The 72089-nt window shown below is 37.5% G+C and overlaps 5 protein-coding genes and 2 pseudogenes across 5 annotated transcripts; 4 read left to right on the top strand and 3 right to left on the bottom strand.

Annotated features, from left to right (window-relative positions):
- Positions 1–2740: 2740 nt before the first annotated feature.
- LOC108868084 lies at positions 2741–6385 on the bottom strand. The gene is made up of 7 exons (XM_048591931.1): positions 5849–6385; positions 5532–5757; positions 5269–5446; positions 4987–5166; positions 3832–4069; positions 3551–3731; positions 2741–2871 (listed from the first exon to the last, which is right to left on the bottom strand). Exons 1-7 carry the CDS (start codon positions 6383–6385, stop codon positions 2741–2743), a joined length of 1671 nt encoding a protein of 556 aa, XP_048447888.1.
- Positions 6386–8536: 2151 nt separating this feature from the next.
- On the top strand, positions 8537–12286 carry LOC103937094 (annotated as a pseudogene).
- Positions 12287–14576: 2290 nt separating this feature from the next.
- LOC103959411 (probable serine/threonine-protein kinase PBL17) lies at positions 14577–19379 on the bottom strand. Its single transcript, XM_009371760.3, has 6 exons — positions 18937–19379; positions 17743–18044; positions 17015–17150; positions 16195–16331; positions 15783–15906; positions 14577–15319 (listed from the first exon to the last, which is right to left on the bottom strand). Exons 1-6 carry the CDS (start codon positions 18998–19000, stop codon positions 14796–14798), a joined length of 1287 nt encoding a protein of 428 aa, XP_009370035.1. The 5' UTR covers positions 19001–19379; the 3' UTR covers positions 14577–14795.
- Positions 19380–21089: 1710 nt separating this feature from the next.
- On the top strand, positions 21090–24075 carry LOC103937087 (prefoldin subunit 1-like). Its single transcript, XM_009347005.3, has 6 exons — positions 21090–21318; positions 21400–21453; positions 21548–21653; positions 21803–21809; positions 21927–22011; positions 23738–24075. Exons 1-6 carry the CDS (start codon positions 21295–21297, stop codon positions 23849–23851), a joined length of 390 nt encoding a protein of 129 aa, XP_009345280.2. The 5' UTR covers positions 21090–21294; the 3' UTR covers positions 23852–24075.
- Positions 24076–30776: 6701 nt separating this feature from the next.
- On the top strand, positions 30777–32754 carry LOC103937089 (ubiquinol oxidase, mitochondrial). The gene is given in 5 exon segments (XM_009347006.3): positions 30777–31251; positions 31369–31497; positions 31842–32279; positions 32281–32331; positions 32505–32754. Coding segments are annotated over 5 exon segments (1041 nt in total). The 5' UTR covers positions 30777–30888; the 3' UTR covers positions 32565–32754.
- An 11606-nt stretch (positions 32755–44360) lies between these two features.
- LOC108868086 lies at positions 44361–49358 on the bottom strand (annotated as a pseudogene).
- A 10020-nt stretch (positions 49359–59378) lies between these two features.
- Positions 59379–59870, top strand: LOC125480805 (glycine-rich cell wall structural protein 1-like). Its single transcript, XM_048591930.1, has one exon. The coding sequence runs from the start codon at positions 59379–59381 to the stop codon at positions 59868–59870; it is 492 nt and encodes a 163-aa protein (XP_048447887.1).
- Positions 59871–72089: the final 12219 nt, after the last annotated feature.

Genomic DNA, 72089 nt, shown 5'->3' with positions numbered 1-72089 from the left:
ATGAGACCAGATGATTTTCCTTCATTGCACCTGGATATCATAGTTAAGCAAGTGATAATAAGCCTTTTTAGCTGTAAAAATATTTAGGAGAGAACCAGACCAATAGAAAGAGTCCATAGATGCCTGCAAAGGGATAGAAGTAGTTATAAAAGTAGCCACCTCAAGGAAAATAGTAATGAAATCAGCCGACAACTCCCAATGAGAACCACATATGAAGTCTCTTCACTAAGTCTTTGGTCGTATAAGCAAGAGCATTAAGGATTTCAAAAATAAGAAATCAAGGGCCTGCCCACCCAACTATCGGACCAAAAATAAATTTGAGAACCATCACCCAAAACTCAAGTTGAATGTGAAGAGATAATAAGAAGAACCCTTTTAAAACCCAGTCACACCGATAACTTTTTATAAGTAGAAAATCAAACCTTTATTCAAAAAGCGAGCACGCATGAAAATAGCCATTAGATATGAGGAAGAAGTCCCAACAATGCTTTAAAGGTAATGAACAATTCATACTGTTAAACCTTTTAGTCCCAAGCCACCAAGATACTTTGGGCGACAACAAACATGCCAAGAAATTAAGGGAGTATCATGAGAGTCCAAATCACCTGACCAGAAAAAATTCCTGACCCAACGTTGAAATTAACTTAACAGAAGATGAGGCCAAACATATACTTGAAAACTATAAATTAAAATGCTTCGAACATGATAAGCTTGAGAAAACAAAATGCCCTTCCAAGCAAAGAATTGCTAACGAGTGCTCTATGCAATCATTTTCTGATTTGGTCCAATTAAAAGGAGTTGCTAGCAAGTGATTCCGCCAAGACTCTCTCTAGCCAAGTAGCTGTTTAGCCCCTCATTGAATTCTAGCTAGGGCCCATTTCTTAAACAAAACAAAAAGGTACAAATTATTCATTAATTCTGCGTAGGAAATTCGAATGGCAACAAAAAGGTACAAATATAGTGATGAACATTACCATTACTTGAAGGCACCATAAAGAATATTTCCCTAGTGCAATTAGGGGCCGTTTGGTACGCAAACGGGACGGAATGGGACAGAACGAGATGGGATGGGACGGGATAGGACGGGCCGGGACGGAATAGTGGTTCCATGTGATGTTTGGTATGCGCAGGATAGAACGGGAGAGTTGTTCCATTTTGCGTTTGGTAAGCGCAGGACGGAACGAAACCAAAACATTAAAATGACTAACTTACCCCAGTTTCATCTGTTGTTTGGTACAATGTTTGGGACGGGACGGAACATTTTTTTCTTCTTCTTCTTCTTCTTGCTGCTGCTTATCTATGATATATTTTGTACACTATATTTTTTTTCTTCTTCCTCGTCATGATCATTCCAATTACATGAGATGCCATATAATCTATCAAAGAAGCCATAATATTACATATGTAAAACAAAGAAACATATTGTTAGTGGAGCAAACATGATGCAATTAAGTTAATATCTGCCTACATCTTTTTACAAAGCTAAATTACTTCCTAGTGGAAAAGGTAATCCAGTGAACAATATATATGATCAATTAAAAAGCAAATCCAGTGAACAATATATATGTTTTTTTTTTTTTGCACTGTTGTTTTGGGCAGTATTGCAACTTTTGGTTTTCATATGCAACATCACTGATGCAACATCAGTAGGCTGAAAGCACGTTATTCATATGTAGCATCAGTAGGTGCAGCATCTCCGATGCAAAAACAAGTAAAAAAACCCGCAACAATCATTCATCCGAAGCAAAAAAAATGACATGAAAAACAATTGGAAGAGAATGCCATAGATTATAGTTAAAGAAGGGACTCACAATTCCGACAAGTAATTAGAAGCCTCGTGATTCCCACCAATGAATATGGTCGGGTACAGAGCCACTGCCTCACCGAAATAGTATTTCCAAAATGTGTTCATGCTCCGGAATTTACAAGGCATCGAACCCACTAAATCGCACAGCTCGGAACCAGATCCAATTCTTTACAAACAAGAATCGTAATAAACCTTAAAAATCAGACTTTGTTCTTTTTCCCAAGCACAAGTTAAACCAAAAAAACCAAGAAAACTAACTTATTTTCTCATAATCATCCTATTTTCCTAGAAAATTGAAAATTTCCATGGAAAAATCAAGAAAACGAACCTGGAGATGCAGCGGTTATGGGAGAAGATCAAGATCGAACCTGGAGATGCAGCGGCTATGAGAGAAGATCAAGATCGAACCTGGAGATGCAGCTACTACGGGAGAGGATGAGGAGAAAGGCTACGGGAAAAGGCAGCGTACGCAAAGAAGATGGAACGAAGAAGATAGAATTTTAAATGACGGGAATTACAATTGACAGTAATTAAATTCCCGTTAATAGAAATTACAAAATGAAGGGAATTCCAAATTTCATTGTTTGGATATTCTCTAGAATTTGTATTAAATAGAGGAATACAAATTTGAATAAAAATGTTAAACTGGTTATAAATCATCAAGGTTAAAGTCATCAAACAAAAATCATTGAGCTATGAGAAAATACGTTTCTTTCCCTCACTCCCTGAAAAAAACCTTGAATGCATTATCCAAGCTTCCACACTTGGAGTACATATCTATCAATGTAGAACCCACAAGAACATTCCAAAACCAGATTTCTCAGCAATGTCTCGAACCCAATTAGCATACTTAGACGCACCTAATTGTGCAGAAGCCGAAATGAGACCAACCAACGTAATCTCATCAGTCCCTACACCAGCACATTGCATTCTCTAAAAGCAATCCAACGCGTATCTTGGATGGGCATTCTGAGCATAACCATTAACCATTGCAGTCCACACCACCATATCTTTTGCAGGCAACCCCTCAAACAACTCCCGAGCTGATTCCATATATCCCCAACCTTGGTATAAGCAAGTATCAACTCAGTCCAAGAAACAACATCCTTCTTAGGCATTTCATCAGTTTGCGTCAAAATGATACATCAGCAAGACAGTAGTTAAAATCAGAGTAAATTTTCCAACAATTAATAGCTGCAATAATGTGATGAGTCTGCAATAATGTGATAAAGTTGATTGAAGTAGAAAAATCCCAGTAAAGCATACTTGCAAATGTCAATGAACTTTCATGACATGCAAGGCTTTTATTCTAACTAAAATCTTACTGGAAAACACTAAAATGGGAAATATAATGAAAATAATCCTATGCGCCCCGTGAAGTAAACAATAATACCATATTCTTTTTCTTCTCGACTGGGAGTGTCTTCAACATGAGAAATTGCTTGTCATTTTCGATCAACCAAGCACATGCTTTGATTTGTTATTCTTCACTGAGATCTGGTATTGCATTTACTTCATCATATACCTCTGTTGGATCAAGCTTCTTTGTGTTTGCACAAATATATTCTTGAAAGGATGAAGCCATCTTGGCAAGTGAATCTGCAATCATATCTTTAGGGGTGGTTGGTTTTTTCTTTGTATGAGGCACATCAACAAAATTTGTTGGCTTTCTCTTACTTTGAGTCTTCTGAACATTGGCTGACGTAGGTGATATATCATTAATAATTTCAATATCTTATAAACCTTGCGTATCACCATCCAAATCAATATGATTAGTTTCATTATGCGGAGGAGTCATAATCTCAACAGCCTCCACACCTGTTTCAGCACCCTTACCCGTGGCTCTATCTTTGCCACACAAATCCACTATATCATCCCAATTTGGAATGACCTTCCAACGAAAACTTTTAGCGCCACTATGTGACTACCAATCAAAACATAAAAATCAAAAAAGCAAACCGTAAGTATAAGAAGAGTTAAAATAATATCACACACACAAAAGAAAAATAATGAATTTGTCATACCTTCACGTACTCTTGCCAGACATGATCTTCATTTACACTTATCATCTTTTTGGTTGCATCCCAACTAAATCCACTTTGACTTAGTATATCACTCACAATTGCATAGAACTTTTTCCAAGACTTCACACGATTTCGAATGTTATCAGCAGTTACATGAATATCAAATTGAGCAGATAATATAGATGCAGTAGAATTATAAGCAGTTGTCCTCCAACCACCATCTCCTTTGTTACCCAATCTTCATTCTTCATGAAGTATGTCAGCCAAAGCACGTTCCATATCTACATTCCATCTAAAATAATTATTTGCATCTCCTTCATTTTCAATTCCTTGGTTCTCTTTCTTTCTCCTTGGTTTTTGTTTGCATACTGATTTTCTATCAAATCCTTCCATTGCTCCTAACATTAAACAAATATTAATTGAAATTTTAAGTCATTCGTAAACCCATGCATATCAAGAATCAGAGTATCATTATTCACTAATACAACACAATCAATATAAAATCTGAAAACTAGGGCATTCCATAAAATATAACAACTAATGCATTTCATAGCATGCATATCAAGAATCGGAGTATTAACATTCACTAAGACAATATAATCAAACTAAAATTTGAAAACCAGGGCATTCCATAAAATATAACAACTAATGCATTTCATAGCATGCATATCAAGAATCGGAGTATTAACATTCACTAAGACAATATAATCAAACTAAAATTTGAAAACCAGGGCATTCCATAAAATATAAAAACTAATGCATTTCATAGCATGCATATCAAGAATCAGAGTATTAGCATTCATTAAGACAATATAATCAAACCAAAATCTGAAAACCGGGGCATTCCATAAAATTTAAGACAATGTAATCAAACCAAAATTTGAAAACCGGGGCATTCCATAAAATTTAAAAACTTAATGCATTTCATAGCATGCATATCAAGAATCAGAGTATTAGCATTCATTAAGACAATATAATCAAATCAAAATCTGAAAACCGGGGCATTCCATAAAATTTAAAAACTTAATGCATTTCGTAGCAATAATGTCATTGACAAAATTATTAACTGAGACGTTAAAGATAACATGCTAAGAAAAACAACTAATTTTCGATTAAGAAGTATTGGCAACTCTCTGAGCTTGGTAATCATGGAACATATGCAATGCCAATGTATCACGAAATGCTGTCCATTCGGCAGTAGCTTGAACAGATGTAATCCCATCAGAGTTATTTTCATTTTCCTCTCTTGTTGAACGATTTAACAACTCTGAGTCCACAGATACTAAAAATTGTAAATCTTGAGCTTCTAGAACTGGATCAGCTGCTTGCTCAGTTCTAATAAAATTATACAAGATACAACATGCATTTATAATCCTAACTTGTGTTTTAATATCAAAAAAGGATGGTGTGCGTAATATGCTCCATCGTTTTTTTAACAATCCAAATGCCCTCTCAATAACATTCCTTGCCCTTGAATGACGCAAATTATATAATTCTTTGTAGTTTTCAGGTCGACGGTTTCCAACCCACTCTTTCAAGTGATATCTAGTTCCACGGTAAGGTGCTAAAAACCCCGGTCCATTAGTATAGCCAGCATCCACAAGCAAATACTTATCTACAATAAAAATTTAGAGAACAAATTTAGATACATTTTAAAGTTTTGTTTTTCTAACATAGAACTAATTGGTATCACACATTACCATTTGGAACATGAAACTGGTTACTCCTATGTAAAGCATCACACAAAACACGAGCATCAGATGCAGAGCCTTCCCATCCAGGTAACACATAAAAAAATCTTAAATCTGGACCACAAACTCCTAACATATTAGTGGATATATCACCCTTTCTATCTCGATATCTTGGTCTTTCCTCAGCCGTTATTGTTACCGGAATGAGAGTTCCATCAAGTGCTCCAAGACAATTCTAAATAAAAATTTCATACAATGAAAAAAAGATTAAAGTCTAAAAAGCCAGTGAAGATATCAAACAAACATATAATTTTTTTCAGAATTACCTCAAACCACCGCCACTTCTCTCTTTCAGAATTACCAATAATGCATGGTTGATATTTCACATATTCTTGACTTATTTTCATCATTGCATGCAACACATTGTGAAATTGCCAACTAATTGTTTCCTTGGAACGATAATAGTGAAAATCGACGACTCTAAACTTCAAGTTGTGGGCAAGTATATGCAAAAAAATTGCAACTGATTCTTCAATGGACACATGTCTAGTGCGAACTAATCCACCAATCCCTTGTAAAATTTCACATAACCGTTTAAATGCACTCTTGCTAACTCGTAATTGTTCAATGCAAGTTGAATCTTTTCCATTAAACAATCGGCCGAGGAAAGATTGTCTTTCTTGATCCCAATCATTTGAAGGTTCTTTGAGAAGAACACTCTTACTATACCAATGCATGACAATGACAATAACATATATAATCGTACCGACAATAATTTTCCTCTTTTTCCTATTTTCCTCTTCATTTATAGCACGCTTTCGCTTTAACCTCGTTACCATGTCTACAACATCAGTATTTTCCATACTTGTTTGAATATATGAACAAAGATATATTGTGACATGCAACAACAGTTATGGGATATGCAACTTTCTGTTTTAACCAAAAGAGTAGACATTCAAATCAAGGAACTTTCTAAATTAACACCAAAGGCGATTAAAATCATCATTTTCAATCTTTTAATTACTGCTTCGGTGGCTTAACAGAATCATTATTTTCATATTGCTACTTCTGCTTGTCACATTCAAATCAAGGAACTTTCTAAATTAACACCAAAGGCCATCACCCATCAAAATCATCATTTTCAATCTTCTAATTACTGCTTCGGCTTAACAGAATCATCATTTTCATATTGCTACTTCTGCTTGTCACATTCAAATAAAGGAACTTTCTAAATTAACACCAAAGGCCATCAAAATCATCATTTTCAATCTTTTAATTCCTGCTTCGGTGGCTAACAGAATCATCATTTTCATATTGCTACTTCTGCTTGTCACATTCAAATCAAGGAACTTTCTAAATTAACACCAAAGGCCATCAAAATCATCATTTTCAATCTTTTAATTCCTGCTTCGGTGGCTTAACAGAATCATCATTTTCATATTGCTACTTCTGCGTGTCATACATCATAATTAAAGATATTCAGACTAGGAGCAGCATCATTCATGAACTGCATTAGAGACATGATCAATGTATTAATTATTAAGACCTCTGGAACTGTGGATTTTCATGTTTTGTGTATGAAAGCACAAACTGTTCTGCCAGTAAGTAGTTGGACAAGTATCAAACATAAGTAACAATTTCTTATCAACAACAGTGGAAGTTACATTATAGAACCGTGACCACAAAGAAAGTGTCGAGGTAATAAGTCTATCCTTACTTATTCATTTTCAGGACAAGTAAAAGAAAAAAACTTAAAGAGTACAGAGAAGTCTTAATTCTAAGCTACAAATTTTCCAATTCATACAAATATCATCAGTTTTCGGGAAAAGCAAGTCAATCAAATATAACTGAAACCCAACCTCCTTCAAATTCATACAAAAATCATCAGTTTTGGGGAAAAGCAAGTCTGCAAAACCTAGACCACAGCTTGAAAATAGAAGCTGATAAATTCCTACAAACCCTAAACGCAGAAGATATGTAGCAGGAACTAAAGATGCTGTCAATCGGATAAAAAAAATTCATAAGCACACCAAGCATATCACCAAAATTCACAATTGCTATAAAGAGTATACCCAAAAAGCTTAAAATAATTCAAGAAAGAAGAGAGAAGAGGGAAGAGGCTGACCTAGAACGAAGGAAGAAGATGAAGCACGAGCGAGAATCCCTTCGAAGATTGGTGAGTTATAATAGAGTGAAGCCCTTTTTACTGTGAACTTTGGCGCTAATCATCCCAATTTGGCGCCTTAATCATGAAATTTGGTGCCTGCAAGATTTCCCCCCGATGGATTTGGGATTCTCTCTATTGTTGGAATTGTGAAATTCCACCTATTTAGATGGAAATTAAACTCGGTAATCTTCATCCCCAATTTCCCCCTTTTTTTCCCGTAGAAATTGCCGTTTCTCTCGCAGCAAGGTTCCCAAACGTGGGAAAACTGCTTTCCCATCCTAATTCCCTAGTTTAAGTGAAATTCTGTTTTATTTTACTGTATCCAAACGGAGCTTAGGGTTTGTTTTTTTGATGGTGTAAATATTGAAAAAGATCAGGGGTATTTTTGTCTTAAAATGTTGTAATTTTGTGTTCCACGGATGTGGAACGAGTCGTTCCAGTGGTGAGGCGGAATGAAAATTCACCCAAAACTCGTGTTTTAAACGCACCAAACATGAGATGAAACGCTTCGTCTCACTCCGTTTCGTCCCGTCCCGCATAGCAAACGCACCCTTAGCATTTCTCACCCAAGTATTATTATCCTTCTAAATTTGAAAACCCAAACACCAGCGCGAAATTTGAATTCAAACCCCACCATCTCTCCAAAAAAAAAAAAAAAAAAAAAAAAAAAACACTCACGTTCTCTCCCTCTCTCAGATTTTCTCGAACTCCGTCCCGGAAACGCTCTCTGAGATTATAATTTACAATATTTCAAATTTCGGTAGTCGCAAAGCCATTCTTTCAAAATTTTCTCCTCTCTCAAGATTTTTTGTTTGGTTGTCGAGAAAGCGCCGGAAAATAAGAGAAAATGGGAGAGGAGGAAGCTCTGGTACTTGGCTCTGACATAGCAACGCGAAAGCCTCCTAATCCGGCGAGTAATTCCGAATGTTGGTAGTTCCACTAAGGAACCAACGGAGAATATGATCTGTAAGTGCTTGGTTTCAAATTTCTAGGGTCCTAGAGTGTTTCTTATTTCAAAAATTTGGAGTTTCGTAAATGTTGAAGAAAAAACTTTGGATTTAAGTTTGTGACGCTCAAAACACTAATTCAAGGAACGGTGAAATGATTCTAGGAATTAAAAAGTTAAGTCTTTAATTCTCACTTTTTTAAATAAAATAAATTTCTAGAAAAAATTGAATAAATTTCTCGATTTAAATCTAAGTTTCCGTTTAGTTCATCATGGTATAATAATCAATAATGTTTGGTTTGCTTTAATTTTTGTTTTCTACTTTGGATTTACAGGATTTGCTACTTGTAATTTCGAAAGTTGGGATGTGTCTGTAATACCAATTACTCCATCAGTAATCCCAACTTTAAAGGATTAATCTTGTATAATTACGAATTGGGTCTTTTTTGCTGCATTTCAAGATAAAGAGACATGCACTTGTTAAAGGGAGTGGACCTGCGATGGTCACTACCCAACAGGGAGTTTTCGAGTTGAAAAACAAGGTGGTTATTGCAATGAACAAGCTTGCTGATCGGGATACTTACCAATTAGGCGTCGAGGAACTTGAGAAAATGGCTGAGTGCTTGACCCCAGATGGGTTCGCTCCGTTTCTTTCTTGTATTTTGGATATGGATTCAGAACAAAAGAGTGCAGTCCGAAAGGATTGTTTTAGACTAATTGGTATATTAGTTAGATATCATGAGGGATTTGTTGGAACTTGGAATGCATCTTGGTAAGATGGTTGCCAGCATTGTTAAGCGGCTCAGGGATCCAGATTCCATTGTGAGAGATGCATGCGTGGAGACTGTTGGTGTTTTAGCGTCAAAACTCAGTAATGATGCGGGTGAGGGTGATGGGGTCTTTGTTGTTTTAGTCAGGCCACTTTTCGACGCTCTGGGTGAACAAAACAGGCAGGTGCAGTCAGGTTCAGCATTGTGCTTAGCCAGGGCCATTGACAATACTCATGATCCTCGAGTTTCAATTCTGCAGCCCATGTTGAATCGAACAATAAAGTTGCCTAAAAATCCGCATTTCATGGCAAAGCCAGTAATCATTGAGTTAAACAGAAGCATTATTCAGGTGAATTCTTTAAGTTAAACATGACTTAAAGTTGTCATGATATTACAGGTCGTCTATTATGATTCAGCTATTAAAAATACTGTTTTCCCAAATGCTGTATGAAGAACTGTTAATTGATTTCTATGTGCACCATTTGAATTAGTACTCCTCATAATGGGAGAGGCCTTTTTTGTGAGTTTACAATGTATGGCATGAAAGAACTCCGAGACAACAGTTTTAAGTTATTATATATGCACAGATTGATGTATCTGCATCAATATTATTAGTTTATTTGCAAAACATGCTATATGGTGTTTCCTCTCAATCATATTATGTTGGCCGACGAAGCCAACAGGGCTCTTTTAAGGCTTCCTGCGTTCGTTCCCTTGAATCATGTCGCTTTGACAAGGTCAGTGTTAATTAAAATCTACATTTGGAGAATCTTCTTTCATGCAGATTATTAAACCACATCTTTTTTGTGCTTTTTGTGTTGTAGGTGAAACCAGTTAGGGACACGGTCCTTCAGGCCCTGCGGTGCTGGAAAAGTCTTCCAGGACCTGATGCTTCTGAACCTTCAGAAGCTGGATCTTCTATAAAAGGTTTAATGACCCGTTCATGTGCTCTTGTATGCTTCAGATTAGTTTTACTTGCTGGGTTTTACCGCAATGCTATTTCTGGATGGTCTCAACTCTCAATTAAGCTGATAAGAATTAGAAACTGGTGCAGTTTCAACGGGTTGTGGACATTTTCAGATGCATCTAGAATCTGAAGACGACTAGGGTGTAGTTGTTAAGTTTTATTAGAAAATAAAGTAAAAATGCTACTAGTGCATAGAGAGCCTGCTGTAATGATAAAGATGTCATTCTTTTTCTTTTGTAGATCTGCAAAATTTTGACTTACTGTGCTTCCCTTGTTACTTCTCATAATGTTTATACCAATTTTCATCAGAAATTTCTTTGGCGGTGACTACGGCGATATTACTAGTGCCAGTGAATCTGGACGGAAGGATCTCGCACTCAAGAAAGTTATTGCTGGCTTAACTAAGAGCAGAGCCCCTTTGTCTATTAAAAAGACATGTCCAAGTTTTGGCAAAAGTCATAAACGCTCCAACGAAGATGATTGGCATTTTGAAGTTGCAGTTCCGCAAACCCACAATGCTTCTTTGCCGGAATTTCAGAATGAAGAATCTAAAGGTAGCTGTATTACAAAGACTTTAGAAAGGATGAGCACATATGTTACAAGCACACACAGGACATTGGATATGAATATGTGCCTATGGATGAAAAAGAACAGTGTTCTTCTGGGTCAAATCTTGTCAGTGATGACTTAGAGGGAAGTTTGTGACTCATAGCAGTGTCAAGGGTAGTTCGTAGAAGCCAGTGGGAAGAAATCAGCGGTTTGCAGCTGAGAGATTGGTAGTGAGAAACAGATGTACTCTAAAAGGATACACGACCGTAGAAGTCTGGATTCAACTGTGACAGAATCTAGTTCCCATACTCGACATGGATGTTGTTTGCAAATGGTCAATGAAGTGGTTTGCATTAGAAAACAACTTGTGGAGATTGAAACCAAACAGTCACACTTAATGGATCTTGTACAGGTACATACATTGAGACATACGTATATGTTAGTTGCTGCACCTTTTGTGTAAGCTCCTAGAGAAAATCTGATATGCTGGTCACTTTGCCACAATATTGCTCAGAAGTCAGAATATATATTGGTTTTCTTTTCCATACAACGTTAATCAGTCTAAACCCTCTAACTTATCTCTTGCATTAAACTTTGTTCACAGGTCTTGACATCTGGCATACTGGATAGCTTGTCTGTGTTTCAAACAAGGGTGGTGGGTCTAGAGGATGTTGTAGACCGATTAGCTCAGAACTTTGAACACAGGAGGGAGCATTCAAATTTAGCAGCCTCCAAACTCATGAAACAGAGCCAGAGTTTGCATTCTCCAAGGCTCTCCACAAGCACTCCGAGGCCATCTATAGATATGACCAGCCGTTGTTTCAGATACTTGGGAGGAAAACACAATTGGCAGGAGCCGAACAAACAATTCTGCAGGACACTGTGCAGAAACATGGAGTAATAATAGGGGGAAGCTTACCCGGAATCCTATTGGAAAAGACATTCGGAAAATTCCTGGGCAGGGAACACAGAGGATAAGTAATGGTCAAACAAGGGCGGATGCTATGTTTTCTTCAGCTTCTATTTCTAATGCCAAAGTTAGACAAAATGTTGTAGATAGTAAGAATAACCTCTGGAAACAGTTGGAAAGGTTTTATAGTGAAGGGGACCTCGACTCTGCATATGTGGAAGCTCTTTGTTCTGGTGATGAAATTGTTCTGGATGAGCTTCTTGAAGGAACCGGTCCAGTTCTGGAGTGCTTGTCGCCTAAAACTGCGAGGGATGTTCTCAGCACTTTAGCTTCATGTCTCCCAGAACAAAGGTTTATCAACACCATAATTCCTTGGTTGCAGCAGGCAAGTGCTTTTATACATTATTTATGCAACGTAATTTCTACTCAGAAACCAAAATGTGTTTCAAATTGAAATGTTAATGCTTAATGCGATTTTCGCTCGTTTAGATTGAAAAATTATCCGTCCACCTGCATTTGGTAACGATAATTGCCTACTTCTGCAGGCTCGTGACAGTCAGATATTAAACCAAGGCTATGCTGTGTTATGGAACTTGCAGACTCCGATTGGTAACTTGTTTTAGAAATTTTAAGTGGTGTTTGACAATTTTAGGTGGTTTGGACATGTGTAACGAAGACCTACAAACGCTTCGGTTAAAAGATGTGATAACAAGACAGGACTCAGAGCCAAAGGGGTTGAGGAAGGCTTAGGAAGACTTGTAAAGACTTTGAAAAGGCTTGGACTACTTAGATCTAACGGAAGACATGATACAAAACCGAGCACAGTGACGTTCTAGGATTCATATAGCTGACCCTATTTAGTGGGATAAAGCTTTGTTGTTGTGGTTTGTACAATTTTAGCCAGACGAGGGTAGATAGTTGGGTCATTTAGAATCTTTTCCTGGATTAGAATTTCCTTTGCTGTAGTACGTAGTTTAACGTGCACATCCATCTCTCCGTCGTGTCACGAAAACCGGGAGCGTTTCTGTTGTCAGCAGCATTGAAGCTCTAATACTCATAAACTATGGAAAAAGATGGTGATGACTCGTACGAAGTGAAATATGATGAATGTGATGGATGTTTAGTTAGCAAAACCACTTCTCTACATAAGTCGGGTTTTTTTTTCAGTAACACTTTTTCAACTACTTGGATTTTATTAAAAATTTGGAATGTGCTCTTGAAAACACTTATGCATAGTACGCATAAATGTTTTCTAGGGAAACGACCTTTTAGATTTTTTTTTTTTTTTAATTTTTATGCAAAACTGCAGAGTATAAACTACAATGCGTTGTCTAATTTGAGTTGAAGTGTAGGGACGGTGGTTGAGACAAAAAAAAAAAAAAAAAATGATCTCATTAAGTGACATAACATATTAAATACCCATTAGGTTGCATTTGTAACAACTAGTGGGGTAAGAGATAGCCTAAGATTGTTTGGTAAATTTAATTTGAACCTATGTAACTTCCTTTTAACCCCAATTTATTCTCTACACTCATATTACTTTTAATTAAACTATCAATCACTTTAAATTTAAATTATTACCTAAACTCACTATTCTAAATATCTTGGCCTAGGCACTAGGGTCATTGCCCCGATTAATCCCTAAGCGTTTGAAAATTAAGAAAGGGTGTCTAGACCTGCTTAGGCATTCGCCTAGGCACGTGCCTAAATTGCGAACCTCACTTAGACAGAAAATAGATAATTTTCATTTTGTCTATGATCTAATGCTTTATAATCTATATGTCATTCTATTTTGTAGTTTATGTATCTCAATGCAATTATGTGTTTTTAAGTATAAGCAGACATTTATTTATATGATATAATAAATTTACTTAAATCCGCCTAGATGCTAGGCCCTAGCTCACCGCCAGACTAGCGCCTAGCATCTTTTAGAACCTTGACTAAATTACCCTCACAAATCCAAATTCAATATATAAAATTTATCTTTGCATTCATTTAGAAACAAAAATTCAAAATTAGTGTTCTACAACTCATTCAAGGCATAAAGATAGCAGTATCTCTCACATATTTGCCTCGCGCTTAATCTACTTTAGCTGATTTTGCTTGATCGCATATATGTTTGAATTAATCCTTCATGTGCTGATTTTGTTTAATCCCATATAAATGATTAAAAAAATAAAAAAAGTAAAATCAATATGTGTTTATGCTAATATTATGGTTTGGAAAAGGCGTTGATTTTGTTTCTAGCAGCACCCGAACCGTTCCCACAATGAAAGATACCAACCCTAAAAAAATTAAAATCAAACAAGAAAAAACTTGCATAAATCGATTCATACTAGGATTCAAAACTTCAAAATCATCATCAATTGGTCAAAAAGACCTTGTTTTTCTCCGTGAGAGCATGTTAAGGTTTTACCTTTAACCTAGAATGAACATAGAGGGTTTAATTTCATCTTGTATTGATGGTAATTATGCAAGAGGACAAAAATGACAATTCACATTTAAAGTTTAAGTTTTGTGTTGAAAGAAGTATACGAGTTCAAATAAAATTTATCTATTATTTTTTACTTCGACAAAGAGTTTTCAATAATGGTGGATGTTATTAATTTATTATGGTCAAAATACCATTTCTTTGTGTTGTACTTTTCGGTTATAATTCTGGGTACAAATAGACACACTGCTATTATTATTATTAGGTACAACAAAATGAAAAGAGAAAAGGTGAGTAGAGATCCACAAGAACAGTTAGGGAAAAAAGGGTTTTCTTGAGATGCTCTACTAAATTATAATCTCATTCGTACACGATAGTGATTACAATACAGTGTGAAGAAAATGAATTACAAAGTGTTAATCACAAATTTCGCCCCGCCCCGGGGCATGGATTTAACTCAAAAACACCAAATGGACAGACCAGTTGATCTCATCTTGTACAGTTTCAACCCTCCATCCAGTCGGAGCTACTTTTCATGTCACAAAATCTGGAGACACGTTACTACTATCGATATCCTTCATAGGCTCGCTCTTGCTACCTCCATTTCCCGGTTTGCTCCTTCTACGTGCCTCTCCACCCCTTTCACCGTCTCTTCTGTTCGGGTCTCTCTTCCTGGCGGGAGTTCCAAAGGTTCCCTTCGGAGCCTCGTAAAGAGTTACACCACCTTCTCCACCTTGAAGTTCATCGTTTCCTGTTGTCTGAAGAGAACCCAGCATTTCAACCACCTGGCTCATAAGGGGCCTCCCTTTCGGGTTTTGACTAAGGCACTGATATGCCAAATTGGCCACCTTCGTTGCAGTTTTAAGTGAGTACTGCCCTTCCAGTCTAGGGTCTACAATCCTCAGAAGTTTCTTATTATGATTCAAGAGTGGGCGAGCCCACTCAACCAGGTTGTGTTCTCGGCCGGGTCTGCTCTTATCCATTGCCCTTCTTCCAATGAGCAGCTCAAGAAGTACCACTCCAAATCCATAAACATCACTTCGGGCGGTGAGATGCCCTGTTTGGATCAACTTAATACTCAGTCACAGTATACTATTATGTAAATATTATCAACAATAAATAAGGAATTATGCCATATTACTTGTTAAAAGGTATACTCCTACAAAAAACCAAGTTGAGATAGACTTGACATTGATATTGTTTCATCTGCAAAAGCATTCATATAAAAGCCACGCACTTGCCAAACTGATGTATATGGAGAGAGAACACGAGGGAGGAAGAGAGAGGGGATAGTTCTTATCAATATTCAAACAACTTCCTCTCAATTTTTCCTTTAAATCAGAAGCACAAAAACCATGATGAAAACCAATGCATATGATCAGATGTTAGTCAACCATGTATAACATCCATGACAGTTCTTTGCATATCTTTATGAAAAATGCTAAAAGATATTTGTCCGTTCCTATCAAGAAAAGAAAATACATTTTACAAATATAAATCGGTGGCAAGAAACCACTCACCAGTCATTACATACTCAGGAGCAGCATATCCATGCGTTCCCATCACTCGTGTTGAAACATGGGTTTGGTCTCCCATTGGCCCTTCCTTTGCAAGGCCGAAGTCTGACAACTTTGCATTAAAATCCTGCATGTTATAATTCAAATTTCAGTAAAAACAACCAACACAAGTTATTCACAAGAAATCGCTCATTTTCCTAAAAAATATAAATGCATAATAGTATTCAATCAGAAAACACCTGTCTTTGTTTGCCAGACTTAGATAAAGGATCATGACAATTAACGTTCGTGTGGGCTTCATCGCGTGGTTTGAGTTTCAATGTGAAAGTATGCTCTTTTAAATATTTCTAACGGCACATCAAATAAGATGCTCAACAGTTAAGAACACAGTATAAAAGATAACAAGACAACTAACCCCATCCAACAAGATATTTGATGTCTTGAAGTCGCGGTAAATGATTGGTCTCTCTGCACCATGAAGAAAAGCAAGCCCCTTCGCAGCATCTAAAGCAATCTTCATTCTTCTTGACCATGTAAGCGTACAGCCCACTCCTACCACCCAAAACAAGAGAAATGATTACAAACACAATATGCAGTAAGTTCTTGATGTGTCAGAAGTATCAACTAGAATACCCAAAAATAATTTCGAGATATCTTTAGTAGTTTCAGGGGATCAATATGCAGTTTGAGGAAGATTCAATATTTACAATACAGTCTACATGTACACTTCCTGCAGCATACTTGGTATAACTTATAAGCAATGCTACATAACATTCCAGACATTGAACCACTAGAAAAACAACGCTCGTTCACAAAAAGTCATTTCATGGCCAACATAAAACCAGGCAGGATGAAAAAGTGTCTATCTCCATGAACAGGTTTCAAGTTTCCAAGTAGTTTGAAGTGAAACAAATACGTAAACTGAAGAAAATAAGTCTTGTCATAAAGATAAGAAGAATATGCTACAGGTCAAGCTAGATGATCGACTTTTAACATTCTTAAATTAAGAGCAACATTTGATTCTAGAAGCTAAATAGTAACACTCCAAAGGAGGTCTTGACTATTGAGAAATAGCGTACAAACTACCCAAAAAGGAAAGACAAGAAAAAAGAAGTACTAAAAGGCGGTACATGATATGTGAGCGCACAGTTTAGGGATGACATGTGAGAAATAGAGGGCATAAGACATCATTTTACTTAGTATCTCACGAAATTCTGATGGCACACGACACTTACTGCGAAAAAGATGTTTTTCCAGGCTGCCACTTGCCATGTATTCATAGACCAGTAGCCGGTGGTCATCCTCACAGCAGTACCCAATCAGCTTCACAAGAGTAGGATAACTCAGCTGTCCCAGATAATTAACTTCTGCCTGCAAGACCAACAATCTATGAAGAAAGGATAAAAAAGTAATCTTAATGCATAGGAAAAATGCTAATAGAAATCAGACGATAAAGTCTCCTGGTTTCCAACTATCCTGTCCAGTGCACTAGGAATTGTTGAAAGAACTACCTGTTTAAGCGGGAAAGATCATCTACTGTATTCATTTCTAAAGCCCACAGGACATGATTTTGCTAATTTTTTCTCTCCTTGAGAAGATCCTTGCAATATAAAATTAAAATCAACTTATATCTCTTTGATTTTTCCCCAAATTAGCCAGTTCACTATTTAAGGAAAACATGAAACGCACCATACATGTTTCCCTTTTTTGTCTCCAAAGAGAACTTATGGGAATAACTCGATTGTAAAGCATGCTAGACTAAATCTATTACGATAGTACCATGACCACAAAATGAGACGATGAAAGAAAAAAGGGAATAGCTTGGGACAATGTTAATCCGCAATCTATGAATGGTATGGAAACCAAGTATATTAAAACCTTTCACTTGCACAACTTAAAAATTGACTACAATAAAGCCTCATTTCCCAGAAAATAACATAAAAGGGTAAGATAAGTCAAATACCAGCCATTCCCTATCACCTTGGTACCCTTCTCGATTAAGCTCCTTGATGGCAACTTGCGTGGTCTTGAATCCAGTCCTCACGTTATCATCAATAACTCCTTTATATACAACTCCAAACCCACCCTCACCAAGAATTAGATCTGGCCGGAAATGTTTTGTGGCCAAACTCATCTCATCATAAGTAAATATGCTGACATTGATATATCCGGGGCTTTGGCGAAGGTCTTTGACATTCTTGGAAGCCAAAGGAGTGGTGTTTGATGTTCTACTTGGAGCTTGAGAAGATACAACAGAGTCATCTCCTACTCGATTTGAATTTTTTCACAAGAAGAAGGGAGAAGTGATTCTATCAGTTACCCAATATTTCCGAAAAATCCACACGATACTAATTTTGTTGAGCAGGCCATTATCCTAACATAGAAAGAATACAATTTCTAGTTTCTTCTCAACCAATCAACGCGTTTGAAAATTTTGAATTTTGAAATACGGAAACTGAAGTACAAATATTTTAGCCGCAGAAAATGCACAGAATGGACATTTCACATATATCCGAACCATGTTCAAGAAGTTCAACAACCTCTTACCTTCATGTCACAAAATACTTGCAATTTCTAAAGCATCCCTGGAAAGAAAACATAACCTACTCCAACATCAGAATCTATGATGTTTCATTAAAAATTGTCCACCTTTGACACATACATTCTCACATTCACAAACTTCAATAAAATGCTTCAAATCCAATCATCTAGTTAGAAAATGTGACAAATGACAAAAACTAAAAACCGAAAACTTTGGTTCTTCAAAAACAAATTAAAAAATGCAAAAGAAAGGTAATCTTAAGGAGATTAAATTTGGAAACTAAATGATATGTCGCACGTTTATTAACGCTTAAGTAATAAACAATCATCAACTTTCATGTCCTTTCATTTCTAAAATTTTATTTACGAATTTACTCACCCCAGCAGTACCCGTAGAAAAAACCCAAACTTTTCCCTGCCTTTGTGAGTCATTCCTTATTAAGAGACCCATAAATCCTTCCAAAAAATATGGCAATTGAAAAAAAAAGGTTCCAAAACTGCAAAATGCATTTAAAGGCGGCAAGCAACATTATATACAAAATTTAATGAGCAACCATTTTCCAATATTTTCCAGAATTAAATGTGAAATGAAATTGTATGATGAAATAAATAATACCTTGAGGACTGGCGTGTGTATAATTGGAATGCTGGTCCTTTACAGAACTCAAACAAATCCCCATGAATCTGAAAACCAAGCCCGTATCCGCACCCGAATCCGGTTTCACATCTCAAACCCGTTCCCTTCCTCCAACTATTAGCATTGACAACTGAAAAGATTCAATGACCCACATCCATATCTACTGTGGGTTCATCTCTCAATCGTCAATGTGGGGTTGGTTTTCTGAGAATTCGGGTCCGGGTTCGATCTGGGTTCCGATGTGGGTGGCCGGGAAAAGGAGATAAAGTTTGTGCCTTTTTTTTGGTTCCGTTGGTTTGTTTTCCTTGGGCCACCAGAAAGCCACTCAAAGGTTGAAGAAAGGAGAAGATAAATACAGGGAGGAGAGAGAGCGGTGAAAATGAGGAGAGAGACGGGGTAAGCTGTTCTTGAAGAGAGAGAAAGATTTGGCCCTTATTTGTCGTGTTTGGAATTGGAAGGGCATTGGGGCGAAGAAAGCGCCAAACCAAACGTACCGAATTCGCTGCAAGTTTAAAAAAATAAAAAATAAAAAAATAATAAAATAACCAGCTGTAGCTTGGTCAAAACAGTTTATCTTTTCGGCCAGCATTGATGTATCAGAAATCGAATTAGAACATGTCGTGTGAAATACGAGAATAAAATTCTTCTTCAATTACTAGGCTACCTGTTGTGGTTAGTCTCTACGCAAATTTAAATATGAGTTGGGTTTTTCGTCAATAGAAAAATCAAAGAGGGAGTGAATTGTTATTTTCTTGGGGTACTTTTGTTTTAGTCCACTTCGTTAATCCACTTGCAATATTCTGTCACTTTTTGCTTTTTGTTTTGCCGAGTCTACGTGAGACGGACGAAGACAAAGAAGTAGTCTAGTCTCCCATATTCAAAGAAACAATCATTTTCATTTTTTGGTATTGGGAAATAGACATTTTTTTTTTTTTTATCGTTTGGAATAGAAACTAATTTACAACAGCATACATGATCATAAATTAACTAAATTAATCATAGGTCAAGCTTCAATCATTAATCTTAATCAATTATCAGCGATATACGTGATTATAAATTGACTAAATTGATCATAAATTGAATTCTCGATCAATTATCAACGACATATGCGATCATGACCAAGTTTAAAATTATATGTTTCTTTATCTCTTACTAAAGACTTCAAGTCTAAGAGTCTAAACCAGAGCCACCAAACACTTAAAACTTTTTGTTTTTATTAAAGGCTTGATTTATTCTAAAGTCTAAAGTAGAATTACCAAAGGCCTTACCCCAAAAAAAGGGTAGTACAAAAAGATTCTAAGAAACGCTAAGGGGGATTCTTTATGAATTCTTTGACACCTTATATTTTTAACACATTATTTTATAATATTAGCACGAAAATTATATCAAACATATAAAATGATCAAATAATCTTTAAAGAATCATACTTTTAGAAAAAATCTCATTTACATTTCTCAAACTTTGTTAAGTCGGACGAGTTAATATGTCACTTTCTTGGCTTTTGGCGTCAAGTATATGTTTCGCATTTTCCTCTTACCTTGTTTGCCTAATCCACTTTTGGATGACGTATCCTTAATTTTATTTTTCTGTAAAAAGTGTCCTTGTTTTATTGATCCATGGTGCAAAAATGGCAACGCGAATAACTTTGTCATTTATTAATCAATTATATGATTCATACATACGTGATTAAAAGACAATTACATAACATAATTATAGTTCTTTAACTCCTTTGAATCACTAACATGATTAAAACAGAAAATTAAATGGTGGTAATGGTATTCATATCATTAATGTTAATAATCAGTCAATCATATATGATTAAGCACTATTCGCATGGTTATAGTTTTTATTTTTATTTTTAAACAAACGATATTATCTACACTGTAAAGAGTATGGACTTAGACTCATAATAGGCTAACATAATATGATTTAAACTAATAATTGACGAGAATTAAACTTAAAACCTCTTATTTAGTTACACAATAAACATATGACGTTTATCGTAGTTGCGGAAGACAATAACACGTGCACACAGCGGAATATGCACGACCGGTCACATCGGAGTGCAACTGATGGTTCTCATAGATATTGACAAAAAAACGCGTTTAGCATTAACAAAACGAAGATCCCTTGCAAAGACCTGGACGCACGACCTATGAATTGATGGGCATCCTAATACTAATTGGGGCTTGGAAGTTGGAAGACCCAAACCCGAACCCGAATACCCAAAACCCATTTACCAAATCATGACTGAGTCACTGACGAGGAGTAGCGAGCTCAGAATTCTGATTTTTCAGCCTCCGTCGCGCTCCGACTAGGAAAGCTTCAATTGCAAAAATGGCCGACGAAGCCAACAGGGCTGTAAGTCCCTCTCTCTCTCTCTCTAGATTTTCCACTTTATCTCGCTCGCTACTAATTACAAGAACAATCAAATTTTTACAGGCGTTCTTGGAGATTCAAGGCCGCATGATCGAGCACACTGCGAAATTGAAGCAGGTTTTTTTATTTATCCAGATGATTTTTTAATTAATAAATTTTAAATAGGTGGTGAAAATTGAACTGATTTGCTGAGAACTGAGGTGGGTTTCAGGTGCAGACGCAGATGCGGAACAAGGAAGGAGAAAAGAAGCGTGCTTTTCTAACCTTGGAGGAGCTGCGGCCTCTATCTGATGATTCAAATACTTACAAATCTATAGGTACTTCGTTTCAAGCAACCCATTTTCTCTGTTCTCAGTTTTAATTCGGGGAAAAAAAGTGACCCATTTCTTTTGGGATTTTGATTTTTATATTATGATGTTTTTTGGGTATAAATTTGATAAATTTTGTTGGTTAATCTGTTTTGCAGGGAGAACGTGAGTTTCGGATTTCCGGATTTAAACATGAAATTAGATAGAGTTGTTCAGGTCTTGTTGTTGATTTGTGAGCTGCCTGATATACTATTTGATGATACATTTTGTTATGCTGGGTAGGTTTGTGTTAGAGCCGAAGTCAGTGTTAGTGAAAGAACAGGAACAAAAGCTCAAGGATAGTGAGACTGCAATCGCCTCGCTCCAGGTATATCTCTGCTTTCATTTGAATAATAACGGTCCCTTTTCTTTCTTTATAGTTTGCTTTGTTTCGTAATGGTTGTGGGGAAGAAAGTTAATATATACACCTTCGATTTCAATACACCTTTTAGAGATACCACTACAAAGTTTAGATGTCAATGCTCAATAAATTTGTTGCATTTATACACTTAGGTTTCAGTAATAACGAGCTTGCAGAATCTGCTTTGCCTCATTATTAGTCCCCATTTAGGAACTTGTTCTCTACTGTGTGCATCTCTTCCTAGGAAACTTCATTTTGCATTCTCCAGACTCCACAGACAAAATTGTACTCTGCTATAAAGACGTTAACAACATCCATTCCGTGTAAAGGCTCCGTCATATTGTTGATTTTCATCCATTTGAATGCCACATATAAATGGGTTTCGTTATCTTGAATCTATAAATTCTATATGTTGTTGGTTTTAGTTTCAGTTTATCCGTCCAAGATGTTGAGATATGTGAAATAAGAAGCCTAAAAGATCTGTATGAAGCTATGACCATCTTTATTTGTTGCTATGTTATTTGTCATCATAGTAAATAGAAGAATGATGTAATAATAGGAAAGAACATTATAATTATGTCCTAAGAGTGTGTCTAAATACCTGCCAAATTCATGGATGAGAAAACAATACCTTGTACTTTTTAGAAGGTTTCAATGGGTAGAATGTGATCATCTCGTATGAACCTTGTTTAATAAGGTGAACTGATCCTTCAACTGACTTCACAACTAAGGCTCTGTCTTTTGACATTTAAGTCTTCCAGAAGAAGTTTACTGGGTTGGGGTGACATTTTGCTAGTGAATACATCAAACAAAGACTATCTTCACCCCCTTCTCTCTCCCCCTCCCTCCAGGTCGTCAAAACAAAGAAAAAAACTGGAAGGGACTAATATGATAGTTCACAATTTGGCATGTGAAGTTGTATTTCCATTTTAGGGCTGCTTAAAAGCAAGCGTGCCCCATTTGATTAGCTTACATATGAATAGATGTCAAAAACTGTATAATGCTATAAATGTCGTATAAATCTTTCTAATATTAAAGAAAGAAATTGTCAAAATGTTTTAACATTTAGAATTAAACAAACCAATTAGTTCGGTTGTAAGGCTTAAGAAGATAAATTTAACATACTTATAATCTAGTTTATAGTGAAGACTGTTGAACTATTGTTTGATATTCACATTCGTGAATTGGGTTGGTGCCTTGTTGATGATTTCAAATTGTGCATTGCTTTGTTTGTGGGAGTAAAGAAAAAGAACATTGAGGAATAATTGCATAATCACTATGGTGTGGTGGTACAGTTGGAAAGAAACAAAAGGACCTTTTAAAGTTACTGGGGAGAGAAAATGGGGTTTTGTGCGGAAGAGTGCTTTTGAGATCTTCATAGCCTTCAATTTTATTCATATTTTGGAATTTCGTAACCATGCAGAGGAAGGCTGGAGTCACTTTAGATTTACTTGTTATTAGTTCAGCTATTACATGCATTCGTGGTTGTTTTGGGAGGTTTTGTTGTTTCACTTGCTGGTTGGTTGAGGCTTTTGTATATGCTCAATGGAACAGCTTGAGCTTGAGCTTGTCCAGTATCTGTGTTAATATGCGTTTAAACTCGATGTCATGTTTATGTGATAATTTAAAGACTAGAACTTTTTATCTATTGGACTTTGGCAGAAATAAATTGTTTCTTTTGTGCTCTGGACAGACCTCAAAGGAATACATCGAGAAACAGGTTGCAGAGGTGGAGAGCAACTTGAGGGAGCTATTGAACCAAGATCCAGCTCTTGCTCACCAGATAATGTCCATGACTGTAATGTAGTTTTTAAACTTATGAATTTTTTCTGCAGTTACTTTGTTTTCCATTCGGAACAAAACAGTTCGTAGATTTACTGGTTTTCCTCTCGGCTTGCACCCTGTTATTTGTAATATAAACGTAGTGTTTTCTTATATGGTGGATGATAGGTGACATGTACTTAGCAACTTAAGCAAGTTCTTTCTATTTGCTTGAGCAAGTTAAAGTTTTAAAGGTTGTTACGTTGATTATCTACCTGATAGTAGTCTTAGCCCTGCTCCAAGCACTGGAGTGGAAATACCATTAGCAACTTTAACGGTATTTAAAGGTGGAGTAGCGTGAGAAACAACCATGTACAATGATTGGTCATGTGGTCATAGGCCCCTGAATCAATGATCCAAGGTTTATTGGGAGCAACAAATGTAGTGTGCAAGGCAAAACCAAAATTACCTTTGTCGACTAAGGAAGTGGAAGCAGTAATAGGAGAAACTGAGCGAGCAGATTGATCTACCTGAGGTACGGAAGGCGTTGGTGTAGTCACGTATGCTTGTGGTCCGCCAATGCTTTTCTTTTGATTTTCCTTCCATTTGAACCCTCCAATCAAGATATCCATGAACTTGAAACAGGTGTCTCTAGTATGCTTATCCTTGTCACAATAAGTACACTTCCTTGCATCGGTAGTTTTAGATCCACTTGATCAAGAATTGGAGACTCCACGGGGAAATCGAGACGGAGTAGCTACCATGGCTGAAACAGTGGTCTTGGAGTCGCAAAATATTATTACTGCTTGAACAAATTCTCTTTGTTGAAACAAGAGAGCGTATGTGTCTCGTAGAGAGAAAGAGAGATGATAGAGCAAACTGCAAGGAGGAAGAGACGATGGCACGGCCTAGTCGGTGCAACGCGACGGCGAGACAGGAATTCAATGTATGTTGCAGCGGAGGTAGGGATATAGGTATGTACGACTATTAATTCCGTCGACATGAGGAATTTCCAAAGGTTATGGGTAAATTTGTTGGGTGATTCCAACGGGTATGGTTTATGGGGTATTGGATGTTGGCAGATGTGGCCAACTGAAATAGTAAGATTGGAATGGTATGAAAGTGGAAGACATAAATACGACAGGTCTTATGGGCTAGATGGCAATAGTGGCAATACGGGGATCAAAATTGCTCTGCTACCATACCAAATTAGAGTTAATTTCTTGATATATTCAAGTATGAAACCCATTACAAGGGAGTATGATTCTCTCATATCCTATTACTATCTTCTTCCCTCGTATTCTCTCACACCTTTCCTTTTTGTCTTCTCTATATAAAAAGGGGTTTATATAACAAATGATCCTTGAAATTGACTTTCTTTATCAAGATGGTCTTAAAAATTGAAAATCAATCAATGTAGTCTCTGAAAATAGGTGTCGCAAATCAATGTGGTCATTCCTTCACAATGATGTTAAAATTTTCGCGGAGGCTCTGCCTACTCGATCTCGTCCATGAAGGGTGACCTACTGATGTTGGTCATGTTCTATCGTAGTGCCTTGTCAGCGACCTCATTGCGTTGAAAATTACGCATTAGCTTGGTCAAGAGTCTCTCTACTTCTTCCTGAATTTGCCTTTGTTGGGGTAGCGGAGCTCTCGGCTACCCCCAGCCGTGACTTACTGGTCTAGGCTGCTCTTCCATGTGTTTGGCTCGTCTATACTGTGGATGTGGTGTGTGTGGTGCGTTCCTAGCAAACGAGCGAGTTATTCGCAGGCTGTCGGTTAAGCTTGAGTCGGATTGAGTGATTGCTTTTCTTCGTCCGTCGTGCTACCTACTCCGATGTAAGATGAATGATGCTCCTTACAGGCTTAGCCGCAAATGAACACTTCGCTTGGAAGGTTGCTCATGTTGACTATCGGAGTATGACCCTAACCATGAATGTACGCTCATCCGTGGGCCTAGTTGAGAATGCACGCTCATTCGCGCACTAAGACGAGAGTATACATTATCTCGGGGGCCCAATCGGGAGTGTACATTGCCTGAACACTCAGTTTGTGGCTGGTCGAGTGGCTACTTGCTGGGACGCTGCTAGAAAGGTTCTTTGTCTGCCCTTGTCCTACTTCGGGACACCTCGTCTAGGGCACGTTGCCTCTTGGTGCGCTGTAAGCTGGTTCACCAAGGTCGTCTGCTGTGCGAGGGTGCTTGTCAACTCTATGACTTGTCAAGACAAGTGTTGTTCTCCATTTAGATGGAATAGCTTGGAAGGAATGTGTCTCCTTGAGTAGTGGAAGTGTGGTAGGCTCCGGGGGAGAGATTTAAGTTAGGAAATGTCAAATCCGCAAAAAAATGTGGTGAAAATGCTCTCAATTCGATCGTCAGTTTTGAAATTTGGAGTGGGGACGGTTAAACTAATCTTGGATCGATTTGGGCTGCTTGGAAGACCACTGGAGCAAACTGGGCTACGAGAGCAGGTTGGTTGAAGCAGGCTGGGCCACGGGAATGGGCTGCTCGCCGGGAGTAGGCTAGGCCACGGGAGTAAGCTGCTCGGCATGTGGCGCATGTGGGTGCAAAGCTAGGGCTCGGCTTGGCAACGCATTGGGCTCGCGTTGGGCTTGGAGTGACATGGCTTGGGCCATGGTTTTGGTGTCATGGGCCTTAGATGGCACAGCTTGGGCTTGCTTAGATGGCACGGCTCGGGCTGTGGTGGTGGTGCCATGGACCTCCCCGCTGGTGGTGGCCGTGGTGGCCACCGTGGTGGTTGCCATGGTGGAGCCCCGTAGCGGTGGTGCCGCTCCACCTATGATCACATTTAGCCTCGTGGATTGCCGCGGTCCCATTTCTTGAATATTGGAAGTTTCACTTGTGGAGTTTTCTAAATTTCTAGCCATTGTATTTTTCTTTGACGTTTTATCAAAGAATCTTTGCAAATAAAAAATTCTAATAATAAGAACGTACGAAAAATATACAAATGGACAAGAAAAAAATAGAGAAAATATGCGAGAGTCTTCTACAAGTGTGTGTACTTTAACTCTCAATGAAAGCACCAATTTGCGGATGCAAATTTCCGCCTCCTTCTTCTTGGACAAAATTGCACCTGCAAAACAATTAACACCTTAGGGTCAAGGCCAAGAGCTTCACGCCCCCACGATGAATGGGGAGGGGGGCTTTCGCCGAAGAACCTCCGATGCCAAAGTTAGAATTTAGAGAGAAAAGTGTTTACAGAGTTTTTGGAGTTTTGAAATAGTGTGGACTTAGGTTTTTAGAGGAAATGAGGTTGAATAAATAGTGCATGGCCGGTCTTCCTCTTGAGAAAAGGTGGCTGGCCTTTTGGGATATTTTTTTTTTGTGAAATGGGTGATTTAATTGGTAATTAATGGATTAATTAGGAATAAATCCATTAATTAGCCAATGAACTCAATTTATATGGAATGTTTTGAAGGTTATGGAATAATTAACTTGTGGAAAATATAGGATGAGGATGGATGAAATAACTTTGAATTTGTTACCTATTTTGGGCACTTTTGACTTGATTGTGAGATGTTTGTCCATAGCTTGCGCATAGGAATTCAAGTGCTCCTCAAGGGTAATTTTGTCATTTTAGTCTAAAAATCCACGTGTCGTCTCTTGATTATTTTTGGCGCCACATATACCATGTTGCATTATCTACTACCATGAATCTTGGATTATCTACTACCATGAATAAAGTGCATGTCACACGTTTTCTTTTCAATTACATGTGCATTTCACGTTTTGCTTCCCACCAACTTTTTATTCTTGTGGCCAAATTTAGCATATCAAATATGTCTGTTTTTTACCATTACCTAATTTATTTTATATTTAGCATCATTTTATCTAAATTATATATTAATAAAATTTACCTTGATATTAAAAAAATTAGTGATTTACAGTTATAACCTTTAATACATAATTAAAAAAAATGTGAGAAAAGAAAGTAATTTTGAACAAACAACTTTTTGCTGTTTTTTTTTTTTTAAAAAAAACCTCATAGCTATGTCACCCTATCATTATCCTCTAAACTCACTATCCCTCTCATTTTCTTTTTAGAGCACTTCCACCGAGGGTGGGATAGGTTGACACACAGCCAAAAAAATGGCCCGGCACCTAGGGAAGTCTCTCTAGCCCACGGGATTGCTTGGCACCCAGCCTAAGCTGGTCTCCAAGCCAGCCCAAATTGACAGACCTTGGGATCGGCCCGTATGATGCCATGCTGACGTCAGGGATGGAATTGGCGGCTTGGATCTATGGATGCGATGCAACTGTGAAGTGTGAGTACACCGCGAAGGAGAGAGAGAGAGAGAGAGAGAGAGAGAGAAGAAAGAGTTCGAATTCGGAGAGGGATTCGAATCGCTGAGAGAGATCTAGCAGCACCGAAACCCTTGGACCCGCAAAAGAGAACAAAGGGAGAGAGATCTGAGGAGAGCTCAAGCTCTCGGCTTCAATGGTAGGACCTCGCACCATGTACCGATGCCACATGCAAGTCCATGGTTGGGTTCCTTGAGCTCCAAGGATTACAAAAATAATATTTTGTGTTTGATTTGTTGAAGGTTTTGAAGAGGAAGGAGAAGGAGAGCTCAAAGGAGTGAGCTAGAAAAGAGAGAGAGTGGGAGAGAAAATAGATAGAGAGAGGGAGAGAGAGAGAGAGAGAGAGAGAGAGAACCGGTCAAATGATTGGGTAAGGAAATAGGTTTTTAAAACCTATTAAAATCATTATTTTAAAGGTCTAATTGGAGATTCATTTTATTTAATCATATTTTAATAAAATGGACCAGACTATTTTTTATTAGGAGTGGAGATGCATTTGGCCTATTACTGTTTATATGCTAAAAAAATAAGTTATACGTTTCTCTAAACGAGGGGTTAACGGAAGTCAAAGTCCTTGCCTCTAGGGCATTTTCATCAATTCACGCTTTTAAAATTTATAAAAACGTCAAATTAGAGACGGGTTGTCACATTATTAATGTATCAAGGCACTAAGATTATATTTTGATCTTACTCATAATTTTAGTCTAAAAATCATATTTGCCAAGAATTAGAATAAGTTTTCTATTATATATACCATTTTGCATTATCTACTACCATGACTCTTGGATTATCTACTACCATGAATAAAGTGCATGTCACATGTTTTCTTTTCAGTTACATGTGCATTTCATATTTTGCTTCCCACCAACTTTTTATTCTTATGGCCAAATTTAGCATTATCAAATATGTCTGTTTTTTACCATTACCTAATTTATTTATAGCATCACTTTATCTAAATTATATATTAATAAAATTTACCTTGATATTAAAAAAATTAGTGAATTACAGTTATAATGTTTAATACATAATTAAAAAAAATGAAAACTAATGAAAATGATTTCAAAACTTTGAGTTTTAACGATAAGGACAAAATAAAAGATAAAGTGAATAGTACCAAAATTGACTTTTTAGTGTAAAAATGTGGTTTTTCGTTAAAGTGAACAGTACCGCGAGCTTTTCGTTAAAACTCCCTTAAAAAAATGTGAGAAAAGAAAGTCACTTTGAACAAACAACTTTTTGCTGTTTTTTTTAAACCTCATAGCTATGTCAACCTATCATTATCCTCTAAACTCACTTTCCCTCTCCTTTTCTTTTTAGAGCACTTCCACCGGGGGCGGGATAGGCTGGCACACAGCCAAAAAAATGGCCCGGCACCTAGGGAAGTCTTTCCAGCCCACGGGATTGCCTGGCACCCAGCCCAAGTTGGTCTCTAGGCCAGCCCAAAATTAATAGATCTTGGGATTGGTCGATATGGTGCCATGCTGGCGTCAGGGATGGAATCGACGGCTTGGATCTACGGATGCGATGCAGTCGTGAAGTGTGAGTCCATCGCGAAGAGAGAAAGGGAGAGAGAGAGAGAGAGAGAGAGTTCAAACCCAGAGAGGGATTTGAATCGCTGAGATAGATCCAGTAGCAGCTGAAACCCTTGGACCCGCAAAGCGAACAAGGGAGAGAGATATGAGGAGACCTCAAGCTCTTGGCTTCAATGGTAGGACCTCGCACCATGCACCGATGTTGCATGCAAGGCCATGGTTGGGTTCCTTGAGCTCCAGGGATTACAAAAATAATATTTTGTGTTTGATTTGATGAAGGTTTTGAAGAGGAAGGAGAAGGAGAGCTCACGAGAGTGAGCTGGAAAAGAGAGAGAGGGAGAGAAAATAGATAGAGAGATAGGGAAAGACAGAGAGAGAGAGAGAGAGAGAGCCGGTCAAATGATTGGCTAAGGAAATAGGTTTTTAAAACCTATTAAAATCATTATTTTAAAGGTCTAATTGGAGATTCATTTTATTTAATCATATTTTAATAAAATGTACTAGGCTATTTTTTGTTAGGGATGGAGAATCATTTGGCCTATTATTATTTATTGAAGTCTATCACTGTTCACTAAGTGGATAAATAGGCTAGATGTTGGCGCAAAGTTTTTAGAAGTGGAATTGTTCTTATATAGATAACTGCCAACACTTTTTATTTTTTATTTTTTTTATGCCTGCATAACTCCTACCAAAAAATAAAAAAATAAAAAAAAAATAAAAAACAATATTTGAGAAAAATAAAAATAAAAATTATATTTCTCATGTGAGTGACCTTTTCTAGTTTGGAATAATAATTTGCCTCACCCGCAGCAATTGCTTTCCCTACCGTACACGTGTAACTTGAGTGCGTGGCGAAACGTCTATGGAGCCACGCTATTGCCCGAATGACCGCCAGTCAACGCTGCAACTCCCACATAATCGGAATTCCAGACAAGGGTAGTTCCGTAATTTACGCCACAACCGCCAAGGCCCATGCTCCAGTGAGATCCACGTTGTCCAGACAGCAGAAAATTCTGTACTTGACCTACAAGCAAATGGCCAAAAATGGTAAGATGTTCCCGCGAAGCAGGCAACCAAAACCCCCATCTAGTAACTTCTGCTTCTCTGCAATATAAGTGGTTGATCTTCAGGGACCCCCAAAAGCCATAACGCTAAGCGACAATCCAAACCGTGTTCTTACCAAAAACCCCTAAAACGTGCACTATCTAAAACCCTCTTCGACCGGCGAAGATGAACCGGATCGCAGTGAGGTCGTTGGTCGGCGGTCTGCGCGGTGCCCGGAACTACAACCGGTACATTTCCACGGCGGTCGCTGCCAGGCCCTTGGACGGCGCGGAGTTCCTGAACCGTCGGAGCGGCGACGGTTTTAGCGGATTTTACTGGATGAGGATGATGAGCAGCGCGCCGCAACCTGTTGCGCCACCGGTTGGGACTACGTCGGCGGAGAAGGAGCAGAAGGAGAGCGGGAGCTCGGTGGGCGACGGCGGCAAGAAAGGAAGCGACAGCAACGTCGTTGTGTCGAACTACTGGGGAATTCAGAGGCCGAAGATCGCAAGGGAGGACGGGACTGAGTGGCCTTGGAATTGCTTCATGGTGAGAAGGAGGAGGACTAGTGGCAATTTTATAATTTATTGCTTTATTTGTTGGTTTAATTTAATTTAATTTAATTTTTGGAATTTGAAGTGTTTGAATTTTGTTTGATGAGTGCAGCCATGGGAAACCTATAGGGCGGACCTATCCATCGATCTGGGCAAGCACCATGTGCCGAAGACTTTTCTAGACAGATTTGCCTTGAGGACCGTCAAGCTTCTTCGGATTCCAACGGATATTTTCTTCCAGGTTTTGTTGCTTGTCTCCTCTTTTTTATTTTTATGTTTTTTTGGTATTAATTTGCTCGTGCATTTTTCATTTTTATGATTTCTTTTTTTAATTTGTGTGGTGCTTGTTATTTTGGTATTTTTGTTAAATACACAACCGTAGCCAATTCCTTCCTAATCCTATTAATTAAAACCAAAGCAAGATTAGGATAGGATAACCTGGATTCAATTGATTTGGCTTAGTTAGCGTTTTGTGATTGCAACATTTTTGTTTTGTTATCATACTAGTTCCTAAATCTTGTTTTAGGATTATTCTTTCTATTCCAATACGATCTCTGTTTTCAACTATTGGATTATATGTTTCAGAGACGGTATGGGTGCCGTGCAATGATGTTGGAAACTGTGGCAGCTGTCCCTGGCATGGTCGGAGGAATGCTGCTGCACTTAAGGTCTCTGCGCAAGTTTCAGCATAGTGGTGGTTGGATCAAGGCTTTACTCGAAGAGGCAGAGAACGAGAGAATGCACCTGATGACAATGGTTGAACTTGTGAAGCCCGTGTGGTACGAGAGACTGCTGGTTCTCATTGTGCAGGGAGTCTTCTTCAATGCCTTTTTTGGTCTTTATATGATTTCCCCAAAACTGGCACATAGGATTGTTGGGTATCTGGAGGAGGAGGCTATACACTCTTATACAGAGTATTTGAAGGATATCGATAGTGGCAACATTGAAAACGTACAGGCTCCTGCAATTGCTATTGACTACTGGAGGTTACCTAAAGATGCGAAGCTCAAGGATGTCATTACCTGTGATTCGTGCTGATGAAGCTCATCATCGCGATGTCAACCATTTTGCATCTGTGAGTACTAAATGCCTTTTTCCATGCCTATGCCCTTTGATTGATTCTACAATTTTGTCACTTTTGTTGTCAATATGTTCCACTCTATGACGCCTATGTAACGAATGCTACCATGTTCACATGTTTTCCAATTACCTCTGGTGTCTCATAATCTGTCTGTCATTTGCTTGCAGGACATTCATTACGAGGGCAAGGAATTGCGAGAAGCACCGGCTCCCCTTGGTTATCATTGAGGTGTTGAGATGCCTAGAATTAAAGAAATATCGTCTATCCGTATATGCTGATAACCATGAACTAATATGTGGGCATAGATTGTTTCTGAAATTTGTATGAGAGGGTAAAATAGTATGTGAGATTCGTCTTAGTTTCGCTTCGACTTTTGGATTGGTATTATATAAATCAGTAACGAGTAAGATTTTATTTTGTCTTGTGTGTATTTCTGGGAGCCTCTGTCAATACCCAGGATAAAGCTTCTGAAAGGTATTCGTATCCAGAATTCCTGTTTTTTTTTCTGTTCGTAATTTGTTCCGTTTAGGTTTGTAGGTTCTTTACCACCTGCGGCTGTGCTCTGTGATGCTGTAGTGTCCTCTAAAGTAGTCGTTCCTTAGTTATTTGGGAATCAGTTGAATACGTATGCATAAATGTTAAATTGTGATATAAAAGAATGGTGCAAGACACTTGGGACGAGATTTCATTTTTAGGAAAACTAATGAAAATGACTTGAAAATTTTGAGTTTTAACGATAATGACAAAATAAAGAGTAAAAGTGAATAGTATCATGATTGATTTTTTAGTGTAAAAACGTGATTTTTCGTTAAAGTAAACAGTACTGGGAGCTTTTTAAGTTCTCGTTAAAAAAAAAAAAAAAATCTTTTGAAACCTTAGACTGCAACTCGAAAAAAAGAAAAATCTCAACATGTTCTTGAATTATTATTAGGTTTGCTGTTAAAAGAATTTTAGGCTTAAATAGTCATTTTATAAAAGATATGAGTTATTTAATATTAGAATTTATGCCGGGTGTAGTCAACAAAATGTGGAATGTCAATAAAAAAAACCCTTGAAAAATAATAATGTTGAATGAATATCAAATAATTAAACAATAAAACTGAAAAAAAAAAAAATATCAATCTAACTTGAGTGACTGGCCAAGAACGAGGTAAAGAAAAAATTTCAACGCCTTCAATATATTTTGTTTTGATTCGACTCATACACAATTTCGAAGCACATATTAAGCTATCACTTGATCTCTTGAATCCTTTGTTAGGTAAACCGTAAACAAAACGAAACTCTAAATCCTAAAACTTCACTCTTGGTATCTTTGGGTGATAAATTAGGTTGTAGAAAACTTTGATTATGTAAATTTTACATGAAAGCGGGGAGGAGTCTTAACAGTGAAGAAAGCTAGGATCTTGAAATATGCAGAGGAAAAACTCAGAAATGAAGAACTAGGAGAAGAAAACTTTGGAGAGAAAGGAATTGTATATTTGATCAAATGAATCGTACAACCATCAGCTCACTACTATCCTTTTATACAAGCATAACTGCCTTTCTTACGGCTAAACCTAACTAACCAATCTTATCCAATACAGGTAATTATCCTAGCTATATTATTGATGACGTGGCTAGTCAATATAAGTCGACTTTCCCTCTCAATCTCAACTAGGGTACCCTGATTTGAGATTGAAGCAATGTCGAGTGAAAGTAGGACTGTGAAGGCCTTTGGTGAGCACATTTGCTGTTTGTTCATTAGTAGGCAAGTATTGCACTAGTAAATCTCCCTTATGTACTCTTTCTCTGACAAAATGGTACTTGGTATCAAGGTGTTTAATCCTTGAATGATAGACATGATTTACACCTAAAGCAATGGCTGACATATTATCTCAATGAATGGTTGGTGGCACATGTAAAACAACTCCCAAGTCCTTTAATAACAACTGATCCAAGCCACATCTGCTGCAATATGTGCAGGTGCTTTATATTCAACCTCAGTTGAGCTTCAAGAGACTGAGGTTTGCTTCATTGATTGCCGCGATATAGGATTATTACCCAGATACACCACATAGCCAGTTACTGATCTCCTTGTGTTCAAATCAGCATCCCAATCAAAGTTAGATAATGCGGTTAAGTGAATGTTTGTATTAGATGAATATGTGACCTACACTCTGTAGTGCCATGAAGATACCTCATAATTCTTTTCACATAACCAAAATGAGTATCTATTGGGGCTGTCATAAACTGGCATACTAAATTAACAGCAAAAGCTATATCTAGCCTAGTGAAGGTCAAATACTGAAGTGATCCAACCAAGCTTCTATTCAAAGTTGTATCCTGTAAAGGCTTGCCTTCAGTTATTAACAACTGATTGTGGGGTTTACATGGAGTAGTAACAGGCTTACATGACTCCATTCTAGCTTTATGAAGAAGATCCTTAGCATATTTTGACTGATTAACAAAAATGTCTCCATTATCTCTATGTTGAATTTGTAACCCCATAAAGTATGTAAGACTTCCCATGTCCTTTAAATCAAACACACCTACTAAGTCTTGAATAACACTCTGAACTTTAGTAGCACTTGATCCAGTAAGGATGATATCATCCACATATAACAAGAGAACAATGATATCTTGTCCATCAGTTTTAACAAAAAGACTTGTATCAGATGAAGAAGCAATAAATCCCAATGTTGGCAAGTAGCTTGCAAACTTTGAATTCCAAGCCCTTGGAACTTGTTTTAGACCATAGAGAGATTTAACCAACTTACAAACATAATGTGGATGAGAAAGATCAACAAAACCCTAGGGTTGTTTCATATAAACTTCCTCTTGCAATTCTCCATGCAAGAAGGCATTTTTAATATCCAACTGCCTTAATTCCCACTAGCTTATAGCTGCCAAGGATAAAATAAACCTGACAGTTGTGTATCTTACCACTGGGCTGAAAGTTTCAGAGTAGTTAAGCCCTTGTTCTTGAGAAAATCCTCTAGCCACAAATCTAGCTTTATATCTAGACACAGTTCCATCAAGATTTTTCTTGATTTTGTACACCCATTTGCTTCCAATAATGGACCTTTCAAGTAGAAGTGGTACTAGTTGCCAAGTTCCCTGAGTTTTAAGAGCATTATACTTTTCTTACATTGCAAGTTGCCACTAAGTTATGGTAGAGGCTTTTCTAAAACTAGAAGGTTCATTTAAGTCACTGATTGCAGCCAGAAAAGAAAAACCTCTAGATAACTTAAATTCATCATCCAACAAAAGAGAGTGTAATTCATGGAAAGAAGCAATAAACTTTGTGTAAGACTTTTTATCCATAGCACCAGACTTTAGTCTTGTAATCATTGGATGACTAGATTCCCCATGAGATGTGTTATCAGACACAAAAGTAGATGGGGGAATTAGAGATGGGAAGTATTACCTCAATTTGTGAAGGGTTGTGAACATGTAACTATGATATTGTATCTTGAGACGGTGTTGGAGTAAAGGAAGAAGAGACAGTGAAATTAGCAGTGAGATCCTGTGAATGATCAGGAGACAAGATTAGATCATGTGAATTATCCCAGTACCAACTTCAATAACTTCTAGATTTGTAGATTATACTTCATTGCATGAAGAAGGAATGAAATGATCATTAGTTCTAAAAATAGGCAATTGAATGACCACTAAAGATGAATGACTATTCTGAGAACCAACCAAATTCCCGGAACGATTTCTTGAATTCAACTTGAATGGAAACACACTTTCGTTATGAATAACATGTCTTGACAGAACCAACTTCCTTGTAGAAATATCATAACATATCACACCCTTATATCCAGTAGCAAAACCCAAAAACACACATTGTTTAGACCTTGGTTGTAGCTTTGTTTAATTATATGGTCTCAAGAAAGGATATGTTGCTGTACCGAAGATTTTCAAGCTATGGATCACTGGTTCTTGAGCAAACAACAACTTATGAGGTGACTGCATACCCAAATTCTTGCATGGCATCTTATTAATGAGGAATGTAGCATGGAGACAAGCATAATTCCAAAACATTAATGGAATATAAGCTTCTATCATCAAAGTAGGTGTTGTCTCTATTAAATGTCTATGTTTCCTCTTAGCAAGACCATTTTTGCTGAGGGGTATAAGGACAGGATATAGAATGAATGATGCCCTTGGATTCCAAATTGTTTTAAACCTGTGACTCACATACTCACCACCACCATCTGTTTGCAGGTATTTGATTGCAGAATTAAACTAATTTGCAACAAAAAATGAAATTTGATGAACACTTGAAACACAACTGATTTATTGATAATAGGGAATATCCATAGAAACCTTGAAAATTCATCCATGAAGCTTACATATTACCTAAATCCTTCTAAAGACTTATTTGGAGATGGTCTCCATACATCTGAGTGTACTTTTTCAAACAAAAAGCTAGCTCTAGTTTCTTTGACAGGGAAAGACTGCCTACACATTTTTCCAAACAAACAAGAAGTACAAATTGAAGGGGAAGAATCAACACTACCAAACTGATTGTAATTCTTGAGCATAGTAGACAATACTTCTTCAGATGGATGACTAGCCTCTTATGCTAAATGGAAACTTTGACTGCCTTGCTAAGAAATGCAACACCTTTATTAGACTGAGCAATAAACCTTCTAGAAAACACATTCACAGGAATCTCATATAACTCTCCCATACTCCTACCTTGGTACAATATCACTCATGTTGCCTTGTCCTGTATGAAAAATACAATCTCATCACAAATAAACCAACAACCATTGTCTATACATAACTTCTTTACAGACAAAAGATTAACTGTAATAGTTGGAACATGTAAAACATTCTTCAAAACTAGTAAATGATGAGGAGTGGAAAGAGTAGAGGAACCAATGTGTTTAACAATCAAACCATCACCACTTCCAATTGTCATTTTATCACCACAATTGTATGGAACATGTTGATTTAGATTCCCAATATTTGATGTCATATGATGTGAAGCACCTGTATCTAGAACCCAAGTATTAGTTGCAGAAACACCTTGTGTAGATTGGCCAAACTCAGCTGCAGTCATATTAACAGGACATTGAGCTGCAAAAGTTGTCAGTGAAAGAGGAGGTGGTGCTCCTTGTTATGAAAAGTTATTTCTATGCTCATAAGCAGCTTAGAATGGTGGAATATTTTCTGTGTATATTCATCCACTAGGGTTACAACTTTATACAATCACCTTACAATGCCATCATATTTTATTGCCTATAAATAAGGCCAATTAGAAACTAAACAAGAAAGTAAATAACTGAATGTCAATTTACAATATTGACTAATTGATTGAGATATCTTTCTTAACACTCCCCCTTAAGTTGAAGTGTATGTTAATGACACCTAACTTGCTGAGTAATGTTTAGAACTGCGTCGAACTCAATGGCTTGGTAAATATATCATCTGGCTGATCAATTGTTTGCACATAAGCCGTATGTAGCATTCCTCCTTGGAATTTCTCTCGCACTAGATGACAATCGATCTCTATGTGCTTCATACGTTCATGAAAAAATAGGATTAGGAGTTATGTGCATGGCTGCTTGATTATCACAAAACAATGTGATCGGCTGTGGGTGACTCACTTTCAAATCCTTCAAGATATTCTTTAGCCATGTCATCTCACATCATGTAGTGGCAATAGAATGGTATTCAGCCTCTGCATTAGAACATGACACAATAGTTTGTTTCTTAGTTTTCCAAAAAATTGGTGCTTGCCAAGTAAAATACAATAACCTGTTATCGATCTTCTGGTATCTTTACATCTAGCCCAATCGGCATCGTAAAATGCTTGTAACTGCAATGAACTTGTGGAAGGAAGAATGATTCCTTGTCCAGGTGCTTGTTTAATGTATTTGAGAACCTTGTGTGTAGCCTCAAGATGTGGTTGTTGAGGTTTCTCCATGAATTGGCTTAATACATGAATTGCATATGCTAAGTCTAGTCTCGTTATCGTCAAATATATCAACTTACCCACAAGCTGTCTGTACGATAAGGGATCCTTCATCAATTCTCATTCCATTTGCGTGAGGGATAAGTTTTGGTTTACAGGGAACCATGAAGGTTTTGCCCTTAAGAACCCAACATCATCCAATATTTCTAGTGCATATTTTCGTTGACACATAGTAATGCCTTGCTTTGATCATGCAACTTTTATCCCCAAAAAAATATTTAAGTTTCCCCAAGTCCTTCTGTTTGAAACATTGAGAAAGAAATTGTTGGATCTCTTCGATTTCATGCAGATTATTCCTTCCAAGTATTACATCATCAACATAGACCAACAAAATGATGAATTTACCATGACGACTTTGGACGATTAGTGAGTAGCCAGACCATGATTGATGGAACCCAACAGCTTTAAGGGCATTGGATAATTTGACGAACCTTTGCCTTGGAGCTTGCCTTAAACCATAGAGGGATTTGTTCAACTTGCACACTTAAGTCTCCCTTTTTTGTCCGAAACCAAGAGGCAAGGTCATGTAAACATCCTTTTCCAGATCACCGTGTAAAAACGCATTGTTGACGTCCAGTTGATGGAGGTGCCACCCTTGTAAAGCCACAATACATGAATGGTAGTCAACTTAGCCATTGGAGCAAATGTTTCTCAGTAGTCCACACCTTTGATTTGGCTATATCATTTGCCAAAGAGGCGCGCTTTGTACCTCTCATGGCAAAGAGGCCTGCCATGAAAAGTGCCAGATTTGGTTTGCATTTATACAATTGTGTATCAGTAGCTACAGGTGAGATAAACAGGTTTTCGAGCTCAAAGATTACTTTCACCATTTCGTCAGATGCATACAGGTGCTTCATTTTTGAGATGATAACGAATGTTTCACTCAAAAGCTTACAGTAGTGGTCCTTCATTGGTTTATCTGAAGAAACTTTGTAGTTATGAATGATGGACACTAAAAGCTTCAGGGTCTTCACGTCGTTATTGGATATACTGATCTGGCTGTAGGAGAGGAAAAAGCTTTGTTAAATATATTGGTTCGTGAATGCTATTATGAAAGGTAGACAATAAAGAGCCAGGAAAATTTTTATGCAATTATGGAAATGGATAAGAGTAAATGATAGCTAGCACCCACAAAAGAATACAAAAAAAAAAAAAAAAAACATTTCTCACACTGAAATGATCCAAGAAGCAACAGATACGACTAAGAATAAAGTTATTGAACTAAGAACAGACTGTTGGTATTGAAAAGTTTACTAACTCAATACCAAAATATGTGGGTGATAAGTTTACAAACTCTATCATACCTCTCACTTCACTCTCAATAAAATTGGACAAAAAATTGAGAAATGAGGGAAGCTACAAGCTTTGGCAAACAAGGCACTTTGATATTAAAAACAGATTGCAAATACACTTCTAGAATTGAATGACAAATCAGATGGGATTAATGCACTAAAGCCTTACGAGAGGCTTCCTTAAATACAACATAACCTACACCTTTACACCATCAATTGACAGCACACAGACAGCAGCATATCTGCTGTCTTTAACACATGGGAACGTGAAAATGAAGAGACCAAATGTATTCTAGGTTGTCTACATTCGGCTAGCACACAGCAGCTGTCTTTCCAGCTACAAATAACACAGATTCGACTAGCACATGGCAGCACATTGCTGTCTTCCTGCTAGCACATCGCATGGCAGCACACTTGCTGTCTTTCATCACCATTCGGCTGAATAATGAAGGAGCAATGATGATTATATTTTGCTGGAAACAATCTGTAAAGAAAGGTTAGCATCACATGGACAGATCACATGACTTTTAATTTGAATTTCCAACATGCCCCCTCAAATTAAAACGCCTTCATGCCTAGCATTTCATGTAACAGCCGGAATGATTCAACTGGTAATGGCTTAGTGAAGATGTCTGCCACTTGTTCCTTCATGTGACAATAGACAAGCTCAATTGTCTTTTGCTTCACATGGTCCCTTAGAAAATGGAACCTGGTATCAATGTGCTTGCTCCTTCCATGTTGAACAGGATTCTTTGCAAGCTTGATTGCAGACATGTTATCCACATGAATCACAGTCGATTCCACTTGTGGATGACACACTGACTTCAATAGATTTCTTAACCAAATTGCTTCACATACTGTTGAGGCTACAACAACATACTCGGCTTCACATGATGACAAAGCAACAATTGATTGCTTCTTTGAAGTCCATGAGAAAGCTGTTGATCCTAGAAAAAACACATAGCCAGTTGTGCTTTTCCTTTCATCTTGGTCACCTCCCCAATCACTATCTGAATAACCAAATAATTTTGCATTTTCACCAAAATTATAAAACAGACCATAGGTTAGAGTACCTTTTATATACCTCAAAATTCTCTTAGCAGCCAGCCAATGAGACTCCCTTGGTGTTTCCATGTATCGACTCACGAGTCCAACACTATAAACTATATCAGGTTTTGTGATTGTAAGGTACCTTAGACTTCCAACCAAGCTTTTGTACACGGTTGAGTTTACAAACTCACCTTCTCCTTCCTTGGACAGCTTCAATCCAGTTGCAACTGGAGTGTTGACAATATTGCACTTATCCATATTGAATTTCTCCAATATATCTCTCATGTACTTTTGTTGAGAGATGTAGATACCGTCACTTTCTTGCTTCACCTCTATGCCAAGAAAGTATGACATTAATCCATTGTCAGTCATCTCGAATTCACTGAACATGGATTGCTTGAACTCACAGAACATTGCTTCATTATTTCCTGTAAACAACAAGTCATCTACATAGAGACAAATAATTAAGAACTCCCCTTTTGCACCATTCTTCATGTAAACTGAATGCTCGTATGGACATTTCTGAAATCCATTTTGGTGAAGGTAGTTATCAATCCTTGAGTTCCAAGCTCGTGGTGCTTGCTTGAGGCCATACAAAGCCTTCTTCAAACGATACACCTTTTCTTCTTCTCCTTGTACTTGGAAGCCTTCCGGTTGTTCCACGTACACTTCTTCCTCAAGAACTCCATTAAGGAAGGCTGACTTGACATCTAGTTGATAAATTTTCCATTTATGATGAGCGGCAAGAGAGATTAGCAATCTTACCGTGTCAAGTCTTGCAACTGGAGCATAGACTTCATCATAGTCCACTCCATACTTCTGTTTGTAGCCCTTTGCTACAAGCCTTGATTTGTACCGATCTACACTCCCATCTGTAGTGCGTTTGATCTTGTACACCCACTTGACACCAATAGCCTTCTGATTTGGTGAAAGCTTTGTCAACTTCCAAGTGTCATTCTTCTCGATAGCATGGATTTCTTCCTCCATGGCTATTCTCCAACGATCTTCTTCCACAGCTTCATTGAATGAGAGAGGCTCGTGGTCTGCATACAAGCAGAAAATGTTGGTTTCTTCTTCTTCTTCTTGTCCATATATCTCGGTGAGACTTCTTAGCCTTACTGGAGTTGAGGAGCTGCTTTCTTCACTAGATGTCGGACCACTCCTTGCAGTTCTGTGCAATGGAGTTGTTGTGGTTGTTTGAGCAGGTTGTTGCTCAACAGGTGGTACAACTTCTGGTTCTTCAAAATCAGTGGAAACGATCTTCTCTTTACTGACTTCTTTGTTGTTCCACTTCCATGCCTCTTCCTCACTGAAGATGACATCTCTACTAACCACTAATTTGCCAGTTAGTGGGTTGTAGAGCTTGTATGCCTTGGACCCTTCACCATATCCCACAAACACACACTTTTCACCTCGATCATCGAGCTTTCTCCTCTTGGCTTCTGGAACCTGAGCATATGCAACACACCCAAAAACTCTTAGGTGTGCAACATTTGGCTTGTACCCACTCCAAGCCTCTTGTGCTGTCATCCTCTTGACACTCTTTGTTGGACATCGATTCAACAAATAAATCGAACAAGCTACAGCTTCTGCCCACAATTCTTTTGGCAAATTCTTCTCCTTAAGCATGGACCTTGTCATGTCAAGGATGGTTCGATTCTTTCTTTCGGCTATCCCATTTTGCTGTGGTGTATAGGCAGCAGTCAGTTGATGCCTAATTCCTTGCTCCTTGCAGTATGCTTGGAAAGCATTGGAGGTGTACTCTCCACCTCTATCTGATCTCACAGCCACAAGCTTGTGGTTGCTTTCAGCCTCTGTGAGTGCCTTGAACTCCTTGAAGATTTTTAAGGCAGCCGACTTCTCCTTGAGAAAATAAACCCAAGTCTTCCTACTAAAATCATCAATGAAAGTAATAAAATACCTATTACCTCCATAAGACATGAGATCCAATGGACCACATATATCTGTGTGCACCAACTGCAGTGGTGCCCTTGCTCTCCATGTATCACCAACAGGGAATGATAGTCGTGCTTGCTTGCCAAGCACACAACCTTCACATACTTGGCGTGTGGCTTCAATATGGGGTAGACCACGAACCATTCCTTCATTTGACAGCAACTTTAGGCCATTGAAATGAAGATGGCCATACCGAAGATGCCATTTCCATGACCCATCTTCCATTACACCGATGTTGCAACTCCCAATCTTTGTGTTCAACTTCAACGGGAACATTCGGTTTTTTGACATTTGAACACGTGCAATAAGCTTTCTTCTTACATTCCTGAGAGTGAGAAACATATCCTCCATATGTATAACATACCCTTTCTGGAGCAGTTGACCAATGCTCAAAATGTTGCTCTTCATACCTGGTATGTAGTAGGTATCGGAGATGTATTCTTCTTACCATCCTTCTGGATGATTTTGATCTTTCCTTTGCCTTCAACTGGCAACTTTGAGGAGTCACCAAGACTCACAGATCCATAAGGCCCATCTTTGAGTTCGGCAAAAAACTCTTTCTTTCCACACATGTGGTTGCTTGCACCAGAGTCTAAATACCAGACATCTTGTTGGCTACTGATATCATGGTGTGCTAGTAAGATTGTAAGTTCTTCACCAACATTTCCACTTGATTTTGCCATGTTGACATGCTCACCATTTTTATATGAACATTCATTTGCATAATGTCCATACTGCTTGCAACTGTGACACTGGATATGCGCCTTTCCTCGAGTAGATCTCCACTCCTGAGACTGACCTAGATTTTGTGCATAGCCTCGACCTCTTCCTCGGGCTCGTCCTCGGCTACAGTTGGATGAACTCCCACGACGTGAGTTCCACTGCCCACGACCTTTATTTGGTTTGTCAATATTCAACTTTGACTCCAAAGCTTGCTCTAGCGTTGTGGGGCTTGCATTCTTCTGAATGCGTTGCTCGTGAACTATGAGGGATCCTAGTAGCTCCTCTGCGCTCATCGCCTCCAAATCCTTGGATTCCTCAATGGCAGTCACCACATGCTCAAACTTAGATGTGAGTGACCGGAGTATCTTCTCCACAACTCGTACTTCATCGAGTCTTTCGCCATTTCTCCTCATCTGATTTACTATCACAATGAGCCTTGAGTGATAGTCGGAGATGCTCTCTCCTTCATTCATGTGAGCAGTTTCAAAATCTGCTCGAAGTGACTGTAATCTCACTTTCTTGACTCGATCTACTCCTTTGTAGATTGTACTGAGTGTGTCCCATACTTGCTTGCTTGTTGTTGCTTCTGCAACCTTCTCGAACGTTGAATCTTCTAATCCTTGATAAAGAAGATACAACGCCTTCTGGTCCTTCTTTCGTAAATCCTTGAGAGTGTTCCTTTGATCTGCAGTATATGTGGCTTCTTACTCGGTAGTGGGTACAACATACCCATTACTGACAACTTCCCATAGCTCTTGTAATCCAAACAATGCTTTGAATTGGATGCACCATCTTTCATAATTTTCTTTCTTCAATGTGGGAACTTGGAGCTGCACTAAGTTGGATGCCATAACTGCTGCACCTGCCAGAATGGTATTCTGGCTCTGATACCAATTGTTGGTATTGAAAAGTTTACTAACTCAATACCAAAATATGTGGGTGATAAGTTTACAAACTCTATCACACCTCTCACTTCACTCTCAATAAAATTGGACAAAAAATTGAGAAATGAGGGAAGCTACAAGCTTTGGCAAACAAGGCACTTTGATATTAAAAACAGATTGCAAATACACTTCTAGAATTGAATGACAAATCAGATGGGATTAATGCACTAAAGCCTTACGAGAGGCTTCCTTAAATACAACACAACCTACACCTTTACACCATCAATTGACAGCACACAGACAGCAGCATATCTGCTGTCTTTAACACATGGGAACGTGAAAATGAAGAGACCAAATGTATTCCAGGTTGTCTACATTCGGCTAGCACACAACAGCTGTCTTTCCAGCTGCAAATAACACATATTCGACTAGCACATGGCAGCACATTGCTGTCTTCCTGCTAGCACATCACATGGCAGCACACTTGCTGTCTTTCATCACCATTCGGCTGAATAATGAAGGAGCAATGATGATTATATTTTGCTGGAAACAATCTGTAAAGAAAGGTTAGCATCACATGGACAGATCACATAACTTTTAATTTGAATTTCCAACACAGACATATTCAAGAATGCGTCAAGGTTTTTATTTACTTACAGAGATTACAATGAAGCAGACAAAGCAAAAACTGGGACACCATATGCACCAGAACCAGAAGATCTCATAAACTTATCATCAAAATTTTCTATGAAGACATGGTAATCAGTAATGATTCTTTGAGTTGTAATACTTCTCAACTTGTCTGAGAGTAAATTCAGTGGAAATCCTTCCATGAACAAGGCTAGACGCATAACTGATGATGACAGAGTTCGCTCATCACTAACAATGGACATGTAAACCTGGTCTACCATAGATTGTGCGCCAAAAGTAAGAAGCATGCTGATTGATCTTGCTAATTTTGGGAGAGCAGAACCAGGTACAAGAACTGATTCAGAAGATGCCACTAACTTCAATAATGAGCACAGTTTACCAATGATGCCACTCACCGTCCCTGGCTCAGCATACCGTAGCATAAAGCACCAAAGTTCCATTACAATCTCCCAGCAAAGGAAGTGAGGATGAAATATATTCTCAAGAAGGAAAGCCTCCAACTGCCTCCAAGTAGGACTGGAAGAGACCACAAGCATGAAGAATTCCAATACATTCAAAAGCGAAGAAAACATAGGCTGCCAGACAACTTCCACGGTTTCTCCAGAACCAGACAGGAACTTGCAAAAGCAAAATGGAAGAATATACCTTTTCATCAATTAATATATCTAAGAACCAACCAAGCTTTCTCGTAATCCCAAATATTACATCTACTTCGAGATAAACAGAAAATTTCAACAAACTACGATATAACAATACACGACCAAGCAACAAGTCTTTTTTCTCCGGACAATGCTTCCCCACAAAAAGAAATGATTTCATCCAATGAACTTATCTTATTAAATTTACTCATATCTCCAAAGACAGCATCTGTGCAGCTTCCTCTTTTGAACAGAGAGTCTAGAATCTCAACCTTGCACGGATGCTTCACTTGAGATGAATTCAGTAACGAAAATAGTAGATCCAAGGATGCTTTCTCCAAGAGTTCTGTGAAAACTTCAGCGGCAGTTTTTTAACAGGTTTTCATTGCTCAATGAAATTTTAAAGCTCGAGATCATCAGGATGCAATTTGTTATCTCCCTCTGTACCAGATATGCTTGAAATGGATACATGGTAGATATTTTTATTGCATTAATCAAATAAAACTTTACTGGAAGAAATGCCTTTCTAGCTTCTGTCACGGAGATGGTTTCATTCAAAGATGATGACCAAGCCTCAGCTGCACATCTTAAAGACTCATTGACCAATGAGACAAGATTTGAAATTATATTGGCTACATTCACCTTTGTTGCGCATACCCCCTCACCAAGCTGAAGCAAAGTGACCACACCTTTCCACGAAAAATTGAGAACCTTTACCAGACTGCCCCCATTATTAGCAGCAACAACGCCTATCTCACACAATTTTTCTATTGTGTACTTTATTACATTAATAACGTGATTCATATTGCTGACCCCTTCAAATTCCATTCCAGATTTATCCATCTCAAGCTTGTCTTCCCAAGACTCCCAATTTACAGCTCGAGCATATGCTCCGCATAGTCTTATTACAGCATCAATGACCTCCAATGTGATGTTTCCTACTGATTCAAATGACCGAATTCTCTGCAATTAGATGTTAGAAAGCCCCATGTGAGACATAAGCGGTGTTTTAAAATATATAATAATTTGTTTTAAAATATAATAATGTGAGACATGAGCGGTGTTTTAAAATCAATAAAACTGAATAATTTAGGTTCAATAAAACATAAATATATATTGCACCAGCATGCTCACATATCAGTGAAGGAAATTAAGGCAGTTAAGAACTAGCATTCTCCTCACTCATATCAAAAGTTCATAGACGAACATCAAACTCATTCACACCATATGCACCTAGAGATCAGTTTTCGATAAATAACAATATACATGCACAACATTTTATGCTTGAATTGTTTAGTCATGGCCCATTTATTGAATTGTCATTTAACAAATTAATGAAAATGTGCCTTCTATTGCATATGCATCAGTCATGCACAAGTGCTCAATGTGCCTCTGACTTGCATAAGTTAGTGCCAAAGAAACCATAAGGTTGGGTCAGATATGAGTAGGACATGGATTATGGACAAATTCAAAGACAACGAAATACAGTATGACCCATTTTAAAAGCACGGGTCCGTTTGAATAAATATACGCTTAGGAAATTAAAAGAAAAGTGATATTTCAAAAACAAACGAATAGCTATATAAAATTATTTATGGAATCCATACGTATAATTGAGCTGAATTCAAAAGAAATAAGATTTAATCAACAATCTAATACCAGTAAAGATTCCCAGGCACTTCATTGGAGCCTTACTGTCAATCTTAGCTTTTTTCCTTGTATTAAACATCAGAAATTCATAAGTCCCGACTCACGAAGTACTTAGCAATAGTGGATTTGGCAAAGCATTTCTTTGGTTATTACTAAAATTCATTCCACAAAGAAAATATTTGATAAGTAATTTCTATATCAAAAATATCGAAAAGAAAAAAGTGAAGCCATCCTTTTCGTTAATCGTTCTGTAGCATCTCAAAGTTATGACATCTTTGAATACAAATTAGTACATAACATAAAAGATCTAGTACATAAACTAAGTATTTAATACTTATATCAGATTAATTATCATAAAAATTAGCACCGGAAACACAGTGCAATTAATAAGTACCTTAATCTCTGATATTGAATCTTTGATCAAGTTTAACTGTTCCACCAAGAATTTCTCTGACAGCTTGTCGACAGAAACAGGGAACCTTGCCAAAGCTGAGAAACTAGCACCAGAGAAGATCAGAAGATCCAGAAGCAGCTGCAAAAATGAGTACAATATGAAGAAAACTGAATTTTTACAAGACAGTTGGTGCACCATGCAGCAGACAAATGCTGTAAGCAGTTCATGCATATGGCATGGTGTGTTATGGGAAATACCAGCAACTAAAAGAGCGAAAAAATTATGGACGTCCAACATGTCAATGAACTTCAGAAAAATAACCCTTTAAGGAAATAAACACCATATACGGTAAAAGGTATGGCTTGGTTCAAGAGAAAAAGAGAAGCTACCTGCAGACATTCCTCAAAGAAAACTAACAGTGTCCACTATTATTTACCTCAAAGAACAGATTGCCGTGCTCTTCCTCTTGAGACTCCTCACTTGACATAAGAGTCATTTTTAGGTGCTTAACACACCATATGCTAGCCTAACAGATAAATAATCCTCAAAAAGTTAGAATTTAAGGTACCAAGGGTTCCATTGAGGTATAAGAAACTTACATCCTGGCTTTTAATACAGGCACACTGCATGAAAAGACATATTACCTTGATCCCGAGGGCAAGGAAATGTGCTAGAGCATTGGATATATCAGATTCTACGTATTTTACAGCCACATGTAATATAGCCTTGTTTAACATGCACTGGTTTACGTCCAAGCAAGTATAGTCCTCCCAGAATGTCAAGCTTGTCGTTAAGAATAAAGCAATGAACAATAAAATATGGCGAACAGGTCATGAGAAGATTGCATATCGAATTATGACCACTTGCAAAAGACAACCATGTCCTACAACATAGCATCAAATTAAACTTACAGGCAACCATAGGAGCATTGAAAAAGAAAAGAGCAAATAAAAAGTAATTGATCCTTATGCATGACAAATTGGACAATACCGATAATAAACACCTCTAACGAACGTTATAGAAATTAATCCTCAGTTTCTCTCTGAATTTGGGCCACACATGACCATGGAGTGTGCCTGAAAAGTAAAGCTCGTTCAAAACAAAATTTGAGTACATCTCCATTGCAATCGTTTCTTAACTTCTCAAACATCAAACGGTATAATAAAAACTAAACAGCATTGAATTGGATACTGTTAGACATTCCGCAAGGGATGCCAATTCAGATTTCTCTGATATGTTCAAGTCACCAAGCTCCCTGAGTAGTTCAATACGATTCTCCACTACCTGTAGAACACAAGATTTCGAGCCATGATTAAATAAATAAATAAAAACGTGAACTTAAAAAATAAAAACAAAATTAACCTCAGCAAATACTCAAATTAATCGAAAGAATAAAAATCCAATATTTGCCAAAGATATTGAAACAATCTGAGATTTTACAAAAATTGAGTTCAAATGTCCGTCGCGTTACTACAGGAACCCTAGCTGAACACAGTGCGGGAGAAAAAGCACAAAGTGAGAGAAACGAGATTGAAGTAGAAAATGGAAACCTTAATTAAAGTTAAAATTGAATTCACTGAAATTGGGGAAATTGAAATCGAAAACTGGAATTACTTACATCTGAGGATCTAATGGCGTCTTGTATACTCCGCAATTTGTCGCTTGAGCTCCCTCCTTGGCGTCTTGTATACTCCGCAATTTGTCGCTTGAGCTCCCTCCTTCCATCTCTCTCTCTCTCTCTCTCTCTCTCTCTCTCTGCTACTGAATTTTGGTTTCCCGCCTTTTTAAAAATACGAGGCAAACAGCTAGCGAAGAGAAAGCCTTATTTGCCAGTTGTTTTAAATTTATCAAAGAATGGTGGTGTTTTTGGATTTGAGGGCTTGAATAAGATGACATTTAGATCACAGCGAACTTTAACGTAAAGGTTATGGTACTGTTTATTTTAACGAAAAATCATATTTTTACATTAAAAGTCAATCCTGGTACTATTCACTTCAACCTTTATTTTGTCATTATCGTTAAAACTCAAAGTTTTCAAATCATTTTCATTAGTTTTCCCTAGATTATAACCTGAAGAGTTTTGTAATTCTAAATTTGATCATTATTTTTAAAATACACCATTAGTGCTAGATTTATTGTGAAATGTCACTATATTCCAGCCATGAACGAAATAACATTGATTTTAGGAGGACTTTACTAAGGAGGATGATAGACCCACTCACGATCTACTAAAAGGCAAGTAGCTTGATTGGTTTGAATCCTGCACTAGTACAAAATCACACTTGCGCAATGGCAAATTGCACAACAGAGCATATTAGGTTGCGCAAAAACATTTCTCACAACATTGATAAAGAAGCGTCACACAATGATGTTTTGCACGATGGGCCATTAGGGGACGAAGCTTTCCGTCGCAAAAATATTTTAGCGTGACGAAGGCACACATTTGTTACGCAATGTTTGAAAAAAAAAGGCGTTAAATAAAATTGTGGAACGGATCAAATGCGTTGCTCAAAGGGTTTTTGTGCGACGTTTTAGTTCATCGTTAAGCAAAAACCCTTTGCACGACGCAGTTGGTTCGTCGCACAATTTTCTAGCGCCAAACCAGGATTTTACCATCTTTTTTCCAATCATTGCACAATGAATGTGTGCCTTCGTCATGCTAAAATTTTGTTGCACGACGGAAAGCTTCGTTGCGCAAAGTTGATGAGTATTTTCAGATCATAAAAGCAGTATGGGAGGCAGAAACTGCAAACCAAATTGTAGTAGCTGCCTCCCTCCCACATCCCTCTCGAAAACCTTCTCCAATCCCTCCCTTGCTCTTAAATTTATCATACAAATTTTTCATCTCTCTTCTCCTCCATCGCTTCTCCCTTCCTCAATCTATTCTTATCCGGTAAGCAATTTGATTTTGTATATGTAACTTTGAATTAAGAATTCAAACTAAAACAATTAAATTTATTTTGTACAGGATTTTTGTATACGAATATCATTGAAGAACGGATTTGAAGGTATCTTCTTCGCTAAATTAATCTTTATTAATTTTATCTATTTTACTTAGTTTTAGTAATTATTGTGATTTAATTTATTTGTATGCACATATTTTTGTAAAAATTGTTTTGTGTTGTATGAAGTTAATACTACTTAACTTCGTACACTTTTTTCAAGAAAAGCTTAGTTTCCTGTTTGAGAATTAGTTAGATTTTGTGCATGGATGCGAAAGCATGATTGCAGTCCAATTAATTCTTGAATTGTCCCATTTTTTGGATAGTTTGGGAATGCATAGTTATGTGTCGTAGTTCACGAATTAGGTTTCGATAGTCAGAACTTTGGTAACATTTCCTGATATTCTTAGAGTGCACGATAGATATTATATATCTACGGTGTGCACTTGAAGAACTGTAAGGAGATGCTACCGAAATTTGCCCACGTCGAAATTTAATCCAATAGAACCGTAAATTACGACACATAACTATGCATTCCTAAATGGGATAGGGCCTTTACCGAAGGCATAAGGTGACAAGACAATAGTTGAAGTTGTTGTAATTCTTGTATTTTTATTGTGATTGCAGACAAAATGAACAAATAGTGGATACAGAATCAGAACAGATGTGCTACTGAGTACTTGGATGGAATAGATGAGTTCATTGAATTCGCAAGTAGGCACAACCTGTGTTCAACTCATATTCGATGTTCGTGTAGGAGATATAACAACTCAATGAGGGAGACATTCGAAAATGTTCAATTTCTTTTAGTAAGAAATGGGATGATGGAGACCTATACTACTTAGAATCATCATGGGGAATGATTAGAACATGCTTTGTCTTCATACGTCATACGATGGAGACTGTTGAATCTAATGTGGATCTTAATGAACAAGTTATTAATATTCTAAATGACTTTTATAAATACATCTCGCCCAACACCAATCAGGAAGGGGAGATGACATCCCTCTAACCATGGACAGTAAGTCATTAAAAAACCATGAAAAACTATTGAAAAATGCCAAGTAAGAATTATATCCGAGTTGCGAGAACTTTTCATTGCTCACGGCAACTGTGGAGTTGATGCATGGCAAGATCAAGTTTTGTATGTCAAACAAGTGTTTTGATTACTTTTTGGGAGTTATCAAGATGATGCTTCCAAAGGATAATTGCCCTGTATGCAATGAGTCGAGTTTAAAATGACATCACATAAGAAAGACCAAGATTCCACAAAAGTATTGCGTTATCTTCCATTAAAGCCTAGGTTGCAACGATTGTACATGTCGATGCATACCACCGGCGACATGAGATGGCATAAGGAATTACAGGTAAATGATGATGTTATGAGGCATCTTGCAAACGGAGAGACATGGAAATAATTCGATCAAATATACCCTGATTTTGCAGCTGACCCACATAACGTCATATTGGGACTTGCCACTGACAGATTTAATCCATTCAGGGTTCTAAACCAAATCTAGAACACTTGGTTAGTCGTTGTGTTTCCTTATAATTTGCCACCTTGGAAGTGCATGAAAAAAATAATACATGATGTTGACTCTATCAATTACCGAAGATCCAAGAAAGTCTATTGATGTTTATTTGCGGCCGTTGGTTGATGAGCTAAATGATTTATGGGAAAACAGTGATCATACATACGATAAGTATACTGGGCAAATGATCACCATACAAGCAGTAGTGATGTGGACCATAAACGATTTTCCCGCCTATTGCAATGGTTTCCAGGTGGATGACAAAGGGTTATTTGGCATGTTCAATATGCAAGGAGAGCATAACATCATCTTGGCATGCTGGAAAAGTTTGTTATCTTAGTCATCGTAGATGGCTCCCTTGAAACAACGCGTGGTGTCAAAACGATAAAGCCTTCCACGACACAACAAAGACTTGCCTAAGAGCAAGAAATTGGGCCGGTGATGAGGTTTTGGATTAGTTAAACCTTTTAGATTTTGGTCATTTCGGCGAAAGGCCCAGTATAACCAAACCAACTACATATCTGAACTAAACACATAAGAGTATGTTATTTGAGCTCCTGTACTGGTCAAAGTTAAAAATGAGACAACCTCGATGTTATGCATATTGAGAAAAATGTGTTTGATACTTTGGTCGGGACAATTCTAGACATTGAAGGAAAAACGAGGGACATGATCAAAGTTCGCATCAATTTGGAACAAATAGGCATACGCTAAAGAAAGGCCATCCATTTTTTATAGTTAAACTGGATAGGAAGAAAGAGTTTTTCAACTTTATTTCTCCTACAAAGTTTCCAGATGGATATACTTCCAATATTTCACGTTGCTTGAACATGAGGGGACGTAAATTTTCTGGAATGAAGAGTTATGAATGTCATGTGATACACCAACGCCTTCTTCCGGTTTGTATTCGACACCTATTGCACCTTGATGTGGTGAAATCAATCGTGTCGTTGTCAAAAAAATTTTCGCAATTGTTTGCAAGGTGTTTGCAGAAGTTGGATGTTAAACAATTGCGAGATGACATTGTGAACGTCCTATGCAAGTTTGAACAAATATTTCCTCCAGCTTTCTTTACAAGTATGATTCATTTGCCAAATGAGGCATTGATTGCTGGACCAGTCAACTATCGATGGATGTATCAAATAGAAAGGTACTTAATTAGGCATCCATATATATAACAGATTCATGATCAACGAATGCTTTGAATAATTTGTACCATACCTTTTATTTGTGCAAATTTTTTGGTGAGTTGAAAATGTGTGTCTGAAACAGGGCAAAGCATGAAGGATCACTTGTGGAGGCATAGATTGCATATGAGTCGCTTACTTTTTGTGCAATGTATCTTGAAGATGTTGAGATGGCTTTCAATTGTCCTCAACGCAATAATGATGGTGGTGTTAGAAAAGAGAAATTGTTTATTTTTGCCCAAATCGTCCAACCTTTGGCGATTCGGTAAAAGGCAATTCGTTTACCACAAAGGATAGAAATTCCCGAGGAGACGAAGGCAGCAATACGGCATGAGTTGTCAGTTAGTATTTTCATTTTTAACCCTTATCATTGTTTTAATTTTGTTTACAAATTTAATAAACAAAAGTATATTATTTTAATATTATTAAATTTCTTACTATTATTTTATTATTTTCATATTTGTAGTTCAATTATAATCTTAAGGACATATCCCCCAAGGCCACCACCTACATAGAGGAGAGTTTAGCAGCCTGGCACAAACATTGAAAGTGCAAACTCCACACGCATTTTAAGAAATGGGATGATCTGGAGATTGCTCGTGTAGAGGGTTGCCTAATGTTGTTGTTGGAGCGACCGAAGGATTAGGAGTGGCTCTGCAAACGTTTTACGGACACAAAATTTGTGGTAAGTATGTACATACAACAACAACAAACAAAGCATTTTCCCACTAAGTGGGGTCAGCTATATGAATCCTAGAATAACATTGTGCTTAGTTCTGTGACACGTCTTCCATTAGATCCAAGTACTCTAAGTCTTTTCTTAGAGTCTATTCCAAAGTCTTCCTAGGTCTTCCTCTACTCCTTTAGTCCTGAACCTCTATCCCGTAATCACATATTCTAACTGGAGCGTTTATAAGCCTCTGTTTCACTACAGTAATCCTTGCTCACTTATCACTGTGCTTGGGCTGCACAGCGCGCCACTAACAGGTGACGACCTAGCTTTAGCGCAATTTCGTTTGGGATTCATTATCATAAGGATTCGATGCAAGATAGGAGTGCTGACTATCGACTACCTGACGCCCTCCCCCTCCTCCTTTATCCAGGCTTGGGACCAGCAATGTAAGATAAGTATGTACATAATATTTTAATAATAATTTATTACTGTTTTAGTTATTTTTAAAACTTTTGTAATAATTTCTTTCAAATAGTCTCACTAACATGTATATTGTGAGTTTAACAGAAGAAATTTGTTGATGGCAAGAAAGCTCAGGAGTCAAAGACACTTTTCTATCATTCTGGTTCAATGCCTTTCTCCTATAGGGTTGAGGCGCGACGTTAGGTAAAAGTATATTGATTTTTAAATTTTATACAATTTTTTTTTTTAATTATGATTAATAACATTTTCTTATTTATTTTTTATTTTTATTCAGGAGGTTTCTAAGTTCCAGAGCTCGACATGTTCAAGGACATTTATGTTCGACCCGACAATGAGACCGCTGAGCAGCCCCATGTAAGTATATGTAATTATTATTATTCTTATATTTATGAATCGTTCAAATATTAATTACATTTGTTTATTAAATATTAAATGTTTTTTCTTATTATTACAGGCTGCTATGGTGGAGAAGAGCATATGGCATTGCAGCTTCCCCTGGAGACCCCGATCAAGGATGTCACTGCACCCGAGAACACGGGTTTTTAGATCCTGACTAAGACCCTGGATCAGTGACACGCCCCGATCCCGGTGTCCGAAGGACAACAGCATGGCCACGTTGTGGCCGACACCCGAGGATGATGCAAGCCATTTCATGAATACATATGTCGAGAACATGTAAGACATGCATATAATTTTTGCGCGTAACAACGCAATATAATATCCAAAAAAAAAAACTTTAACAAAATAATAGTAATAAGGTACAGGTCACTGGACCAAAGGAGAATATTCAGCTACCAACAATTTAAAAGTGATAATGCATGGACATGGTTAGAGTATACTACTAATTCGAAATACAAGCGGAAGCGATATTAGAAAGTGCAATTACAAGAGATGTCCTACTGTAGAGAGGAGAACACAAATTCACTGATATGGAAATGCCTCGTAGCTTAGATCATATGCCTCGTTCCTAGGTCCTAAAGGGGCGCAAAACAAAACATGAGTAGACCAAGTTGATATATATATGTAATATTAAAACAATTGCTCTTCAAACGTACTAAGCCCCAGGCTTTAGAAAAACTTATAAAGTATAATAAGTAGTAGGTTTTCCGAAAATCCTAGCATGCCATAAATCGTTCGTAAAACATATATCATATATAGTGTGCTTAGTAGTGATATCATAATCATCCGAAGACACCTACATCACCCACCCGAAGGCACATATATTATCCATCCGAAGGCACATATATCTTCCGCCCGAAGGCACTACATTGGCCGCCCGAAGGCACATTGGATGAATATCCACTAAGTAATCACAGAAAATTATGAACATAATCTTTCCAAAATATATATCATCGGAGCTCAATAGCTCAGACATCATATCATAAATCCATAGGAGCATTCTAGCTCAAATCATCATCATAAACCATGTTCATAAGTATATATATTCATAAATATTTCAAAGGACGTAAATTCGATAAAGCATGATATTTCATAAAGCGTAAATCTGATAACTCAATACACGTTTCATAAAACGTAGTCATAAAATCATGCTTTTCATGTATGGATTTCTAGTAATAAAATCATGCATTTTGGAAGGGTTCCACTCACAGACACTCCGTCACCGAAGAGTTGTTTGAACTAGGGTGGACGAAAACACCACTAACAAACACACCTAAGCACATAAAGGGACCAGTTAATAAAATTCTACTAAAATGATTGAATTTGGGAAAACGGATAGTAAATTTGAAATCAGGACATCAAAATTAGTTTAGGAGGGGTCCCAGCCAAAACTTGAAAAAAAGTTAGCAAAAAGTCAACATTGACGGTCAATGGCTGACTTAGTAGAGCCAAGCTAAGTCGGAGCCGAGCCAAGCTAAGTCAAGCTGCAGAAGCTCACCGGAAACTGGAATTTTTGGCCAAAAGTTTGGGCAAATTTCAAAACTTTGTAGCTTTGTCGTTTCTTAACCAAATTCGACCCATAATATATCAAAATGAAGATAGGAAAGTGTAGAACAAGATTATATATATTTAAAAGCCCAATGGTTGCCGGATATGACCTGAAAATGGCCAGAAAGGTGACTGGTCCGCGGGAACTCGTCAGAAAGTGGGTAAACTTTAAATGTTCATAACTTCTTCAATACTCAACGAAATCGAGTGATTCAAAAACAAAGATCATACGTCTCAACGAGACGAAGAGAATGGTGCCTTTTTCAATGGCTAACTTGTCATGGCTTTGGCGGGAATATGACTCGAAATTGGCTGTCTTCGCCAAAAAACTGGGGAAGCTTCCTCGCGAGTTTCGTACGTCCAAACATCACCAAAACTTCTCAAAACTACTTCCAAACATACACAAGACACAATCTACAACTTTTGGACAAGTTTCAAAGCTTAGCATAGCCGAAGAAGGTGGAAACTCGCCGGAGAACTCGGTGAACAGTGAAACTGCACTGTGCAGCGATGAGGAGGTGTTTGGGGGTTTTTCTGGGTTCGTGGGTTCACAGGTAGGGTGCTGGTGGTTCCATGGTTATTGTTGTTTGTTGTGGGTTGCTATTTGTGTGTGTAAAGCCCTCGGGGAGGGTTGGTTCCAAGGAAAACCGACAGGAAGAGAGGGAGAGAGTGTAGAGAGATGTGAGAGTTAGAGAGAGAAAGGCTGACAGAAAATGAAAGGGGAAGGGGGGTTGTCACGGGACAAGGGGAAAAGCAAGGGGACAAACTTTCCATTCTGTGTTTCAGTGGCTCACAATTTAAGGTCACTAGAGATGAAACGTGGAATACCCCAAAAACGTTCGACGTTTCGAAAACGTAAAATTTTCGTTATAACTCCAAATTCAAATCCGTTCATGCCCAGATGTTCATGGTGATGAGTACAATAAAAATAAACTAAGAAAGTTAGTCATATGCATTTTGACGAGGTGGTCAACTAAAGTCAACATTCTTGCCACAAGGGCATTTTGGTAAATTCACACCATTTAATATTACAAAAATGTTAAATTAAGGACGGGGTATCACAATTAGACGCTCGGTTGTCGTCATAGCAAGGTTGTGCAGGGGATCGGGAAGGCACGGGTTTGTGAGACGGGTGCCTCCTCTTCTAGACTGACCACGGGGACATGTTGTTGCCCTGACAGAGGAAGTGGCAACCGTAAAAGATGGGATTACGGCCTACGAAGCCCAGATTGCAGCCTGGGAAGACTAGATTGTGGCCTTCTATGAGAAGATGAGCATGATCTTACAGGCCTTTGAGATGTCCGGCCTCCAAATCTTGATGCCAACACCTAATCCTACTCCACCTTCGACTTCTCAGCCGCTTCGCCCAGCTGATACCCAGTAGCCTAATGCATCAAACCCGGATGACTATTTGTTGTAGTTATTTTTTCTATTCGGACAACTTGTACATACATTTTCATATATTTTATAATTAAATACTTTTTCTTGGTTTAATAATTATTGTTTATAGTTTAATAAAAAAATTTGTAAAAATTAAATAAGACATATTTTGTCAAAAAAAAAAAAAAACAATAACTTTGCACGACGATGGCGTAATCTACCTACGTTGTGCACCTATCTTTGCGCAACAATGAGAGCAAGCTACATCACGCAAAATATTTTGCACGACGCAGGTTATTATCGTCTCGCAAATCCCTTTTATGCGACAATGGTGTAAGCTACGTTGCGCAAACCCTTCTTTCACGACCTTTGTGCAACAATTTCCGCGCGACGAAGGTTTCGCCGTGCTAATTTTTAGGTGACATTTTTTATCTTCGCGCAACAAACTCTGCTTCGTCACACAAATTGTTAATTGTAGCAGTGTAGGGGGTTGCTCAAGAAATCCTTTCTTTCTCGTCCACTCAGGGGGGTGCAGACACACCTGTGCGGTTACAGGTGACGATTTTTCAAAATTTTCCATTTATATGACAGTTTTGCATTGTATATTAGTGTAGGTACCTAATGTAGGTACATTCATTAGACTAGGTGCCATTGTGTAGGTACAATAGTCTAGATACAATATTTTCCTTATTAGGTACCTTAATTTAAGTATGCTGTAAGTTGAGGTGCAATGAATTAGTTTAGGTATCGTAGTGTACGTACAATCATACTTTTGTAGAATTCCTCTTATGATTGAAACATAATAGGTTTTCACATGGATTGACGTAGTGATCCGAATGTACAGTGGGTTAAATTTGGATGGAGGATCAAAAGTAGTTTAGTTGATGCTCAATTATGTGAAGTTCAATTTAATTAAAACAACAAGAAATGAAGATATAAATGAGATTTTAAAAGAGTAACGTTTTTTTAATGAAAATAACAATTTTTTGAAAGTGAATTGTAATGTGAATATGAATACTGACATAAACACAGAGTCAGAAGATTATATTTAATTTTGAGATTTATCAAATTTGAAACTTATCAAGATTATAATATAGTTCTAAAAAATGAATGGTCTCGCAAACTTTTTTATTTATGACCTCAAACAATGGACAAATCGGAAACCTCTTGAATAAATCTGAAGAGACTAACATTTAATTAAGTGGTCATAAAAATGATTTGAATTTCGATAAATTTTGCAAGAATAATATTGAAGAGAGAAATTCTAAAAATTAGACTGTTTAAATTATTAAAAAACAATAAAAGAACATATTCCATAAGGATGTTACTCAAACAAACCTATTTGAGTGATTTTTTAGCTCCCTCATAATTATCGTTACACTGTAGAGAAGTAGGACCAAACATGTACAGGGCCACATTGGAACAATAAACTTTCTGGTCTGATTTTCATCAGATTCACGGACCCTGTCCCATGCATAATGGTCAAGCTTCAACAATTACAATCAAGTCAGTAATAACAAAAACGAGGTCGTCTGCCTTGCCCTCACGGGAGTTACAGTCTCACAGATTTACATGGTGCCATGCATGCAACACATTTTCTTGTGTTTTCATTCAAAGTTCTTATTCTTATATAAATGCATTACGTTTGCCAAGTAAAACACCATGTAAGCTTTCTTATTGACGCATCAAATATGAAGGACTCCTCTTTCATGTTTAACGTGCTCCTCCTAGTCCTAGTGTCGTCGGCTATATTAACATCTGTAAGTGGTAGCTACATGCCCAAAAGAGATAATAAATTGGATGAGAAGAAAATTAATTGTAGGCGGCCGGATGAAAGCAATGGCGACAATTGTGGTGGCTACAAAAGTGGTGAAGAGGGCACTGGAGTTGCGGGTGGGAATAGACTTCAACAGGACAATAAGTGTGACGCTGCAGGTACTGGCCGAGGAGATGATTGCTGTGGCTGTGGAGAAGGGAGTGATAGTGATTTTGGTGGCAATGGTGGAGGTGGAGTTGGTGGGGGCGGGGGTGGGGGAGGTGGAGGGGATTCGGGTGGATATGGTGGAGGTTTTGGTTTTGGGATCGGTGGAAGAAGTGGTGGTGGTGGAGGTGGTGGTGGCGGCGGTGGTGGAGGAAATGGGGGAGGGGGAGGTGGTGGCGGTGGTGGAGGTGGGGTTGGCTAAAGAGAGAGTGCTTATGTTGGTCATATACCTGTAAAAACTTGTAATAATTCATAAAAGAATTGTGGCCTTGTTTCTAGGCTGCATTAATCCAAAATAAAGCTTAATTCCCTTATTTTATTTTCTGTAAATTGACTATCTGTTGATTGATTTTTTATACTATGTCTATACATATATATGCAGTAATGTAAAACATTTAATGGATTTACATAAACATGAAATCTGTCTGATCATTTCCTGGGACTTCCGATTCTATCCAAGAAATTAATTAGTACCGGTATACATATTATGTTGAGTAATGTTGACACAGTAAATATTGTTTCAAATTTCAACTCATGTGCCAGTTCCAAAAGACAGTAGTAATTTTCCCGAGGTAATAAAGAAAAATAAAGAGTTTGATGTTGGAATGCATGTTCAGCATTTCTTTGGAAAAGTATAAACCTAGAATTAAGAAAAGTAAATAAAAAAGAAGGGAAGCACTCAAAAAATCTCATTTTGCACTCAAATTTTTTATAATTAGAAAGAAAAATACACTTATAAGGAGTGTAGAATGAGATTTTTAGAGTGCTAATAACAGTTCCCAAAAAAAAAAAACATCACATATACTGCACTGCATAGCTTTTAGGGTCCAAAAATTTCACCAACAAGTCCAATTGTATCTTAAAGCTCAATTATCGCAAAAATGTCACAAGCTACTTAAATTCATGCAAAAGTGCGAAAATGAGAGGTATGTAAATTTACAATCACGCTACGCCAATAAAATAATAATTTACCAATTGAACATTTGCATAAACGTACCATGCCCATGCAAAACATGTGTATTTATATATCATGCCAATCCATGCTATTAACGATATAAATAATATCAATCACGCTACATGCTTGAGTGGGCCCAAGCCACATAACGGAGCTTGCCATCGTGGTGTGGATGGTTACGAAAGTTTATTGGGTCTACGTAAAATTAGATTGTGGAAGATTTTAGACTACTTGGAAGCACCAAAAATCCAAGCCCATGATTCTAATTTCATGTGGGAAAGTTTGAGAGAGAGCCAAAGACACTTGAGAAACAACCACAACCCAAAGCTGACCAGATTGAACCCAAAACGAGATCACGTTTTAACCAAGAGTCGCATGCCTCTTTAATGAGTAAAGAAAGAGCCCTTCCCTTCCAATCACGTACAGGAAAATGAGAGATAAAATAGATAGAAGCGTTGCCAAAGATGGAATCTTGATGTGGGATTTGGTGCAAAAAAGGAGGAACTCTGGGCAGTTACTACTAAATTAAACCGTTTGCGCAATGAGGGACATTTTGTTGCGAACAAAGCATTCTTAGGTCGCACAAAAACTATGGTGACCAAAAAATCATCGCGCAGATTTTGTCGCGCAAAGGTCGTGAAAAAAGACATTGCACGACAAACACTTGAAATTTGTCACGCATTTGAACAATTGCACGACGCTTTACTACTCGTCGCGCGAAAGTTATATGGACAAAGGTTTTCGTCGTACGATATAAAAGGGTAAAAGTGCGCTTTGGACTAGTTTGTCTCGAAAAGTTTGCGCGATGAAAAATGTAAGAGGCGTGTGGTGATGCGCGACGAAGTAATAAGATGCGCTTAATTTTGAGCGACGACTGGTCGGCATCACGCAAGTTTAATTTTTAATTAAAAAAATAAATAGAATAAAAATAATTAAAAAATAAATAGAATAAAAGGAAAATGAAAAAAAGATCATACTAATGACAAAAAAAAAAAAAGAGAAAAAAAAGAAGCAAATTAATGAATAAAAAAACTAATTTTTATTTATAATATAAATAAAAATGTACGTACAAATATAAAGTTTTAAAAGAAAAGGGGAACAAAGCTATGAAAAAAAAGCGGAAAAATCTATAGGCATGTTGCTAGGAGGTGCTTGGTAATCTTGTTGTTGGTTGGGGACGGGTCGGAGGTCGACGGGCCTAATTGCTGTGCTTGCTCGGTGTGGAAGGGCCCTAAGGGCAATGGTGTAGAAAAGCCGAGAAGACGTATTCCGGAGGAACTGAGAGCTTGTACAAGTATTGACATTTGAGACTTGTACGATGCCAGCTCACTCCTTAAGCTAGCGACTTCCTGCGTCAAAGCTGTAACCTAGCCCTTTGACTGGGAAAATGACGAGGCTCTACTCTCCCGCCGCCTGGCATTTCGCATCCCCCGACAATATGTCCTTGGCCTTCGACTGAAAGTCTGGTCCAACGTCTCTGTCACGATGTGAAACCCTGCATCCTCAAGGGGATCCACAGACTCAATCGTTGTGTCTGAGGGAAGCTGGGAGGCAAACTCCTAAAGCACTGACTGAGTTTCTCCACCATAGTCGCTTGTGAAAAAAAAACATGGATTATTAATAGAAAAAAATTTGAAATAATTAGTATAAATGTTTAATGCATAAGAAATTACTTACATGAAGGGACTCGGTCAACTCATTCCTAGGCCGAACTTAAACGTCAGCGAAGACATCGATCTCCGGAAATTCTAAATCCTCCTAAGATCGAAAAAGATAAGGAAAATGATAGTACAAAAAAAAAATTATTAGCGACATTTTAAAATTGAAAATGAAAGTTGTAATATATACCTTCCGTCGTGCCTCCATCCTATAGGAGAAATGCCTCGAACCCGAATGGTGGAGAAGAGCCTTTTTCTCCTGATTGATCTTGTTCGTCTTCGCCTTCTCCTGTTATACAAAAAATAAACGTATTAGTTGTAATACTTAAAGAAAATTTAAAAAATAATAATAAACATTAGTAAAAATTAAAAACACACCACATAGCCCGGCTTCTGAAAATGACCGCAAAGTCAAACCCAACTATCTTGTTGGTCGTCCAACTCCTTCGGACAACCCTCCTCGAGAGCAACCTGTGGATCATCAAACTGCTGGAAACATTGGTGCAGGTCACTCTTCCACTGCTTGTAGTGTTCGGAGAAAAGCCGATTGAGGTACGCGAACATGTCCTCATCCATGTCCTCCAAATTGTAGTTTGTCTACAATGTAACAAATATTATGAAAGTATTAGTAATAAAAGACAATAATAAATATAAATATAAATTTTACATGAAAAGCATTAAAAGAGCGACGTTACTTACAGACAATTGATTGTGCACCGTGTTTTTCGTCTCCTCCAGCATCGCCTTCCAAGACTTCCACCGCATAAGGCAAAAGGTCTGCACGACGTGCCCAATGTCGTGGGCCAATGTACTATGTTGCTCCGCCGTTGGTGCTGCTCAATGTCGCTCATCGTATCCAATTGGGATACGACTGTTGGTCACCCGGGTGACCTTTGCCGTCTTCAATTGCCGACAAGGTCCCCAGGTGTTTTTCTTCGCTGCAAAGAGATGAAAAAAAAAAAGTCATTAACCCAAAACTAATAACAAATCCCACTAAAATTTCGGCATAACCTCCCCTATAATTAAAACATTTCCCAAAAGCCTGAAAATAACATAAACAATATATGTGTCTAACACAATAGTCACAATAGTTTAATAAAAGGTTCGGAACAATGACAACTTTTTAATCCTTACTTGACATAACTTATCAAATTGAACCTAAAATAACAAACTCAGTTAACATGGGAATGAGGGAGTGAATTATGATTGTATACCTGGCCGTGTAGTCGAGGCTTCGGTTATGGATCTCAATGGCCATAGTCATTGCCCTCCGGGTTCTAATGAGGTGTGTCATCTACAAAATTGGAAATCAATTTGTTTCGTACACAAAGATTTAACTTACCGTACACATGCTAATACTTTGAACTTAAATTTAAAACGAAATTTAAAAACCCTAATTCTAAACCCAATTCAAGTTTGGCAGAAACAAAACTTAAAACTGATATACTATACACAAAGTAATCAATTCAGATAGGATATAGACCCAACAATTATAACTTATAAGAAGAAACTAGCATAAAGAACAACCTTACAAGTTTACTACCTAAAACCAAACAAATGTGAGGTGCCTCGGATATCCTTCTCCAACCGAATGGTCCAGATGGCCGGAGGGCCGAAAATAGCCCGAAAACTGTCTCCAACTGAGGGCTAGGCCAGAGGGCTCGTGGAATCTGAGAGAGCCCCATGGAATCTAAAAGGGCCAAAGGGCTGGAGGGTCGGGGCTGGCTAGAAAAAACATTAATCTTGTCGGTTATAACCAACAAGAATGCTTAAGCTAAAATTCAAATGCAACGGCTAGCTGACGTCAGCTAGCCTTGCATTTTAATTTTATTTATTTATATATTTTTACAGTTTTATTTACAAAATTTTTTCTATAACTTCTATTTTTCATATTTTTTTTAAATTCTATTTTTTTTCCTATAACTTTTATTTTACAAAATTTGTTTCATATTTTTTTTTTTTAAATTCCATTTTTTCCTATAACTTCTATTTCACAAATTTGTATGATTTTATTTTAAATTCTATTTTTTTCCTATAACTTCTATTTCACAAAATTTGTTTCATATATTTTTTTTAAATTATATTTTTTTCCTATATCTTCCTAAGCCATTATACAACATTAACTTAAATTAAGTAACATGAAACAACATTAAATAACATTAACTGTGACAACCAGTCCCTAATTTTACGTTTTTATTAATTTTAAAAGCATGAATTTACGAAAATGCCCTAAAGGTAAGGGCTTTGACTTTCGTTGACCATCAGTTTGAGAGATGTGTGACTTATTCTTTTAGCGTATCCTCGTATTACTCATTGATACAAATGCATAGACGAAAGCCGTTTGCGAGTCCGAATTATAACGGTATAGTCACAGACGTTTGAAATTTATTATTTAAAGTTAAATAATTTGAGCTCCCATTTTGTGGGAAAGAAGCCAATCGGTTTTTAAGGGAAGAAAAGGGACCAATCAAATAAAAGAGTGATGACCAATCAGAAAGGAGAAGAGAAGAAAAGAAAAAAAAAAAAAAAAAAAAGGGGGGGGGGAGCCCAACTTTCCCGTCCGTACACCTTGTGCGCCACCCAAGCTAAATTCCAGCGATTTTTGCCATTTCTTCCGTCGAATCATCACCATACAACACTTGCAACCTCTTCCACAACCTTCCCTCTTCCATCTTTACCCAAATTCGTGGGTTTTATTGTCAGACCCCACATCGTCCAGGGGAGTGATCCTTATATGTATATTCCCATCTCTACCTAGCATGAGGCATTTTGGGAGCTCATTGGCTTTGGGTTCTATGAGAACTTCGAAGTTAAGTGAGTAGTGCGCGAGAGCACTTCCATGATGGGTGACCCACTGGGAAGTTTTCGTGTGAGTTCCCAGAAACCAAATCGTGAAGGCGTGGTCGGGCCCAAAGCGGATAATATCGTGCTACAGTGGTGGAGCGGGCCCGAGATGTGGTGGACCCTAGGCCGGGATGTGACATTAACCAACATACAAATTATACAACATAAAATAAACATTTAACAACATGAAATTTAAACAACATTTTTAAAAACATTTAACAACATAAAACTTAAACGCATACTCCATGCTTATTTTGGCCCACAGATATGCAACAAAATCTTGTTGTAGGTACTTATATGTGGCACGAGAATGTATCATTCTATAGCACCTTATGTACTCATTTATAGAGATACTACCAGTTCTTGGATTGAAAGGCAAATTATGCTTATCATATATTTTTGCACGAGCCCTTCTTGACCTATTTGGATCTTCTTGGTCATCATCGAACTCTCCATCAATATACCCATCTCGCTCATCCTCCACTATCATATTGTGTAATATGATGCAAGACATCATGATGAAATCCAAATTTTCTCGACTCCGCTCTCTTGTCGGTTCACTGATGATCTTCCACCGTGCTTGTAGAATACCGAAAGCTCTCTCAACATCTTTCTGGTATGCCTCTTGGTGTAAAATAAACAACTTTTCTGCGTTATTCCTAGGGTTTGGAATTGCTAGGACAAGTATCGCCCACTTTGGGTAGATGTCACTTGCCAAGTAATACCCTATATTGTATTGACGGTTGTTGATGTAGCAGTTAAGTTGTGGTACTTTACCTTCTGTCAAGCTATTGAAGAGGGGTGAACGCCCAAGAACTGTAATGTCATTTTGGGATCCAGGGACTCCAAAGAAAGCATGCTAGATCCATGTGTCATATAAGGTAACAACATCTAACACAACAATTGGCTTTCTCGACCTTCCGCTAAAGCCTCATTGTCATCCGGTGGGACAGTTCTTCCAATCCCAATGCATGCAATCTAATGACCCTATCATGCCTGGAAACCCACGGTATTTAGCTTTGCAAATGAGCCAATTCAGATCTTTTTTATTTGGCTCGCGGAGGTACTCATCTTTGTAAACCTAAACAATTGTGTCACTGAATTGTTCAAAAGTATGAAGGCATGTAGACTCAGACATACCATGGGTTTCATCCATCAAATCAGTTGGGAAGTCATAGGCCATCATTCGGAGTGTAACAGTAACCTTCTGATGAGGTGAGAAACCAGGGCGGCCTGCTCTGTCCCGCTTTTGTCGAAAGTATGGATTGACCTGGACATCATGAAGCAGTAAATGCTCTAAGACATGATGCCTTATCTAGAAGCGACGTCTAAAATCTTCTTTTGTGTACACCGAGTTGGGGTTGAAGCAGTTGTTCAACAAATTGGTAGGCACCATCGCTCTGTTTCGTGGTTTGTAAGAGCGACCAGCAACAGAGCCACCCCATTAAGGTTGTTCCTCAGTTGGCTGACACACCATGGTTGCTTCTCTATTTTGTTTGTTGCGCCTTACTTGAACTTCTTCATCAGACTCCTCATCTTCTCGTCTCATTTGCGGCCATTTTGCTTCCAATTTGGAATTGGATGAAGACCCCTAGTTAGAATTCGAAGATGATCCAAAGTTGGAAGTCATTGCAAACTTGAATTGAAATAGATTGAATTCAAAATTGTGTGAATTATAGCCCAATATCCACCCTATTTATAGCAAAAAAAAAAAAAAAAAAATCAAATCCAACGGCTAGCTGACGTCACTTAGCCATTGGATTTGAATTTAAATAATAAATTATGTTTGGCCCTATGACCCTTTGGCCTTCGGTTGGAGACGGTTTTTTGTGACAGGGCTAAAACGAGCCCTATGGCCTTTTGGCCCTCGGTTGGAGACGGAGGCAAATATGGCCCTGTACTGTTCATTAAAATATCAATATCTTAGAGGGCCAGAGGGCTAAAACAAGCCCTCTGGCCAACCCTCAGTTGGAGATGGCCTTACTACCTTATGTTTAAATAGAGACCTCACAACAAACTAATAATGTGAGAGAGAGCATATCATTATTTACTAGTAAAATCCAGATTTGCTTATATCATGTAGGTTCCCATATCTTTGAATAATAATAATAATAATGGAGTTCACAAATAGATTTCATTCTATTTAATGTGTTCCTATTGGTTTTTTATACCTAATCACCATGACATTACCTTATCTGGCTGAAAAGATATTTTACATATAGATTTCCCATTTTTTGTCCTTCTTGGTGAATTAAGTATAGCCAAACCCAAGAGAGAATCCATTCATGACGTTCCTAAAAATGTAACTTCAAAATTGGGAGGCTGAATTCAACAAGCAACACAACCAAGTCTATCATATTAATAAAGGAAAACTAATGAAAAGGGCTTAAAAAGTTTTAGTTTTAATAAAAAAACTATGTTATAAGTTTTGTTTAATGATTAGTACAAGGCCCATATTAAAGTAATCCAACTAAAAATGGCCTAACTATAATAAATTATGATTTGTCGATTTTACCCCTAACTTTTTTAGGTTAAGTTCCAGATTTTTGTCATCAATGGAGTTCACCGTTGTTTTGCAGACCTTCTTTTTCTTTGAAACAAAAATATAGATCCTCATGCTATTTAATTTATATTTTGTATTATTTCGTTGAAACATGATCGTCGTTATTATTCATAAAGTATTCGAGGTACTGTTTTTCAATTTTTCTTCGTTAGTGGAGTTCATCGTTTGTTTCTCCCGATAATAAATTTGAGATCTACATGTTATTCAATAATAATGATGGGTCACTGTTTTTGGACTATAAAAATAAACTGTTTTTGGATTTTAAGTAACACTGTTTCTGGAATCTAAGTTACTGTTTTTGGATTTTAAGTACCACTGTTTCTGGAATCTAAGTTACCGTTTCTAGAATTTAAGTCACTGTTTCTAGATCCAAATGAAATAGACACACAGTTTCTTAAATGTAAGCTAGAAAAGAAATGGTGAAATTCATTGTATTTGAATTCAAAGCAAAATAAGCATCTTGTTTGTTAAATATAATCAACTGATGCATGAAAGAAAAGAAACAATCAAAGGTTAAAACATGGACTGTTTCTGGAATCTAAGTCACTGTTTCTGGATTTTGGTTCTTTTCTTTCCAGATACAGTATTTGTTAGTGCATAGAAAAAACAAACACTGTATCTGATTTTTTTTTTTTCCAGAAACAATGTTATGTTTTGTATTCTCCAGAAACAGTTTTATATTTTGGTTCCTTTTTTTGTTTTCCCTATTTACAGAGGCCTGATATGTACGTACATCACCGGGACCGTAGGTCCTTATTGGATCTGATTGAATAAAATAATAACACTATAAATTGTTTGTGGTGTAGGTAAGAGGATGAGGATGAGGATGAGGACGAGGACGATAACGAGGAAGATTAGGATAAGGGCACGAAAAAGGTAGACAATAGTTTTGGATGGTTTTTTATTAAATCTTGAGCCATTTTGGTTAAATAATATTTTAGGATGGTTTTCAGTTAAATAATTGTTGACCCAAGCCCTTTTCATTAAAGATCCCTATTAATAAGGCAACAACAAAGGCTAATACCCCATTATATATCAAGAAATCATGGCAGTCAACAATGAAAAACTCTAAAAACTTATTCCACAAATGTATAGTGTAATTCAATTTTTTTCTTTCAAACCTACAATAGAGAACACATCTCTTAAATTCCAACATAAAAACCACAAGCATAAATATATTCCATCTAATCGTAATAAAAGACAATTAAAAAGGTAAATTATACGATATAATGATAAATAAATAAAAGGATTGTTGCATATCGAAAAGTGTAAGTGCAATGTTGTGGATGCATAGAACATAGGAAAACATTAACAAATCCCTAATTTAAGAACCCTGTACTTAAATTAAAAAAACCCCTAATTCGAACCCTGTACTTGAAATTAAAAAACCCTTAATTTAAGAACTCTAATCTAACTCCTAGTGAAGCACCCTAAATCTAACCCCCAATTTAAGAAAACCAAATCTAACCTCACTGCCCAAAATCGTTCCCCTAATTTAAGACCTAAATCTAACCCCAATTAAGAACCCTAAAAACTCTAATTTAAGAACCTAAATGTAATCTCCAATTTACGAACCCTAAATCTAACCCCACCGCCCCCAATTTGAAAAAATAAAAACCCTAATTCTAACCCCCAGTCAATAAACAAAATTGAAACTAAAAATTGAAGAGGAAATTACCTCTTGGAGAAGAAGCGGCGACGGCCTGAGAGAGGGACGAGAGAATGAAGTGAGTAAGGGAGAGACGGACGGAGATAGAGAGGAAGGAACGATAGGGTATCGCGCGGGGAAGAAAGGAAGAAGAGGGAAGTGAGGGAGGAACGAGATTCACAGGGTTAATAATATAGAATCTTGCGCGATGGAGGCTTTGTCTCGCAAGGCTAAACAATCGTTGCATAAGTTTTTTAAAATTTTCGCAAAAAAAATGCCTTGATTGAATTTTCAGGCACTTGCGCGACGAAACATATGTATTCGTCACCCAAGTGTCTAAAAATTCAATAATCCAGCATAAAATAAAAACGCTTGCGTGACCAAAAAACATCTATGTGTCGCGCAATTATGTTTTAAATTGGTTTTTTATTTTTTATTTTTTATTATTTTGTTTACAATTTATTATAAAATACAAATAAAAAAAATTATTTACAAAGTAATTCACATATAAAATGGGAATCATTCATACCATTTTTTTTCATCACTCTATATAATGCATTAACCATTTCATGTGTTTTACAGAAAAAGTTACAAATAAATTGCCTTAATCTTCATCCGAACTATAATAACTTCACTTTTGTCGCTATCATCATTTTTAGTGTCTCATTCCTCATCATCGATAAGAACATCACCATCGTCGTTTGTGCGCACTGGACCATCGTATCATGGAAGATCATCGAGGTCAATTGTGATCGATTGAATCGGTATTTCTATTGAAGATACTCCTTCTATCTGAAATGGTTCTTGGATAAGATTATATCTCGGCGTGTTTCCGCACCACTTTCCATCGAAGATTCAAGACGTTAGTCAACAACTTTGTTGATGTCGTCGTCAATATGGTCATGTTTTGTTATAGCATACGCGTTCCTATGATCCATCTTCTGAACAACTTTCCAACCCCTCTTGGCTTTAGGGTCATCTAGATACATAAATTGTTTTTCCATGGTTGCTAAGATGTAAGGGTCGTCATCGTACCAAGTTTTGGAAGTGTTCACTGATAATAATCCATGATCTCTTTTCACACTTCCCTACCTATTAGGGTTTGTATCAAACCATCGACACTTAAATAGGATCACTTGGCACCAGTCTTTGTAAAGCAATTGCACGACACTTGTTAGTTTGCCATAGAATTCAATGTATGTACTTTCGCCTCCCCGAGGACATGAACACCGTTGTTTTGTGTACACAACTTGTCATCCCGTGCACTCATTAAGAACTTGACGTCGTTGACATGGCAACCCGAGTACAATTCAACGCGAATTGGTCCGAACGCCAAGTTATATAACTCTTCACTGTACGCTGGGGAATTGAATGCTTTCAGTTGATTCACCTAATATTAAACAAACATTTAAATTTGCTAGTTTGAGCAAATTAATTTGTACAATATATATGTCAAATACAAAACACTTCAAACTTACATATTCGAGAAACCATTGCAGAAACAGTTCACGGTGTTTCTTAGCATACAAATGTGAAGGATGTGCTTGCTTCATCATATTTTCATGCTCGTCTAGGTATGACAGTGTCTCGTCACAATTGTTGAGCACGAACCAATGTGCTACCTCCATGTCCTTCTGGCTTCGCTTTGTTTCGTACACTTTGTTTAAGTCTCTGAGAAGCTTGCCAAAATAAAATGATATGATACACATATTATTAATCATAATATATTTAATATTGATTAATAAAAAAGACGAGGAATATATACCATTCTATTGGATACATCCATCGAAAGTTTACTAGTCCAGCAAGCAATGCCTCCTCTGGTAAGTGAACCATCAAGTGTATCATACTTGTGAACAAAGCTGGAGGAAATATTATCTCAAACTTGCATAGAACTTGCACAATGTCATGGCGCAACTGATTAACGTCCCTTTTTTGCAACGTTCTTGACATCAATTGTGAAAAAAAACCTAGACAACAACATGATTGGTTTCACTATATCGGATGGTAAGAGATGTCGAATACCCATAAGAAGTAGGCATTGCAGAACCACATAGCAGTCATGACTCTTTAGGCTAGCTAATTTACCCTCATCAACGTTCATGCAACGGGTGATATTTGAAGCATACCTATTGAAAACTTTACAGACAATAAAAACTTTAAAAATTCTTTCTTGTCAGTCGGTTTCATTGAAAAAACACAAGATCCCTTTTGGCTTTATCATTGTCCTTATTCATCCATAAACCCCATCGTATTCCCATTCGTTCCAAATCAAGATGAGCTTTGAACGTGTTCTTTGTCTTGCCCTAGAAATATGCTGACCAATATGTCAAATACATTTTTCTCAACATGCATAACATCGAGGTTGTGTCTCAATTTTAGTTTGGACCAATATGAGAGCTCAAAAAACATAGACTTGTGCTACTAATATTGTTCATTTGTGTAGAAGGTCTGGTCCTACTAACTTGTTTCCGAAATGAGCAAAATCCAAATGGTTAAGATGTTCCAAAATCTGATCACCGAACCATTCTCTGGGTCTGAGGCAATGCTCTTTCTCCCAGTCAAACTCTTTATCCTTCTATCGCTACTCATGGCCCCAAGGCAACCATATCCTATGACTAAGGCAACAAACTTTTTCGGCGTGCCAACTAGGTGTTACGTCTTCCTTGCATACAGGGCATGCCATATAACCCCTAGTGCTCCATCTGGAAACCATTGCATATGCGGGGAAATCATTCACAGTTTGCATCACT

Source organism: the organism of the source record quoted next, unplaced genomic scaffold, assembly GCF_019419815.1.
Source record: "Pyrus x bretschneideri cultivar Hongxiangsu unplaced genomic scaffold, Pyrus_bretschneideri_v1 Contig36, whole genome shotgun sequence".
Taxonomy (NCBI): Eukaryota; Viridiplantae; Streptophyta; class Magnoliopsida; order Rosales; family Rosaceae; genus Pyrus; species Pyrus x bretschneideri.
Note: the sequence above shows the minus strand (reverse complement) of the source record. Positions and strands in the feature narration are given on the sequence as shown.

Coding starts and splice junctions, on each gene's coding strand:
- LOC108868084 (XM_048591931.1), bottom strand. CDS start 6,385: ATGGAAAATACTGATGTTGTAGACATGGTAACGAGGTTAAAGCGAAAG. Junction 5,447..5,531: donor CCAGTTTCATGTTCCAAATG/GTAATGTGTGAT, acceptor TTTTTATTGTAG/ATAAGTATTTGCTTGTGGAT. Junction 4,070..4,986: donor GATACATTGGCATTGCATAT/GTTCCATGATTA, acceptor TGAAGAATGAAG/ATTGGGTAACAAAGGAGATG.
- LOC125480805 (XM_048591930.1), top strand. CDS start 59,379: ATGAAGGACTCCTCTTTCATGTTTAACGTGCTCCTCCTAGTCCTAGTG.
- LOC103937087 (XM_009347005.3), top strand. CDS start 21,295: ATGGCCGACGAAGCCAACAGGGCT. Junction 21,319..21,399: donor CCGACGAAGCCAACAGGGCT/GTAAGTCCCTCT, acceptor AAATTTTTACAG/GCGTTCTTGGAGATTCAAGG. Junction 22,012..23,737: donor CTGCAATCGCCTCGCTCCAG/GTATATCTCTGC, acceptor TGCTCTGGACAG/ACCTCAAAGGAATACATCGA.
- LOC103959411 (XM_009371760.3), bottom strand. CDS start 19,000: ATGGGGATTTGTTTGAGTTCTGTAAAGGACCAGCATTCCAATTATACA. Junction 18,045..18,936: donor TACACACGCCAGTCCTCAAG/GTATTATTTATT, acceptor CAAATCGAGTAG/GAGATGACTCTGTTGTATCT. Junction 15,320..15,782: donor TCCTGAGTATGTAATGACTG/GTGAGTGGTTTC, acceptor TGATCCAAACAG/GGCATCTCACCGCCCGAAGT.